At 38.5% G+C, this 72,089-nt stretch overlaps 1 protein-coding gene across 4 annotated transcripts; it reads right to left on the bottom strand.

The window, feature by feature from the left end:
* Window positions 1-15,526: 15,526 nt before the first annotated feature.
* On the bottom strand, window positions 15,527-63,129 carry SLC16A1 (solute carrier family 16 member 1). 4 transcript variants are annotated; one of them, XM_037005400.2, is made up of 8 exons: window positions 62,962-63,127; window positions 57,566-57,603; window positions 56,662-56,754; window positions 55,733-55,890; window positions 25,864-26,124; window positions 22,290-22,433; window positions 19,150-20,019; window positions 15,527-17,315 (listed from the first exon to the last, which is right to left on the bottom strand). In XM_037005400.2, the coding sequence occupies exons 5-8, from the start codon at window positions 26,078-26,080 to the stop codon at window positions 17,038-17,040; spliced, it is 1,509 nt and encodes a 502-aa protein (XP_036861295.1). In that variant the 5' UTR covers window positions 26,081-26,124; window positions 55,733-55,890; window positions 56,662-56,754; window positions 57,566-57,603; window positions 62,962-63,127; the 3' UTR covers window positions 15,527-17,037. The 4 variants fall into 4 exon arrangements, with proteins under 4 accessions (XP_036861295.1, XP_036861293.1, XP_036861296.1 ...); XM_037005398.2 differs by lacking the exon at window positions 56,662-56,754; XM_037005401.2 differs by lacking the exons at window positions 56,662-56,754; window positions 57,566-57,603 and having other exon boundaries at window positions 62,962-63,124.
* Between the last annotated feature and the right edge of the window lie 8,960 nt (window positions 63,130-72,089).

Here is a 72,089-nt window from a genome sequence, read left to right as displayed (position 1 = left end):
TCAAAAAGAGGTGGATGGTGATGTGGAGGTGTCATCAGTCTGTGGGGGAGGAGGCCAGACTGGGTGGTGTCCCCTTGGTGAGCTTACAGTGGTTTGGTCTCATCAGTATTCAGGGTTGAGTGGAGCCCAGGAGGCTCCTATGTATACCAGAATTTAAAGGGAGAGTATGGTGGGCAGTCAGATTAAATGCTCCTGACAGTGTGCTGAGCAATTTCTTTCCTATTGGGCAGCTAAAAGTATAGGGAAGGCCAAATAGTTGTCTAGTGCAAAGAAAAGCAAATCCAAGGAGCTGGTTGCTGCTTCAAGTATGAAAGGCCACCAGCCTCCAGCTAACTACCTCTGAGGGCACTGAACAGGGCAGCCAGTGAGCTAGTGCCCCCTCCTGAGAGAGATGGTCTCTGGAGTCCCCTCCCTCCCTACCACAAAGGAGAGCTATCACACGGCAAGCATACTCAGAGACTCCCTGCCTCACAGAGCTTACATTTGAAGGGAGAACACCTTTTTCTGTTTATTTGTTGATCTGTCCCCCTTTTACCATACTGCCTTCAGCAGGTGAACACCACTTGCTTTGCCATGACTCTTGAGTATGCTAGTTGCCTATGTGGGACTTCTGGAGTGCTGCTCGGGTGCCTCTGCCTACAATAAGGACGTCCATTCCCAGAGATCTGAGGCAACACAGAGATTGCCACTACTACCTGTCTGCCATCAAAAGTCCAGCCAGAAGGCAGGGAGGGGAGGAAGTCTGACAACGGGCATAGAACACACATATTTTTTCATTCATTTCTTCAAGGCCACCCGCAGTCTCACAGAGATCACCTCTGTCCTTGGCCCTTCATCAAACCTGGGCTTGGGAAATACTGCCACGAATTCACTTGAGTTCCTGAGATTCAGCTTCTGGATATCTAGGACCATCATCATACTGTGTTGTAATAATTGATTTCCATTTATTGTCCCCAAAAGACTGAGAGCTTCTTGAAAACAGAGACCAGACCTCCTTCATCTTTCTATCTTCCTAGCCTAACCTAGCCCAGGGCCTGGCACATAGTCTGTGTTTTAACACATGCTTCTACTCATTTCTGTAGTGGCTCCATAGCTCTCTGTGGAAGCTCTTCTCTAGGAGAAACAGAGACTTTCCATTCTCTACCCAGCTCAAATGTCACTTCCTGCAGAAGCTTTCCCAGCCCCCAAATCAAAGGGATCACAGCTTTGCTTGTTGTTCCTTCTAGTCTCAAGATCACCATCTGGCAGGGGCTTAGAAAAGCAAACTAATGAGTAAAATGTATTGTGGTGCTAGGAAAAATTGCAGAAGACTTTAAAATGAAAGAGGATTACTGGGTGTTCTTTCAATGGAATGCTAAGTTGTCAAGGGTTCCAGGCTGTCTGATTGTATAGTATCTGCACATTTGACTGTCTTTTGCTGGGCTACTTTATAAGTCTGCAGAGATGGAAGTTAACTTGTAGAAGGCTCATGGTAGTGTAGATATATCCTATCTGATGTGTGATGCAAATTGCTCCTGCTCATGGCAATGGAAATGAAGCTTGCCAGGTAGAGAATAAATCTCCATTAAGTCCAATTCTCATTTGAAACAGTTGTAAAATCTTTCTGGTTCCCTCCCTAATGAGTTAGATAAGCATATGTTCATTTTGTATCTGTATTACTCATGATTTTACCATTTTGAAAATTATCCTTTAATAGTGGTAAGAACTATCTGTGACAGAGATAGTAATTATACTTATTGAGCATTTATTCTATGTAGGTACAATGGCAAGGGTTTTATAGATGTTGCCATATTTAATCCTCATGGTGACCCTATAAAGTAAGTTTGATTATTAGCCTCATTTTGCAGTAGAAATAGAGGCCTAGAGGTTAAGTAACTTACTCAAGGACTTGGTGTTAGGAAGTGGCCAATCTGGAATTTTTACCCAGAAACCTGGGATTTGACACAAAGATTCATACTCTAACTGCACTGTAGACACAAGGGCAATTAAAAACAGAGTGGGGGGAAAAGAAACAGGTTGGGGAATCAGGTGAGGACTCTTGTAAGAGGACATATGAACCAATTTTCAAAGGATGAGTGAGTTGGTACAGAGAAGAAAGGAGGGAGGGGTTTCCAGGCACAGCATGCAGGAAGGCAGGGAAATAGGAAACAAGGCCCTGTACTTCAGGAACTAAGAAAGTAAGTTGGACTGGAGAGCAGGGTGTTGGGTCAAGGACTGGCAAGAAGTTAAGACTGAAGAGGTATGCGGGAGCTGATCAAAAAGAGCCCTGTGGATCAAGCTAAGGAGTTTGGACTTTATCCTCAAACTATAGGATTTTAAGGATTTTCAAACAGAGGAGTGACATGATTAGGTGAATTTTATTACTTCTATCTTTATTGCTTTAAGTTAAAGTTATAAAAGCAGTTGAGATTTGGCCTATTTAGAAAAATGATTTTGGCAGCAGTGTTGAGGCTGGATTGGAGCTGGCAAAAGTGTTAGAAGCCAAGCGTATGGCAGGGAAAAAGAAAAGGAGGGGATGGAAAGAGAAACAGTAATGCAATCCAATCTACAGGCTTGGGCAACCAGCAAGGTGGGGAGAGGAAGGGCTGGGCATAGGGAGAAGGTTAAGGGCCTTCCAAAGTGCCTCGCTCAGGAGAAGGTTAAGGGCCTTCCAAAGTGCCTCGCTCATTTAACCCCCATTGCAGGTCTATTCTTGGTCATTCTTAGCATTTCAGAAACAAGGTAGTACTTGGAATTTAAGAGGAAAAGGGTTGTTATAAAAAAAATCTCTAAAATTACCACTTGGAAAAACATATAAATAAATAGGGCCTGATACAAAAGCACCAGGTCCTTTTCTTTTGGCCTCAGGGAAAAAAATAAAAAGCAATCAGGAGAAAGCAAAAGAAAGATAAATTACAATGACAAGAACCCTTATAAACCTTCTCTTGATATTATGGATGCACAGATTGTCAGCATATCAGGTGATTTTTAATCCTGGCCCACTTCCCCTCCTGGCTTCTTAATGTCTGTTGGCCACTTCCTCTTGGGAACTGGCCAGGGTAAGCTCAGGAAATGCAAACTTTTAATTCTGGAATCAATAAAGCATATTAGGAAAGGACATCCACAAGCAAAGAAATCATATTGTGAATCCCAAAGCCAAGGAAAAGGATTGTAAATTAGATTGTGCATTTCCTAGGGATAGGACCATTTTACTCATTTTAGGTGTGGGACCCTAGTGATTTGTTTGGTCACTGTTAACCCTTCAAGGTTACCCAGCGATCATCAGAGGATTAAAGATGGCAGCGTGAGAGGTGAGACAGAGGCTTCCTTCTAAAACCGCATATAATACAAAAATATACTTAATACAACTAATCGTGAAAGAGCAACAGGAAACAGGGCTGTGCCAAACTGTATACACCTGGAGAAAAGAATAAACCTCATGGAACAGGGCACTCCAGCTCCATGGCTGGCTACACAGCTCCAGGGACACCCTCCATGATACACAGCCTACTGTGCCTTTCTCCTGACCAGTCCCACCTGGATCGCAAACCGGCAAACCCTACCCTGGCATTAGGCCAGCCAGAGGGAAGATCTGTCTACAGCAACTACAAACGCAAAGCATAGAGGCTTGTACCTGTGTGTGCGGCCCACTGGTTCTGGCAATGAAGGCAGGCATAGAAGCCGGGAAGCAGCAAACAGCTCTTTCCTCTCCCCAGATGCCTGCACCAATTCCCTGTGACCCCTGACATTACTCCAGGGGCTGAGTAGCTCCAAAGAGTAGAGTTTCTGGGCACTAGAGGGCACTATATACAAATATGAAATGCCAAAGGAACCTGGTTCAAAGCAAAATTATTAATACAACTCCTGAGAAAGACTCAAATGACATCGACCTCATGAATCTTCCTGAAAGGGATTTCAAAATAAAAATCATTAACTTGCTCATGGAGGTACAGAAAAATATTCACGAACTCAGGAATGAATTCCGGTTAGAGATCCAAACATTGAAGAGCACAATGGAGGGTATTAAAAGCAGATTATATACAGTGGAGGAGATGATAAATGAAATAGAAATTAGAGAAGAGGAATACAAAGAAGCTGAGGCACAGTGAGTAAAAAAAAAAAAAGTAAAAAGGATCTCTAACATTGAAAAAATATTGAGAGAACTGTGTGATCAATCCAAACGGAACATATTCACATTATAGGGGTACCAGAAGAACAGAGAGAAAAAGGAATAGAAAGGGTCTTTGAGGACCAAACTGCTGAAAACTTCCCCAATCTGGGGAAGGAGATAGTCTCTCAGGTCATGGAGATCATTGATCTCCCAACACAAGGGACCCAAGGAAGACAACACAAAGACATATAGTAATTAAAATGACAAATCAAGGATAAGGACAGACTATTAAAAGCAGCCAGAGAGAGAAATAAGATCACACACAAAGGAAATCCTATCAGGCTATCATCAGACTTCTCAACAGAAACTTAGGTCAGAAGGGAGTGGCATGATGTATTTAATGCAATGAAGCAGAAGGGCCTCGAACCAAGAATACTTTATCCGGGCAAGATTATCATTTAAATTTGGAGGAGAGATTAAACAATTCCCAGATAAGTAAAAGCCGAGAGAAGTTACCACCCACAAACCATCTCTACAGTGTATTTTGGAGAGACTGCTATAGATGGAAGTGTTCCTCAGGTTTAATAGCTGTCACCAGAGGCAATAAAATCACAGAAAAGAAAGTAGAACAGTTAATTACTAAGCAAATGCAAAATTAAATAAACTACCCCAAAGTCAATAAAGGGATAGACAAAGAGTACACAATATGATACCTAATATAAAAGGAAGAAAGAGGAGGAAAAAAGGAACCTTTAGATGTGTTTGTAATAGCATATTAAGTGAGTTATGTTAGACTCTTAGATAGTAAGGAAGTTAACCTTGAACCCTTGGTAACCACAAATATAAAGCCTGAAATGGCAATAAGTACATACCTATTAATAATCACCCTAAATGTAAATGGACTGAATGCACTAATCAAAAGACACAGAGTCACTTAATGGATGAAAAAACAAGACCCATCTATATGCTGCCTACAAAAGACTCACTTTAAATCCAAATACATACAAAGACTAAAAGTGAAGAGATGGAAAAGATTTTTCATACAACTAATAGGGAGAAATAAGCAGGAGTTGCAGTACTTGTATCAGACAAAATAGACTTCAAAACAAAGAAAGTCTCAAGAGACAAAGAAGGACATTACATAATGATTAAGGGGCAATCCATCAAGAAGATATAACCATTATAAATATATATGCACCCAACAATCAGGAGCACCTACATATCTGAAACAAATACTAACAGAATTAGAAGAGGAAATAGAATGCAATGCATTCATTCTAGGACACTTCAACACACTACTCACTCCAAAGGACAGATCAACCAGACAGAAAATAAGTAGGGAGACAGAGGCACTGAACAACACATCAGAACAGATGGACCTAACAGACATCTACAGAACTCTACATGCAAAAGAAGCAGGATACCATTCTTCTCAAGTGCACATGGAACATTTTCAAGAATAGATCATATACTAGGCCACAAAAAGAGCCTCAGTAAATTAAAAATGATTGCAATTGTACCAACCAGTTTCTCAGACAACAAGGGTATGAAACTAGAAATAAATTACACAAAGAAAATGAAAAATCTCACAAACACATGGAGGCTTCACAACATGCTCCTAAATAACGAATGGACCAATGACCAAATAAAGACAGACATCAAGCAATATATGGAGACAAATGACAACAATAATTCAACACCGCAAAATCTGTGGGATGCAGCCAAGACCGTGCTAACAGGAAAGTATTTTGCAATACAGGCCTGCCTCAGGAAAGAAGAACAATCCCATACGAACAGTCTAAATGCACAATTCACAAAACTAGAAAAAGAAGAACAAATGAGACTCAAAGTCAGTAGAAGGAGGGACATAATAAAGATTAGAGCATAAATTAATAAAATTGAGAAGAATAAAGCAATAGAAAGAATCAATGAAAGCAAGAGCTGGTTCTTCAAGAAAATAAACAAAATAGATAAACCCCTAGCCAGACTTATCAAGAAAAAAAGAGAGTCTGCACACATAAACAGAATCAGTAATGAGAAAGGAAAAATCACTACAGACACCACAGAAATACAAAGAATTATTAGAGAATACTATGAAAAATTATACACCAACAAACTGGATAACCTAGAAGAAATGGACAACTTTCTAGAAAAATACAACCTTCCAAGGCTGACCCAGAAACAGAAAATCTGAACAGACCAATTATCAGCAACGAAATTGAATTGGTAATCAAAAAACAACCTAAGAACAAAATGCCTGGACCAGATGGCTTCACCGGTGAATTTTATTAAACATTTAGTGAAGACCTAACTCCCATCCTCCTTAAAGTTTTCCAAAGAGTAGAAGAAGAGGAAATACTTCCAAACTCATTCTATGAGGCCAGCATCATTCTAATACAAAAACCAGGCAAAGACACCACAAAGAATATTAAAGACCAATACCCCTGATGAACATAGATGCAAAAATACTCAACAAAATATTAGCAAACTGAATTCAAATATACATCAAAAAGATCATCCATCACGATCAAGCAGGATTTATTCCAGGGATGCAAGGATGATACAACATTAAAATATCCATCAACATCATCCGCCACATCAACAAAAAGGACAAAAACCACATGACCATCTCCATAGATGCTAAGAAAGCATTTGACAAAATTCAACATCCATTCATGATAAAAACTCTCAAGAAAATGTGTATAGAGGGCAAATACCTCAACATAATAAAGGCCATATATGACAAAGCCACAGACAACATTATATTTAACAGCAAGAAGCTGAAAGCTTTTCCTTTAACATCAGGAACAAGACAAGGATGCCTACTCTCTCCACTTCTATTCAACATAATACCGGAGGTCCTAGCCACGGCAGACAACACAAAGAAATAAAAGGCATCCAGATTGGCAAGGAAGAAGTTAAACTGTCCCTGTTTGCAGATAACAATATTGTACATAAAAAACCTGAAGAATCCACTCCAGAACTACAAGATATAATATCTGAATTCAGCAAAGTTGCAGGATACAAAATTAATACGCAGAAATCTGTTGCATTCCTATACACTAATGATGAACTAGCAGAAAGAGAAATCAGGAAAACAATTCCATGCACAGTTGCATCAAACATAATAAAATACTTAGGTATAAACCTAACCAAGGAAGTGAAAGACCTATACACTGAAAACTACAAGACACTCATGAGAGAAATTAAAGATAACAATAAATGGAAACACAACCCGTGCTCATGGATAAGAAGAATTAATATTGTCAAAATGGCCATCCTACCTAAAGCAATCTATGGATTCAATGCAATTCCTATCAAAATACCAACAGCATTCTTCAATGAACTATAGCAAATCATCCTAAAATTCCTATGGAACCACAAAAGACCCTGAATAGGCAAAGCTATCCTGAGAAGGAAGAATAAAGCTGGGGGGATTATGCTCCCCAACTTCAAGCTCTACTACAAAGCCACACTAATCAAGACAATTTGGTACTGGCACAAGAACAGACCCATAGTCCAATGGAACAGACTAGAGAGCCCTGATATAAACCCAACCATATATGGTCAATTAATATATGATAAAGGAGTCATGGATATACAATGGGGAAATGACAGCCTCTTCAAGAACTGGTGTTAGCAAAACTGGACAGCTACATGCAAGAGAATGAAACTGGATTATTGTTTAACCCCATACACAAAGTAAACTCGAAATGGATCAAAGACCTGAATGTAAGTCATGAAACCATAAAACTCTTAGAAGACAACATAGGCAAAAATCTCCTGAATATAATAAGCATGAGCAACTTCTTCCTGAACGCATCTGCTTGAGCAAGGGAAACAAAAGCAAAAATGAACACATGGGACTACATAAAACTAAAAAGTTTCTGTGCGGCAAAGGACACCATCAACAGAACAAAAAGACATCCTATAGTATGGGAGAATATATTTGTAAATGACCTATCTGACAAGGGGTTAACATCCAAAATATAAAAAGAATTCACATGCCTCAACACCCAAAAAGCAAATAAACCAATTAAAAAATGGGCAGAGGATATGAAGAGACAATTCTCCAAAGAAGAAATTCAGATGGCCAACAGACACATGAAAAGATTCTCCACATCACTAATCATCAGGGAAATGCAAATTAAACCACAATATCACCTCACACCAGTAAGGATGGCTAGCATCGAAAAGACTAAGAACAAATGCTGGTGAGGATGTAGAGAAAGGGGAACCCTCCTATGCTGCTGGTGGGAATGTAAGCTAGTTCAACCATTGTGGAAAGCAATATGGAGGTTCCTCAAAAAACTAAAAATAGAAATACCATTTGACCCGGGAATCCCACTCCTTGGAATTTACCTAAAGAACACAACTTCTCAGACTCAAAAAGACATATGCACATGTATGTTTATTGCAGCACTATTTACAATAGCCAAGATATGGAAGCAGCCTAAGTGTCCATCAGATGAATGGATAAAGAAGATGTGGTACATATCCACAACGGAATACTACTCACCATAGAAAGAAACAAATCCTACCGTTTGCAACAACATGGATGGAGGTGGAGGATATTATGCTCAGTGAAATAAGCCAAGTGGAGAAAGACAAGTGCCAAATGATTTCCCTCATTTGTGAAGTATAACAATGAAGCCAAACTGAAGGAACAAAATAGTTGCAGACTCAGAGACTCCAAGAAGGGACTAGTGGCTACCAAAGGGGCGGGGTGTGGGATGGCGGGTGGGGAGGGAGGGAGAAGTGGATGGAGGGATATTATGTTTAGTACACATGGTGGGGGGTCAAGGGGTAAACAGGGTAGCACAGAGAAGGCAAACAGTGAATCTGTGGCATCTTACTGCACTGATGTACAGTGACTGCATTGGGGTATGGGTGGGGACTTGATAATATGGGTAAATGTAGTAACCACATTGTTTTTTCATGTGAAACCTCCATAAGAGTGTATATTAATACCTTAATAAAAAAAAAGATTACCCAGTGTTTGGCCTCTTCCATTCTTTTGTGCTTGCTTCCAAACTTTCCTCCAATACAACCTTTGCTTTAGCTGCTAAGCTGTCTGCAATCTTACTGTGTGACCTTCACAAAGCAGGAGAGATGCCCTGCTAGGATAAAGGCCCAGCTAAAGGGTCAGTATATTTCATTAACCCACTTCCCCACGATTTTGCAAGAGTCAGATGATAGAATGTACTTGAAAGGCCTTTGTAAACTATGATGAACTATGCAAGTATTATCAGCTGTTTTTGTTCATGACAACCAATATTTGCTATTTAACACTATGTACTTAATATATTACTATGCATTCAACAGTATGCTGTGTACTTTCAAACTTAATTGTCTCAATAGTTTTCATGTTTATTTTACCAAAGAGGCTTAGGGAAATTAACTTGCTCACAAATGTACTTTTTGTCCTTTTTAGACCCTTCTGAGATTGGGTTAGGGACTTCTCCGTCTACTGTTCCACCAAAGCACTTACTGCTTTGTCTTCCCCACTGGACTAGAAGCTGTGGGTTCCAGAAACTGGATTTTGTCCACTATTATATGCCCCCCTCTAGCAGCAAATAGTCAGGCACATAGCAGATGCCCCAAATAATGTTGTTTATATGAATGAATGAACGCTGACCTATCCATTGCTCTAAGAACTGCTCTTTTCCTTACAACTTACTGTTCACCATCTGTCTTTCCCTAGTAGAATGTAAGATGCATAGGAAAATATGTTTTGTTCATGTCTGGGTTCTCAAAGCCTAGAACAATGGTTGGGACATAGTAAAGTTCTAATGAATTCCACCTGTTGCTAAATAAATAAATAAATAAAAGATTTATTTTTTAAAATTCTACTCCTGTCTTTTTGTGACATCACTGTATATTTTTCTGATGCTGATTTCAGTGGAATGTTTAAGACTGCAACACTATGACTTGGGTAAGTGCTGAATGTTTTGACTTTGACTTAAGCAGTCACTTGCAGCTGGATAATGGTCAGAAAGGAAACCTCAGGCTATCTCCAAGAACACAGTCTCCAGGAAGGAGGCATGGTGGCTGGTGTAGGTGGCCAGTGGACTCTACACTCCACAGCTTTGGTCCAGCACCAGCCAAAATCATAACTTGAGACCATTATGCTCTTGACTTCCATGTCTCATTCACCTCCCTTTCAGCAGGTGCAGCTCTTGAAGCAGAAAAACATAACCTGCTTGAAGTAATCATCAGCTTCATGTTCTTAGGAGTCATGTGCCTCTTGCCAGAACCCTTCCAGATCAAATGTAAACTGTCAGTATGTGCTACATTAAATGTTTTTAGTATAAAAGTAATCACATTAAAAGAATTTAGAATATGGAAAAAATATAGGAAAAAGTCACCTATTTTACGATGCTCACAAAATGATTAGCATGTTTGTGTGTCCTTCCCCCCATGCATGTGAACATGTTTATATATAGAGAGATGTGTTATGGTAATTGTATTCTGCCTTTTTGTTTAACATTGTGCCATATTTATGTCAGAAGGACTTCATAACTACCCATTTGATATATGTTTTAAGGATTTCTTAAAGAAATCGGTAATTTCAGACAATTTTCTTACATAAATTTCAAACCTGAAATTCTTAGGGAAAAGATGTGAACTCATGGTACTTAACACATATTATCAAACTGTTTTGCCAATGTTACACCATTTCAATCATGTTATAGATGTAGTAGGGAAAATTAAAGCCTCATCAATCTTTCATTTTGCACTTAAAAACGTTAAGGACAGAGAATTTTAATCATGATTGACTTAAATTTCTTCTTAAAAATCATTACAAATACTGGGGGTAAAGTTTATGGGCTACTAATCTTGTGGAGGTAGTGTACTGTTGGAATAGGAGCAAAGGCTTTGGGATTCAAATTCACCTTAGAGAGCTGGACATACATATACACACCAACCTCTTGAGTTGTTAGTTTCATCCATTCATTTACCAAAGAAAGACTATTTTGTTACATTTGTTAAGACTAAAAGGAGGATCTGATCAAAAAGGATTTTTGAGCACTTAGAGAATATCCGTAAGAGTCACTCCCAAACTATTTTTCCCAGGTAAGGATCCACCAGAAAGCAGAATAGCTCAATTTTTTTCCTAAGTATTAATTTTCTTTGATTTTTTTTTAGTAGTCAGGTGGTAACACTTATTAACATGAGCTTACCATGAGCTGTTACATACCAACTAACCTTATGACATCTCTGGGGGGCTGGTATTAATTAGTATTAACACTTTATAGAAGAAAAAGCCTGATGCTTAGGGAGACTAAGGAACTGTTCAAGGTCACACAGCCTCCATTTGAACCCAGACAGCCTATAATGTTAAGCAACCAGTAGGCAGTGATTCCTTTGCTGGCTATCCCAGCCTCCTCTAGGCAAGCTATAGTAAAATCCAACAAAATATAAGTAAACAAGTACTGTTCAGCTGAGGAAAAAGACTCTTATACATATACATACTACTCTTTCCAATCACTCATTTGAATGAATAATTTTGTCACTATGCACCAGACCGAAGGAGGAAAGGTTGACTGACTCTAAAACCCTAAAGTTAGAACACATTTTAGGAACAATGTATTTGAAATCACCTTAGATGCTGATGCCAGCTGGGGTTCTTGTTCATGAAGTCGAAGAATGAGCTTCACAAACACTCAAGGTAGGACAGCAAGGTACAGGCTTTTATTTAGAGATAAAATGAGAGGAAAGAACTCCTGGCTCAAGCCAGGAGGGGACAAGAGAACCCAGGGTGGTGTGTTTGTCCAGGGGATTTATCAGCATTTGAGGATTTTTGGGAACTGAGGGCTTAGGGTGTGGCCTTGTACCACTTGCCCTGAAGGTGGGCTGCATTGTTGTGTGTTTGCTAGGGCTCTTTACAGTGAAGTCACGGGTTATGCTGAGACACCCTTGCAGAACACTCAAACATTCCAGGCCAAGTTGCTCCTGGCCTTTTGACCTCTAACTGATCTCACTGAAGATGTCTATATTCCTAGTCCGGTATCTTTACCCTAGAGAATTAGTGTGACCTTGACTTTGCATAATGCTGAACACAGAGTTTCAATATGGACTTTACATTGTTACATTGTTTTGACTGTAAATATCTTGCCTTGCTTTTTCCGCAGGCCCTCACTCTACTCTAAGCCCATGGTCCCTGTCTCAATGCTTCTAAATTCTAAAGCAACCTGGCTTAATTGCTCACATTTGGGCAATCCAGGCAAGTCTGGACTACCACTTCCTGCCAAATACTGAAAGTTTTCAATAGCGACATAAGTCTATCATTAACCTTTCTCTATGTCTTCTAGGCAAGTGCCCCACCTGATTATTAAAAAAGCCAGTTTCCAAAGGTGGAACATTTCACTTCCTAATCTTTCCAAACAAAAGTGTCAGGGGAGGGGCACATCTAATTATTAAGTTTATTATACTCTTAACCTTTTGCCAGGGAAGGTAAAACCCATTTAGGTTTTTCATATAAACAATAACAAATTTATCAATCTGAACTTCAATACAATGAAATACTAGTTCATACAAAAATATTAAACAGATTTTAACATTTTTTTCCTTTTTAAGATACAGGATTAACATTGACATATTCATGTATGGTGAAAACAGAAACTACTAAATTCCAATGACCCAAGAATCCAGAGGTTCATTCACAAATGTGATTAAGTCAGGGATAAATACCTTGAATTTTCCATAATTTGTTTTACCATCATCCATTCCCGAATACTTTTTGTAGAAATTACTCATATATTTTGGTGTCTTGCCCAGGGTTTCAGCCCCAGATAAGTTCATTATGGATTAGGTGAGACCAAGAAATGACAACTTAATGTCCTTGGGGTAAAAGGGTTTATACCCAGCTTTATTCTCATGTAGTAGGTTGCACTAGAATCACATCTGCATTCAGCAATCTGCAGATCCACAACCCACCTCACCTCTGCATCCACCAAGAGCACTGGGTGGAACTCTTTATATAGTGACTCAGTCACTAAGTTTATTGCCTACAGATGTGGAAGCAGTAGCCCAGAAGTAAGCCAATTACATAATCAAGCAGTTCAGGGTCAGGTGAGGATCCTGGCCAAAGGAGCTTCCATTTTCCCCATACCTGGCTAGTTAATTCAAATTCTCAGTAGACTTGAGTATAACATAATATGGTCTTGTTTGTTACCATAATCATCTGTAAAAGTCCGATCTATCAGCTTGTAAAATAGTTTTCCAGCTTTGACTTGTTTCAGGGTGTACCCTTGAACAGTGACTTCTTTGGGCACTAAAACTACCTGAGACCTCAACATGTGCTGTGACTTAATAGTGTGGGACACAGAAAAGCAAAGATAGGCAGGTACTATGGGCACACACCTATTTTTCCTAAGGAGCCATTGAAACTGTGTGAGCTGAAGTAAAACTTAGTCTTCACATGGATTAAGGGACAATAGACCATATTAGAAAGACCAGCTGCTTCCAGTGTTGAACACAACACTGCAACACAAAGAGGATCAGCTGATTGTTAACAAGGAATAGAGGGCACAGGGGAGGCCTAAATTGGATATTAGTGTTGGCTATTAACAAAATTCATCTTGAATAAATACCTTAAAACCTGTCTCTTCAGTGGAAAAAAGGTTTGGACTGAGTGATTAAAGGCTGTTTCAGATCTGAGCCAGTTAACCCTTGCCTCTGAATGCAGCAGCTTTAGAACCCCTCCTTCTAAGTGGTGAGGAATCTGTACTACATACCCCTAACTTCTCTAACAAGACTGAACAATTGAACCAAGACTAAACAGGGTCTTCTCTGTGGATGAGTTCAACAATTGGGGTGAGGTGATGGGGCTCAGGACTGCCTTGCCAATGCGTTTCAGCCTCAGGCAAATTCACTATGGACTCAATGTGACCAAAGAAATGAGAGTAGCAGGTTCTTGGGGTGAAAGGGTTTATTACCCGGCTTGTCCTCCTGGCGGTAGGTCACGCACTACCATCCCTGCCTCCGCCCAGACTACTGGGCCTAGCTCTCTATATAGTGCAATAATTGCTTATTGCCTATGGGTGGGGAAGCAGTAGCCTAGCAACAGGACAGTTAACATCATCAAGTGGTTTAAGTTCAGTGAGGATCCTGGCCATAGGAACCCCAACTTCCCCACAAGGGCAGGCTACCCCAGAAGGCGTCATTTTGGCATGTTAATTATTTGAGCTAAAGGCAATCTACTGATGCAAGAAGCTTTTTTCCCCCTCCCCCTTAACTGCCTAAAAGAATTTAGATAAGGAGCCTATACCAGCAAGAGAATTATTGCCAAAGATAACTTCTTTTACATAAGGAAAACTTTTCTACAAGGGATGGCAAAAATTGCTCCTTCCACCTTCCTATGAATTCTCCTTCTGAAGCCTCAGACCCCAACCCCCTTTCTCCATATAAGCCTCAACTGTCTGACATCTTTGACCCTCTCATGTCTATGTGAGGAGGCTCCCAGATGTAGGTAATCGTCTGTTTTTCCTCCTGTTACATCAGCTTAATTATTTGGTCATCCAAAGAACCTGGAAGGGAAGAAGGGAAAAGGTCTCCCCATAGGGGAAAATAATCCCATGTACCAGCTCTACTTTTGGCCCCTTCTCCCTACATTTCCTTTACCTATATTACCTCACTGACAGTGAAAGAAGCTGTGGATAAAGTGAAGGTTCCTATGGCCAGGATTCTTACCTGGCCCTGGTTGGCTAGCTCACTACATACATGGGCAATACGTTGTTATAGACTCTATATAAAGAACTCTGCCCAGTGCTCTGGGTGACATGGTGGCATAGCTGCTCAGCTGCATGGCTGCAGGAGAGCTGACTGGAGTGGTGGCAGTGTTGAGGACAGAGACTGAGATGGCTGCGGGGACAGAGAGGCCCTGAGGCAGACACCAGCTTGCTGCAGGCAGACTTGCTCTGAGTGGACGGGATTCTAGTGATTGACCCGCCACCATAAGAATAAAGTTGGTATAAACACTTTCACCCCAAGAACCTTCCATTGTCATTCCCTGGTCTCACTGAATCCACAGTGAACTTGCCTGGGGCTGAAACCCATTGGCAAGACAGAGGCACATACAAGTTAAAGACTTGAGCATGGAAAATAACAGAGTCCAAAATGAAGCCAAGCCTGCCAACAATCACAGAAGGATTCTCCCCTAAAATTCCTCCTCCATTTATTGTGACACTTGGGCACAGAAAGGAAGGGAGTTTCATTCTAAAAGTTAACTTCTCTGCTTTCAGAGGTGGTTTCAAAATTCCTCTCCTGCTTATCTTAGGAAGAAAAATCAAAATAAAATAAGCCATATACACAACTCGCAAAGCACATAAGCTGAATGATTTAATATTAGCAAGGGCCAAATTGTATCTTGATAATGAGAATGAAGACAGAAAAGATTTTCCTCAAGAAAATAAACATTTGGAGGCTGAAACATTAAGAAAAAAAAGTTTATTTGGAAAAGTCAGCCTTTTACACAAGGTTTGTATCTATACTTTCACTGTGTCAATTACAATTGCATTTTTTAATGCATTGAATATAATTCATTGAATGTCTATTATCTTCCTGCCTCAATTTAAAAGATATTAGGTTAAAAAATATTTACAGTTTTCGTTCTGGTCCATTCTCCTATCCTATACTAAACCCATTTCTTTACTTTTCAGGTAAGTAAGTAGAATCATAAAATTTTTAAGTTTGTGTGGAGGGTAAGAATATGTCCAATAATTATAAGCAAAACATAATTTTAAGTCCTTTTCAGAAAAAAGAAAAGATGTTATTTATTGAAACTAAGCACACTTAGCAAGGTTCCTCCCAATCTTATCATTATTGGTTTGCTTGGGGCCAACTCTCTCTGGCTTGCTCTAATGAGCAAACATTAAAAAAAAAAAACTAAACAAAGAGTGACTATCTCACATACAGCTCTAAGTTAGAGCAGGTATTAATGGAACCAGTATGGATCAATGGGGGAAAATTCCAGAAAAAAAACAACAAATAAAGTTCTAAGTCTTACACTTTAGCTGAGGTTTTGGAAAAACCTAAGCTGAATTCAGCTGCTGTTTGATATATGTCTACATTTAATTAGATATGTTGTATTTACTAAGGAGGCACAATTATGTAGTTTTGTATATTTTAATATTAACTTATACAGTGAAAATAACACTAAATGATCTCAAAAGGGGCAAAGACCTATAATCAAACTGTGTCTTTGGAAAGGGGAACAAAAAATAGTAATATAATGAAATCAACTCTCAAGCACTGGGTTTCTGCTAAGCATCCCAAGAAAAAAGATACCAGAGGGGTGTTGATGGCACAATGTGTCTAGAACAGCCAAGATATTTCCAAAGTTTTATGCCTTAAGTTTCCTAAATATATAACTAGCAGGCACATATACCAGGCAACTATTGATGTTAAGAAAATAATTTGAGTCAGGATTTTATAAAACCCCCAACCTTCGACCAGTATTTCTATTCATAAATCTTCTAGTGACAATGTCTGACATATTACAAATAATAATGAAGCAAAATTAATTAAAAAATTTTAGATGTCTAAAACTAGTCATTTTTCCTTGTAACACAACACTTAAAATATATGAAGTCAGGATAATGGTTTTAAAAGTTAAGGCTATCTAAAGAGTTCTAAAGACTAAAACTTAAGGCACATGTTATAATCTTTATGACACTGTAAAAGCTAAGATTAAAAAAACAAACAGAAAAACAACTTCCTTCCCTCATTCTTTGCCACTTACTCCCTCTCCAAAGGTATGACATTTTAAATTCAGGCCACTTGTAAGGAGTGAAACAAAAATTCCATCAATGAATACCTGGTATGGTGTCCACACAAATGTCCACTAATTTCCATCAAGCACCACTGATAGATTACAGGCCTGCAGAATATTTTCAGATATCTTGGGTCATGAGCTACTCCATTTACTCTTCAGCCTCATGAGTTTAGACTGGACTCTCCTCCTCTTTGGGGCTTCCCTCTGTGCCTTTCTGCTCTGAAGATTCTGCTGCGTCTGCAACTTCTTTTGGCATCTCTGCAACATCTACACTGGTCTCCTCCTCTTTACTTTCCTTTTTCTGCTGCTTCTCTGCTTTCTGTTCTTTTGCCACAAGTCGATAATTAATGCCCATGCCGATGAAGAGATAGATACCCGCAATAATAAGGATTACGCCACAGGCCCAGTACGTGTATTTGTAGTCTCCATATACATCGTTGAGACGACCTAAAGATGTGCCAAACAAATAAGTTCCGTGGGTAGAAGTAAACAAGGTTACCCTTTCCCCCCAACCACAGGACAAAGATGTCTGAAAAGGAGCTGCTAAAAATGATCTGATCCTTTGTTTATGATGTCATACCTGATTCTGGATGGCTTTGCATGTTACTCTGAGCAATGTGAAAATAAATCTAAATCTTGGCAAATTGGAGAGAGGCCTGGAGATCATCTAGAATCCGTTCTCTTGGTACATGATGGAAAAATGTATTATTCAAAGAGGTGAACTATGAAAACCCTAAACCTGTGAAGGACTTAATACAACTAATTCAAACATGACTCCATCTGCCTTTCTAACTCAGGGCAGCACTTGCTCAGCAGGATTTGTTGAGCCTCTACACATGAACCAGGCACTGGGTCTGCCAGGCCCTGAGGATAAGGGTGAGCAAAGGACAGAACATCCACAGCTCAGCGGAGGAGAAATGTTAATCAAATAGCTACACGGACCGTGACAAGGGCTCCAAGGAGAGATGGACGCAGAGAACAGGATTTGCACCAGCAAGAAGGGTCAGGAAGGCGTCTCCTAAAGCGTAAACTAAGCTGAGACTTCCAGGAGAAAAGCTGTTATCTAGGAGAAAGGGGATGGGAAAGGGTCCAGGTGGGGGACAGCAAGAGCAAACACAGGTGGTAGATAGGAAGCATAGGGTGTGAGGTGAGGGGACGAAGGAACAGGGCTGCTGGAAGAGAGAATGAAAGGTGAGAGAGAGGTCATGGGGCTGGGAGATGGATGTGCCAGGCCACGTAGGCCTTGTAGCCTATGCTAGCCTAGCCATGCTAGGGAATTTGATCTTCACAAGAAGAGTGGGAAGTAACTGGCAAGTTCTAATTAGCTGGAATATCAGATCTGCATTTGCAAAGATAATTTTGCCTGCAGAGTAACAAACAGATTGAAGCCTAGCAGAGCTGATATGGGTAGACCTATTAGGAGGCTAGTGGAAGAGCCCATATGGGGAGACAGGAGATGTGGCTAAGGGTGGTGTTGTGATGGGAAAGTGGGTTGATTAAGAGATTTCAAAAGTGAAAATTGACAAGACTTGGCAACTCACTGGATAGAGCAAGAGTAGTATCAAGAGACAACTGTAGATCTTCTTTTATGTATCCTCACTCACTCCCTCTCCAAATCATACTTTTCCAAAAGTAAGAGTAACATCCAAAAGGAGGGCCAAACTATTTTTTCACTATGTATTACCTATTGAGGTATTGATTCAAAAGATGAACATTTAGTAACTTAGAAATAGTTCCTACTTTATATACTCACCTACTAGCTGTGTAATGTATGGCAAACTATTTCACCTTTCAAAACCTCTATTTTTCTTCAAAGCCTTATTATGAAGTAGAAACTATACTAGTCCTATCTCATAGGCTTGTGAAATATAAGAAGACAGGGAAAATGGTTAGGACAGTCCCTGGTACACTATGAGCTTAAGTGGTAACTATTATTGTTAATTATCACTACTGAATAAACTCCATCATTAAAATGCAATCACCACCAATGCATTAGAGGCGGAACTGTAATTCACATGTAAGTTTTTTGAAGAGAAAATATATTTCATAAAAATATTTGACTCTTTCAGCTTGATGGTTCACTTTTACTTGAATTTATGTTAGGTATATCAGCTAATTACGATGTGCCAACCATTGCTCCAGCACTGAGGGTTCAGAAATAAAGACTTGGAATCCGCCATCAAGCAATTCACTGAACCCTGCTTTCTTTTCTATCACCTTCCCAATCTTCTGCATCTGTTTTATGTTAACAGAAACATGGAAATAGGGTGACATACTATACCTAAGAGAGGTGGCCCCAGGAGGACAGGACAGCATTCCACAATGGTCACCAGTCCCACAGCGCTGGAGAACCTCTGGGGTCCAACGAGGTCCATCAGTGTTTCAAACAATACAGAGCTGAGCCACCCAAATGCAAATCCAAAGACTCCCGCATAGACACAAAACCCAACATAGCTGGAGGACAAAGGTGCTAGCAGATGACACACTCCATTTGCAATAATAGAAGCAGCAAAAAAATACTGCACTCGAGGTCTTATCCACTTTGTGTTGGCTACAAGTCCCATAGAAGGTCTGGCTACCATGTCAACAAAAGCCAGAATGGAAAGAAGGAAGGCAGACTTCTCACTAGAATAATGCTGACTCTTGCCATAATTACTAAGAAAGACCAGAGGAGTAAATAGTCCAAAAAACATGAGCACATTTCCGGAGAGGTATAGCAAAAAGCCTCTGTGTGTGAACAGAGTTAAGTCCAGAAATTTATTTACTGTTTGGAAGACTGATCGTTTTTTTTCTTTGGGGTTTCCTCCAATAAGATCTGTATGTGCATCACTGGCCCCTTTTATTGCATCAGATTTTCCAGCTACCTGAAGGGATTCTTTAGACCTATCTTTCTTCCCTGCTTTGGTTGGCTTGGGCCCTATTGGTCGCATTAAAGCTCCAGCTACGCAGCAGTTTAGCAGGAAGCCCCCAAGAATTAGGAAGCTTCCTCTCCAGCCAAAGATACCAAAGAAAGCCTGATTGAGAGGGGCCAGGGTAGACAGAAACACAGGGCTGCCTGCCATGGCCAGTCCATTTGCCAATGGTCGCCTCTTGTAGAAATACTTGCCAATCATGGTCAGAGCAGGATTCAAATTGAAGGCAAGTCCAAGACCTAGGGACAAAGCGAAAAGAGAATCACATACCCTAAAAATGTGTCAAAACATACCTGGAATTGCTTAACCAGGAAGAGAAATTAAAAGAAGAGGTATAAGTAATGGCAAGGAAACAAAAATCCTCAGTATTAGAGGACATATTAGATAGTGGTTTAAAGTTGGGCTCTAAAATTAAGTCTGTAATAGTGCAAATCTCAGCATCAACACTAACTGGCTGTGTAAGGTCAGACATGTTGCCCCTCCTACAACTGATTACTAATATGTAAATCAGGCATACAACATAGGTATGATAGAACATTGCCTGGCATGTAGTAAGCACTCAATAAATGTTACTTTTTGTTTTTGTTGTTGTTTTCTTAAATGTCAGTTATTTTTATTATTGTTTATATTATTTGAAGGTGAATAGCTGTCTACTTATCAAATCTAACAAAATCATCTATCTGAAGGATCACTGTAACCATGGAAGTTCATTAAGTAGACAGCAAATAGAGACGGAATAGTTTTACAATAGAAAATACAATACAAAATTATTCCTTTTACAATAGCACCAAAAAGAAATTCAATGTATAATGGCTACAATTGTATAACTTTCCTCAAGGGTCAGTTAATTTAAAAATCACACACACATATACAAAGTTTTTGGATAACAGAACACAACATTGATTGTCAATATGTCAGTAATCCCCAAATGAATGCATTAATTTAATGTGATTTCAATGAAAATGTCATTTTGGAGTGAGGTAAAATAACTCTAAAACATACTTAGAGAATATATGTGTGTCAACTAGAAAATTTTTGGTGTGCAGGTTGAAGGAGTGGGACTAAACACTAAACAAATATTTAAATGGACTTATAAAAGCCACAATCATTGGAACAGTGTGGGTCTGACTCAGGAATAGATAAAAACTAATCAATAAAATGGAAAGTCCAGGAACATACCTGAAATATATACACAATATACACACACTTGTATATATAAATATGCAATAATGTGAACACACTTAATACCACTGAGCTGAACACTTAAAAAATGGTTAAGAAGATAAATTTTAAGTCATGTATATTTTGCCACAATTAAATACTTTAAAAATTAATTTGGAAAAATAATGATGTCTCATGCAAAGAGATAAAAACTTAATGTGTAAAATTATTACACATTATTCTTAAATAATACGCAACAGTGGTATTTTGTAAAAAAAAAAAATGCATAGTCACAAACATAAAAAACATTTACTTTCCTAATAAAGCGATACAAATTAAAACCAGGAGATACTACTTACCTGTTTAACTGGCAATGATCTAAAAAGATAATATATCTTTGTTGTCAAAGGTATATCCTCTCTCATATATTGTGGTGGAACTGTAAATGAGTATAACCTTTCTGGAGGGCAATTTAGCTTTTATGTATTTAAAAAAACACAGCAGTCCTATTTCTACAAGTTAATCCTAAAAAAACGTTTATATTCTCATAGGACTGTAACACAGTACTGTTTACTAATATTAAAAAACTGTAAAAATGAAACAGAAAGACTGATCAAATAAAATTATAGTATATGTCTACTTAACAGAATAATAAAGATTATCAGAATATTTAATGACATGGAAAGATGTTCATGATGTATCATTAAGAAACTGGTTACAAAACCTCTGTAACCTGATCCTTTATTCTTCTAAAAAAAGTTACATATTTGTGCACAGAAAAAAGTTTGAAAGGATATACATCAAAATGGTAATTAGTCATATTTTTGGATTGTGAAGTTATGAGTAATTTTTATTTATTACACTCATCAGCAGTTCATTATCTTAATTTGGCCAAAAAAAAGGGATGAGGGATTATCAAGTAGATTCTTTATACCTCAGAAATGTGTCTGGACATTCTGCTGGGTAATTTGGGCTTTGTGTTTAATGCCCTCTTGTGCACCAACAGAAGACTAATGTCCATGGAAGGAAGAGGCAGTAAGAGAAAATAATAACTAATGACTACTCCTGCACATTTTATCTACCACCAACTATTCTTAGGATAAGGGATGTAATCATCTCTTTCAATTCATTCTTTCTTCATTCAACAATTAAAGTCTAATGTATGATAGCAATTTCTTGAAAGAGTTTGCTTTTGTAGTACTCAATGTACGTGTAGTTCTAAAAAATGATAATGAAGTAATTTCTATAAGGAAGGAATTTCACTCAAAAGACCTGAAAGACAAATGCAGATGAATACCAATTAGCCAGCAATTAATTAATGCTTGAAAATCAATCAACAGCAACTTACCTCCTATGAACCCAACACACAAGTAAAGTTCCTGCACAGTGTTACAGAAAGAAGCTGCAATCAAGCCACAGCCTGACAGGCAGCCGCCAATAATCATGATTGGACGACTACCATATTTATTCACCAGGATACTGCTGATAGGACCTAGGAAAGAACAAAAAATTTAGATGTAGAGAAAAAAGGAACCTACCCCCTCACATCTACACAGTCATTAATGACACTAAATGACAAGGCCTCTAAAATACAACAAAAGGCAATGGTAAGAATATTGTTTTCTATATTATTTCAGAGCCTAAGTATGTGTACTGGAAAATACAGATGTTAAAAATCATTAATTGTATATCTTCTATATCTAGAAATATTGGATGGAATTTTAATAAGATGTAAAAGACGCTAGTCTATCCTCAATCTTGCTCTTATAAGGCAGAACGGGCTGAAAATACCTGGGTAGTAGATGGTCACAGGCTTCCTGATACATCTAGGATACAATCAACATATATTTAGCAAGTTTGCTCTGTTTTAATTTTTGGACAAGCACCAAATGAGAAGGAACCAAATAAGTGAAGTATAAGGATTAGGAAGAAAGATTTTATGTATTTCATGTAATGGCTTTTTAATAAAAATGTCAAATGGCCTCTCCTTACTTACTTCAAAGAGGTATAATCTGTAATTTCCCCATTCCAAATTTTAAAGTCTTAATTATAAGAAAGTCTTATCCAAAGCAAGCAATGTTTTCAAAGCTGTAACAAAACTCTTAAGCAGACTAACAATAGTTGCTGATTACAAACTGAATGACATTAGTTGAATTTCGTGTATTTATAAGAATACTTATGTCTCCACTTCATGGATATGGACTTGTGGAAATGACAACTTTGTTTAAATGATACCACAACTTGTCTGCCTGGTTAAGGCAGATGACTGCCAACAGGAAAGGGTCACTGCAATGTGTCAGAAGGAAAGAGGACACAAGGAAACAACCTGATAAACTTGTAAGGTCACAAAGCCAGTGAGAAGTTTCAAAAGCAGTTCATATTCTCCTTTTTACATATATTCTGGGAAGCCAAATTCAAACTATGGTATGTATGCATATATATATATATATATATATATATATACACACACACACACACACACACACACATATAACAGAGTCTCTCTCAGGGGCTGGGTCAAGGACTGGCTGCCAGGTGAGACTTCAGGCTCAACCAACGATATGTATAAAGAAGCTTCCATTGACCTTCTAAGTCACTTCATAAAAATATCTGACCACTGCTGGTTTGGAAATAATTTTATTTATAGCCTATATAAGATGAAAGAATTAAATACTGAAAGAATATTCATGAAATATGTCCACATAAATTAGTCATGTAACAGATTTTGTACAGGAAGAATTGTAATGATTAAAATATTGCCACTGTTAACTCGGTGAAGTTGAAGTTAATACTTCATAGTAGTTTGAAGTCTTTTTTTAAGTTTGCAGTATTATAAATTCTAAGCTAGGGATATTAAGATGACTTGACAGTGGAACTGAAAATATATAAACTTACATTTTAATATTTATAAAGAAAAACTCAAATAACCAGGAGTAGGCAACTAAGATCTCCCCCCTAAAAAATACACTTACATAGTAAGAAGCCTCAGTATGTACCTTTGAACCGAAGCACTAATAAAAAAAGAACACTAAACCACTCACAGCTCAAAACCTATTACTGTGGTGGGTGTGGCCCAAATGCATAAGTTAAAGAATTACAGTTGTCAAAGTGAGGATAATTCTTAGGGACATACCACTTAGGAGCCAATCAAAACAAAATAACCCATTTAGTAAAAATTCTGACACAACACTCATAATAGGCAATTTGTCTTTCAGAGTTATTTCAGGAAGGATGGCCCCAATTAGCTGTTATTAAAAATAGAGAGGGTTACAGTTTATAGGCCTATTATTACATAAATTCAGAGAAATGTGCTAGTTATTTCTGAGTGAAGACAAAGGAGGAACTGTTTCCCCCCAAAAAAGTGTCATGTGCAATTAGCACAACTGACATCACTTAGTTTTGATGCAAAATTCAAGCGGCTCAAGCTCTCTGGCAGCTCAGAACTGTAACATGGGAGCCTCTCCCTGGTCTGCAGTCAGCTCAATGATAACGTTGAGTGGAGTATATCTGAATAATACTTACACCAATTTTTTCAAGCCATCATAGTCAAAACCTGATTAGAAATCCTGGCAGATGGAGTTCAAAGCCTCCAAAAACGATTTGCCCTCGGAAGCTAGGAAATGTCCAAAGTCCCTTTTAATTTCCAAACTTATGAAAAAAACTAAGTACTACAATTTAGCATTTATGTTCTTTCAAAAAGTACTTAATAGACAAAACAAGCATACACTCAAAAATTAAAAGGCACAAAAAAAGACATAGAAAAAATGTCTTCCCCAGTCCTGTGTACCCAATCACTCAAATCTCTCTCTAAGGCAACCAGGTTACCTGTGTTTTCTGTGCAATGAAATTATGTGCTTAATTACTTCAACTGCTTCTCCTTATTAAATGAGTTCATGTTATTGTCTCAATAGGATTACAAACTTCACAAAGTCAGGGATCAGGATCAACGGTTCTCCATTACTCATTCCACCCTGGGCTATGTATGTGCGTAAGACTTAATAAATACTGGTTGACTGTGCCACCAGGTTAGAAGCCTAAGGCTAAGATTTTACAATTGAAATAAAGAATCTTTCTATGGGCTATTAAAGAGGTACAGGTGAAAATAATCTGAGGTACTAAACTGCCACCATAAAGTAAGATTAACAGAAGAGAAAGCTTGGCTAAATAAATAAGCAACAGGAGACACTGTCAATTCTAGTAAATAAATACACATGGCTTCAGAATCTTTGCTAACTAAGCAACTATACAGATTTTAAGTATTATGGTAGTTTTGACTTTTACAAGTTAAATGGGGATTTGATATTCCAAGGTGAAACAAACAGCATTTTAAATTATGTTAACTGAGCAACTTACTCTTCACAGCATGCCAAAAAAAAAACAGAAGGGGAAAATAAAATAATGATAAAACTTGAGATTGAAGTGCAGCTGAAAAGTTTTTAGTACTAATAGCATAACAAGAAACAAGGGGGAGATTTAGTTCTTTAATTCTAATACCATTAACAGATTTTACTTGAGACTATGAACCGTGTTATTCAGCTTAGCCTGATTTACTTTAATTGTCCCAACATCATTAAAAAAAATCTTCGTTTGCATTTCAAGAGTCCAGCAGAGAGCATAAGAACAATCATTTGTGCACATTTCATTCTTCTGAGAGTTTTTTTAAGCTCAATGATACCGAGTTGGAACAAATCAGGACTCTTCACAATTTGGCATTTCCGTTGCAGAATACCACCATGAAATAAACACAGCAAGAGTTGTCATTGTTAACAGGAATGAAAAGCAGGACTCTAAATACAAAGTTTCAAGAAATAATAACATTTCAAAACATGACACTGAATAAAACCTAAAAAAATATATTACCTAAAAGAGAACCTTTGGCTGCTTAATGAAAATTAAAACAGCAGGCCTTACTGGGTACTTACCTCCACCATACATGACAGCCAACATGATGGAGGATATCCATGACACTTCACTGGTGGTGGCATTGAATATACCTTCAATTTCTTTGAAGAACACAGTAATGGATTTGGGAAATGCGTAAGAGAAGCCAATGGAAATGAAAGCTCCAACTACCACTGCCCACCCCCAGCCTCCATCTGGGGGAGTGTATCCAACTGGACCTCCAATTGCTGGTGGCATTTTAAATGTAGATAAATTCCAAAATGCAGCTCAAATCCAAATATCTGAAGGACACAAAATTAAAATAGCCTGTTAGTAAGGAGACACTCCCAGCCGACACCCCCAAAAACAAAGCACTTTCACCCTTTACACCTAGCTCTCAAGTAACTGAATTGTTTTTCATTGCTACTTGTTCAATACATTATTTGCTAAGGATATTATCAGAAAAAGAATCTGAGAGCCATGGTTTTGCCCAGTTTTTAGTAGTAGCTTAAAGGAAAATAGCCCTTCACCATTAAGAAACCATAATTGAAATGTACCTTTCTCAATACATGTAGACTTTGCACTTGAAATAATCCTACTTGTTTTAGCAGTTAATATAATTCCTCAAATTATTGGTAATAACTGTATGTCTTGTTTAACGTTTCTGTTTGCAAATAACACATAACTACAAAAATTACAGGTTTAAATATATAGGCTTTATAAGTTTTCCCATTTCCTAAAATGCACTTTCATACTTACTTTTTTTACTTTCTCTTATTTATATGCTGACAAAATATTAGGAAGTGGGTACCTGACTCACTAGATATGTAGCAATTTACAAACTCGAAGATCATTCTTAACTCACAAGAACTTCATTTAATGGGCTAGAATAGTATCTCAGAAGTTTCTTTTCATCTATCTATTGCTTTGACTCAAGGTATTTTTTTCCCCATTATAGGACAAGAAAAACTCCTAAACAAGCTAGTCAAAAGTTAAACTCGGGGGGCGGAGCCAGGATGGCGGCGTGAGTAGAGCAGTGGAAATCTCCTCCCCAAAACACATAGAGCTATGAAAATATAACAAAGAAAAATCTTCCTAAAATAGAGACCACAGGACACAGGACAACATCCAGACCACATCCACACCTGCAAGAACCCAGCGCCTTGCGAAGGGGGTAAGATACAACCCCCGGCCCGGCGGGACCCGAGCGCCCCTCCCCCAGGCTCCCGGCGGGTGGAAAGAAACCGGAGCGGTTTTTTTTTTTTTTTTGGCGAGCGCTTTTTGGAAGCCTCAAAGGGACGGGCCCCCGTTGCTAGGGAGGCAGGGTGGCGGGACCGGTGAGCAGGTGCCTGGGACCGGCGGCTGAGGACAAAGAATATCCTGCGTTTCTCCCTGCGGGGACGGCGGGCGGGTGCCTGAGACCGGTGCCTGAGGACAGAGGAAATCACGCGTTTTTCCCCTTTTCTTTTTCTCTTTTTGGCGAGCGCTTTTTGGAAGCCTTAAAGGGACAGGGACCCCAGTGCTAGGGAGGCAGGGTGGCGGGACTGGTGAGTGGGTGCCTGGGACCGGCGCCTGAGGACAAAGAATATCCCACGTTTTTCCCTGCGGAACCGGTGGGCGGGTGCCTGAGACTGGCACTTGAGGACAGAGGAAATCGCGCATTCCCCCCCCCCCTTTTTTTTTTTCTCTTTTCTGCGAGTGCTTTTTGGTAGCCTAAAAGGGACAGGGACCCGGGTGCTAGGGAGGCAGGGCAGCGGGACTGGTGAGCGGGTGCCTGGGACCAGTGCCTGAGGACAAAGAATATCGAGCGTTCCTTCCCTGTGGGACCAGTGGGTGGGTGCTTTTTGGAAGCCTTGAAAGGACAGGGACCCACCCTGGTGCTAGGGAGACAGGGCAGCAGGACCAGTGAGCGGGTGCCTGGGACCGGCACCTGAGGACAAAAGAAAGAAAAAAAAAATCGGTTGTTTTTTCCTTTTTTTTTTTTTTCTTTCTTTCTGTTCCCTCTCTCATTGTTGCTGTTGTTGTTTTGGTTTGGAGAGTGCTTTTTGGAAGTCTTAAAGGGGCAGGACAGGTCACTTAGACCAGAGGCAGGGAATCTGGGGATCTCTGGGCACCCTAACCCCCTGGGCAGCAGGGAGCACAGAGACCCCTTACGGAGATAAATAGCCTCCTGGCTGCTCCCCCTCCAAACGGGGCTCCACCATTTTGGAGGAACAGCCCCAGCCAGACCAAGCCCACAGCAACAGCGGAGATAAACCCCAAAGCAACTGGGCAGGAAGCAGAAGCCCTGTCTGCGCACAGCTGCCCAGCACAAGCAACTAGAGGTCGCTATTCTCCCAGGAAAAGGCTACAAACCAACAAGAAGGGAAGCTCTTTCAGCGGTCACTTGTACCAGCTCTGCAAACTATCTCTATCACCATGAAAAGGCAAAACTACAGGCAGACAAAGATCACAGAGACAACACCTGAGAAGGAGACAGACCTAACTAGTCCTCCTGAAAAAGAATTCAAAATAAAAATCATGAATATGCTGACAGAGATGCAGAGAAAAATGCAAGAGCAATGGGATGAGATGCAGAGAAAAATGCAAGAGCAGTGGGATGAGATGCAGAGAAAAATGCAAGAGCAGTGGGATGAAGTCCGGAAGGAGATCACAGATGTCAGGAAAGAGATCACAGAAGTGAAACAATCCCTGGAAGGATTTATAAGCAGAATGGATAAGATGCAAGAGGCCATTGAAGGAATAGAAGCCAGAGAACAGGAACGTATAGAAGCTGACATACAGAGAGATAAAAGGATCTCCAGGAATGAAACAACACTAAGAGAACTATGTGACCAATACAAAAGGAATAACATTCGTATTATAGGGATACCAGAAGAGGAAGAAAGAGGAAAAGGGATAGAAAGTGTCTTTGAAGAAATAATTGCTGAAAACTTCCCCAAACTGGGGGAGGAAATAATCGAACAGACCATGGAAGTACACAGAACCCCCAACAGAAAGGATCCAAGGAGGACAACACCAAGGCACATAGTAATTAAAATGGCAAGGATCAAGGACAAAGAAAGAGTTTTAAAGGCAGCTAGAGAGAAAAAGGTCACCTATAAAGGAAAACCAATCAGGCTAACATCAGACTTCTCAACAGAAACCCTACAGGCCAGAAGAGAATGGCATGATATACTTAATGCAATGAAACAGAAGGGCCTTGAACCAAGGATACTGTATCCAGCACGACTATCATTTAAATATGATGGTGGGATTAAACAATTCCCAGACAAGCAAAAGCTGAGGGAATTTGCTTCCCACAAACCACCTCTACAGGGCATCCTACAGGGACTGCTCTAGATGGGAGCACCCCTAAAAAAAGCACAGAACAAAACACACAACATATGAAGAATGGAGGAGGAGGACTAAGAAGGGAGAGAAGAAAAGAATCTCCAGACAGTGTATATAACAGCTCAATAAGCGAGCTAAGTTAGGCAGTAAGATACTAAAGAAGCTAACCTTGAACCTTTGGTAACCACGAATCTAAAGCCTGAAATGGCAATAAGTACATATCTCTCAATAGTCACCCTAAATGTAAATGGACTTAATGCACCAATTAAAAGACATAGACTAATACAATGGATAAAAAAGCAAGACCCATCTATATGCTGCTTACAAGAAACTCACCTTAAACCCAAAGATAAGCATAGACTAAAAGTCAAGGGATGGAAAAACATATTTCAGCCAAACAACAGTGAGAAGAAAGCAGGGGTTGCAGTACTAATATCAGACAAAATAGACTTCAAAAAAAGAAAGTAACAAGAGATAAAGAAGGACACTACATAATGATAAAGGGCTCAGGCCAACAAGAGGATATAACCATTCTAAATATATATGCACCCAATACAGGAGCACCAGCATATGTGGAGCAAATACTAACAGAACTAAAGAGGGAAATAGACTGCAATGCATTCATTGTAGGAGACTTCAACACACCACTCACCCCAAAGGATAGATCCACCGGGCAGAAAATAAGTAAAAACACACAGGCACTGAACAACACACTAGAACAGATGGACCTAATAGACATCTATAGAACTCTACATCCAAAAGCAACAGGATATACATTCTTCTCAAGTGCACATGGAACATTCTCCAGAATAGACCACATACTAGCTCACAAAAAGAGCCTCAGTAAATTCCAAAATATTGAAATTCTACCAACCAATTTTTCAGACCACAAAGGTATGAAAGTAGAAATAAATTCTACAAAGAAAACAAAAAGGCTCACAAACACATGGAGGCTTAACAACATGCTACTAAATAATCAATGGATCAATGACCGAATCAAAATAGAGATCAAGGAATATATAGAAACAAATGACAACAACAACACTAAGCCCCAACTTCTGTGGGATGCAGCGAAAGCAGTCTTAAGAGGAAAGTATATAGCAATCCAGGCACACTTGAAGAAGGAAGAACAATCCCAAATGAATAGTCTAACATCACAATTATTAAAACTGGAAAAAGAAGAACAAAGGAGACCTAAAGTCAGCAGAAGGAGGGACATAATAAAGATCAAAGAAGAAATAAACAAAATTGAGAAGAATAAAACAATAGCAAAAATCAACGAAACCAAGAGCTGGTTCTTTGAGAAAATAAACAAAATAGATAAGCCTCTAGCCCAACTTATTAAGAGAAAAAGAGAGTCAACACAAATCAACAGAATCAGAAATGAGAATGGAAAAATCACGACAGACTCCACAGAAATACAAAGAATTATTAAAGACTACTATGAAAACCTATATGCCAACAAGCTGGAAAACCTAGAAGAAATGGACAACTTCCTAGAAAAATACAACCTCCCAAGACTGACCAAGGAAGAAACACAAAAGTTAAACAAACCAATTACAAGCAAAGAAATTGAAACAGTAATCAAAAAACTACCCAAGAACAAAACCCTGGGGCCGGACGGATTTACCTCGGAATTTTATCAGACACACAGAGAAGACATAATACCCATTCTCCTTAAAGTGTTCCACAAAATAGAAGAAGAGGGAATACTCCCAAACTCATTCTATGAGGCCAACATCACCCTAATACCAAAACCAGGCAAAGACCCCACCAAAAAAGAAAATTACAGACCAATATCCCTGATGAATGTAGATGCAAAAATACTCAATAAAATATTAGCAAACAGAATTCAACAGTATATCAAAAGGATCATACACCATGACCAAGTGGGGTTCATACCAGGGATGCAAGGATGGTACAACATTCGAAAATCCATCAACATCATCCACCACATCAACAAAAAGAAAGACAAAAACCACATGATCATCTCCATAGATGCTGAAAAAGCATTTGACAAAATTCAACATCCATTCATGATAAAAACTCTCAGCAAAATGGGAATAGAGGGCAAGTACCTCAACATAATAAAGGCCATATATGATAAACCCACAGCCAGCATTATACTGAACAGCGAGAAGCTGAAAGCATTTCCACTAAGATCGGGAACCAGACACGGATGCCCACTCTCCCCACTGTTATTTAACATAGTACTGGAGGTCCTAGCCACAGCAATCAGACAAAACAAAGAAATACAAGGAATCCAGATTGGTAAAGAAGAAGTTAAACTGTCACTATTTGCAGATGATATGATACTGTACATAAAAAACCCTAAAGACTCCACTCCAAAACTACTAGAACTTTGCTGAATACAGCAAAGTTGCAGGATACAAAATTAACACACAGAAATCTGTAGCTTTCCTATACACTAACAATGAATCAATAGAAAGAGAAATCAGGAAAACAATTCCATTCACCATTGCATCAAAAAGAATAAAATACCTAGGAATAAACCTAACCAAAGAAGTGAAAGACTTATACTCTGAAAACTACAAGTCACTCTTAAGAGAAATTAAAGGGGACACTAATAAATGGAAACTCATCCCATGCTCATGGCTAGGAAGAATTAATATCGTCAAAATGGCCATCCTGCCCAAAGCAATATACAGATTTGATGCAATCCCTCTCAAATTACCAGCAACATTCTTCAATGAATTGGAACAAATAATTCAAAAATTCATATGGAAACACCAAAGACCCCGAATAGCCAAAGCAATCCTGAAAAAGAAGAATAAAGTAGGGGGGATCTCACTCCCCAACTTCAAGCTCTACTACAAAGCCATAGTAATCAAGGCAATTTGGTACTGGCACAAGAACAGAGCCACAGACCAGTGGAACAGATTAGAGACCCCAGAAATTAACCCAAACATATATGGTCAATTAATATTTGATAAAGGAGCCATGGACATACAGTGGCGAAATGACAGTCTCTTCAACAGATGGTGCTGGCAAAACTGGACAGCTACATGTAGGAGAATGAAACTGGACCATTGTCTAACCCCATATACAAAGGTAAACTCAAAATGGATCAAAGACCTGAATGTAAGTCATGAAACCATTAAACTCTTGGAAAAAAACATAGGCAAAAACCTCTTAGACATAAACATGAGTGATCTCTTCTTGAACATATCTCCCCGGGCAAGGAAAACAACAGCAAAAATGAGCAAGTGGGACTACATTAAGCTGAAAAGCTTCTGTACAGCGAAAGACACCATCAATAGAACAAAAAGAACCCTACAGTATGGGAGAATATATTTGAAAATGACAGATCCGATAAAGGCTTGACGTCCAGAATATATAAAGAGCTCACACGCCTCAACAAACAAAAAACAAATAACCCAATTAAAAAATGGGCAGAGGAACTGAACAGACAGTTCTCTAAAAAAGAAATACAGATGGCCAACAGACACATGAAAAGATGCTCCACATCGCTAATTATCAGAGAAATGCAAATTAAAACTACAATGAGGTATCACCTCACACCAGTAAGGATAGCTGCCATCCAAAAGACAAACAACAACAAATGTTGGCGAGGCTGTGGAGAAAGGGGAACCCTCCTACACTGCTGGTGGGAATGTAAATTAGTTCAACCATTGTGGAAAGCAGTATGGAGGTGCATCAAAATGCTCAAAACAGACCTACCATTTGACCCAGGAATTCCACTCCTAGGAAAGTACCCTAAGAACGCAGCAATCAAGTTTGAGAAAGACAGATGCACTCCTATGTTTATCGCAGCACTATTTACAATAGCCAAGAATTGGAAGCAACCTAAATGTCCATTGGTAGATGAATGGATAAAGAAGAAGTGGTACATATACACAATGGAATACTACTCAGCCATAAGAAGTGGAAAAATCCAACCATTTGCAGCAACATGGATGGAGCTGGAGAGTATTATGCTCAGTGAAATAAGCCAAGCGGAGAAAGAGAAATACCAAATGATTTCACTCATCTGAGGAATATAGGAACAAAGGAAAAACTGAAGGAACAAAACAGCAGCAGAATTACAGAACCCAAAAATGGACTAACAGGTACCAAAGGGAAAGGAACTGGGGAGGATGGGTGGGCAGGGAGGGATAAGGGGGGGGAAGAAGGGAGGTATTAAGATTAGCATGCATGGGGGGAGGGAGAAAGGGGAGGGTGGGCTGCACAACACAGAGAGGACAAGTAGTGACTCTACAACATTTTGCTAAGCTGAGGGACAGTAACCGTAATGTGGTTGTTAGGGGGGACCTGATATAGGGGAGAGCATAGTAAACATAGTAATCTTCATGTAAGTGTAGATTAAAAATTAAAAAAAAAAAAAAAAAAGAAAGAAAGAAAGAAAGAAAAGGGGGATTACTCCTTAACAGGATAAAACTATTGGTAAATCAAAGATCAACGCATGCTTTAAATATCCTTAATGTTGATCACTTAAAGGGTGTCAGATGATCAGCTATGGAGGTACTCTTTTCTGATAATATTCCTTTCTCTTAATTAAAAAAAAAAAAAAAAAAAGCAGTTACTGTGTGCTGACCTCCAATGAGTTCTGCACAGTGGTATAGAGGGCATGTCAAAGTGTGGGCAAAGGGTCTGTTTGTTTCTATGCAGAAGATCAAGGCCTAGCTTGGCTACCCAGAAAATGAACTAAGATACGATATGAGGAGGAGCTTCCGGCATCAGCACTCTCTGGAGGACTTGTGCCGGGGGATGATCATCAAAGAGCCTCCACAGGAATCTGGACGATGCTGCGGTTGTGGCTGCATCCAGCCCACCGTCTCCTGGACTTGCCATAAGAAGGAGGAGGGAGATGTCTAGGCTGGCATGTGCATACAGTGAGACAACGAATTTGACCGGATCTGTACTGTTGGAACTCAACCAGGAGTTGGGAGGGGTGCAAGTTGTAGCACTCCAAAAATCTCATGACTATAGACTATCTATGGTTAAAAGAACATATGGGATGTGAACAGATCCCAGAAATGGGCTGCTTTAATTTGTCTGATGGTTCAAGTACAGTTGGACAATATCCATCATATCATAGATAAATTTTCACAAATGCCTAGGGTGCCTAAATGGTTTTCTTGGCTTCACTGGAGATGGATGGTAATTATAGATTTGCTTTGTTTATGTCACCGTATTCCTATTATGTTAATATGTGTGTGCAAATTAGTTAGTAGTTTAAAACCTATACATACTTAAGGTACTATACAAGAAGATATGTCAAAGAAATAATCAATCCTCCCATGTTTCCTTCATATGCTACATCTATAGCTTTTCTTCTTCCTTCCTAATTACAACCCTTAAATAGAATTCGTGCCTCATATCGAATTTACCGAGTATCATAATTCCTCCAGGGGTAAAGATACCTCGAGACAAGTGCTGGGCATAGAAGCCACAAGGCATAAATCTGCAAAGAAGTAAAAAGCTAACCTTTGCAAACAATATGGCTTCTCTCTCACTTACCAACTTTACATTTCCCTGTATGGCCCCGGAAGATGGCTGGTTAGCCAGAGACGAGTAAGAGTCCTCAAGGGAGGAACAACCTAAGACAGGCACAGTCGCAGGGGGGCCATCAGGTGAGAATTTGGGGATCAACAGAGTGAGGCTCAGAACCTCACCCCCCCTGCTTTGAGAGAAATCTTCTGCATCCGTGGATGTCTTGCTGCCCTTGTCTAGCCTGGATTAATACTTAGTCCATAGGCACACACCTGATCATCTGATCATCTACATTTGCCTTCTTACAGCACTAAACTATGTTTTCTACCTTTATCTTGCATCTACCTACCACTTCAGCATTTTATTAAAAATAAAAATAATAATAATAATAGGAGAAATGTGGGATCAACATATAAATCAAGTACAAAAATCAAACGAATATTCATATTTGACCTGATTGTTTATAGGTCATATTGCATGATCAAAACCGAAAGTTTCTGTGATGACTGCCCTTGTACTGTTCACCATGTAAGAATTTATTCACTATGTAAGAATTCGTTCACCATGTAAGAACTTGTTCGTTATGCTTCAGAAGATTGGAGACTGACGAGAATTAGGCTTGAGATGGATTAATGATTGTACATTGAGCGTTGACCCCCCTATACTGAATTTTATTGTTGTTAACAACCATTTGATCAATAAATATGAGAGATGCCCTCTCAAAAAAAAAAAAAAAAAAGTTAAACTCACAAATTGAACTATGTCAAAAGATGGTAGCTACAAAGATTACCCCTTTTTCTTGAAGTCATCTAGTACTAATGAGTAGCATTGTTATAAAATGAAACTTCTATTAGATTATGAATAACAAGAAGATAAGAGTGAGTGTTTGATGGTAGGCTTGCCTGTTTTCTCAGGAAGTTCTCCTTTAATTTAAAGCCAACTGCCACCTTATATTCTAACTCATCCTGCAATAGTATGCTAGCATGTCCATTTCAAATTATTTCTACTGAGACCATATTACAGCAATAAATACAGGTAACAGATGACAAACTTACTCTTGGCTACAACATTCTTTGATCTACAACATAAATCCTAGCTTTATAGTGTAGTAGCAGTCAACTCCTAAATATTGTTCCTTCCAACCTACCTGAACACTTCAAATATAGTTTAAGACAATGGACATTGTAGGGGTAGGAAGAAAATAACCAAAAAGGGAAGCTTTCTTTAAAGCAAGGATATAGGTTTCATCACTTCTACTCAACTTTGTACTTAGAGGTTCTAGCCAGTGCATGCAGTCAAGAAAAAGAAAAGGCATAAAGACTAGAAAGGAAGAAATGAAGTTGTCTTTATTCACAGGATGACATAACTGTCTATGTAGGCAATGCTAAAGAATACACAAAAAAGGTACTAGAACTAAAAGTGAATTTACCTAGGTCTCAGGATGTAAGATCAATAAACAGAAATCAACACTTTCTATAAACCAGCAATAAACAATCAGAACTGTAAAGTTTAAAAATAGCACTTATAATAGTATCAAAAAACTGGTTAGGAATAAATCTGACAAATGAGTAAGACATACACACTGAAAACTACAAATATTACAAGTAAATTAAACTACATACATGACCCCCATAGGGGTAGCAGTAAGCATGGAGAATATACCCAATGATTCTGTAAATCTTCCTTTGTTGACAGATAGTAACTGCATTAGTGGGGGTAAGAATTTAATAATATGATAACTGTTGAACCAGTGTTGTATATTTGAAACCAATATAAATTGTATTATCAATGATGCTTGAATAAAAAAAATATGCAAATGAAAAAAAAGATGACATGTTCATGGTTTGAAAGACTCAATATTCAAATTAGGCAAAAACTTTTGAAGGCACATAATAGCACTTTTATTAAAAATGTGTAACTTGGATTCAAGCTGTATATATTAAACACATATCCAAAATGCACAGAACTTTATTGACTCAATATCAAGAAGACAAACAAACCAATTAAAAAACTGGCAAAAGATTTGAATAGATACTTTTATCATAGAGACATGGATGACAAAGAAGTATATGAAAAAGTGCTCAGAATTCTTCAGTCATTTATGAAATGCAAATTGAAATCACAATGAGATACTAATACCTATCTACTACCATGACTAAAATTAAGACTGATGGTTCCAAGAGTTGGTGAGGATATGAAGCAAACAGAACTCTCCTATTACTTGTGGTAAAGCAAAATGGTACAGCCATATTGAAAAACATTTTGGCAGTTCCTTATAAAGTTAAACATATATTGAACATATGAGACAGCCATTACACCAAGAAAAATGGAAACATACACCTTCACAAAGACTTAAGAGTCCTCTAGTAGCTTTATATGTAATAGCCCCAAACTGAAAACCTAAATGTTTATCAACAAGTGAATGGATAAATTACGGGATGGTCATATAATGGAATACTACTCAGCAATGAAAAGGAACAAACTACTGATGCATACAACAACATCAGTGAATTGTAAAAGTATTATGGTAAATGAAAAAAAAAAAGAAAGATGTGAGACTGTATTCTGAACAATTACATTTATATTAAGTTCTAGAAAAGTAAAAATTCTAGTAATAGACAACAGTCAGTAGTTGGGGAGAGGAGGATGATTGGAAAGGGCATGAGAGAACTGTTCTGGGTCATGGAAATGCTCTATTATTATGATTGTGGCAGTAGTTACTTGCTATATAGTGAGTTATAAGAAATACATATTTGGTCATTCAGATAACCAAATACAGATTTCCCAAGTATATATTTGGTCTGCATCCACCAGTTCCTGAAAACACTTCAGAGACTTAAAGGTGAAATGGGTGTCTTGTCATGTTAATGAGACTTTTGGACCCCACCCAAGGGGGAAGGCTAGAGGATGAATCTAATGACAAATGATTTAGTCAATCATGACTATGCAATGAAGGACCCAAAAACCCATGAGAGCATACCTCTCTTTTTGCATCCTGCTTCTCTTTTGGAGAGCTTCCACGTTTGGAGAACAAGAACGCTTCCATGTGCTACCCAACCAGCCCCAAGCTCCACAAGGACAGAAGCTCCTTTATTTGGGACCTTGTCCTATATATCTCTCCATCTGATGGTTAACTTTATCCTTTATGGTATCCCTTATTAAAACTGGTGTCAGTGTTTTCCTGAGTTCCATGACCTACTCCAGCAAATTAAATGAACCTAAGGGAGGTCGTAGGAACCTCTAGTCTGTAGCCAGTTGGTCAGAAGGACAGGTAACAGCCTGGGGCTTGTAACAGGTGTCTAGGGGTAGGTGGGGGGAAGATGACAGTCTTGTAGGACAGAGTCCTTAACCTAGGGAATTTGGCACTGTCTTCAGGCAGACAGTGTCAGAATTAAGGTGAATTCTCGTACACCCTGCTAGTTAAGTGTTCAAGACATGCCTGGGAAGTCACACAACAACACAACACAACACCACACATACCACACCACACCACCACACAACACCACACCACACCACACCCCACATGAACATTGTAATAAGATCCTGGAACTGGAAAGGCGTTACTGAGGGAACTCATTACCCGTATTAAACACTGGCAAATCTTTTTGAATGTAAATCATACCTCAGTAAAGCTGACCAAAACCAAAAAGATCAGGAACAGTGAAGAAGAGGATGAAATCTGTTAAGTGGCACAGGGAGACAATACAGATGAGCAAAAGGAAATGACAGACAAATTTCTCTGTCTTGGCTATCTGAGTGGTTAAAAGAAAGAAGTGGAGAAGAAAGAGGACAAAGAATAGAAGAGAGAATTCAGTTACAGGCCTGGTGAGCTTATGCTTGGCAGGGCAATGTCTGTAGGAAACCTCTGTTCTCCTTTTACAGATATGTTACATTTGATTTTGCTGGCAAAGGTTTCCCAGAGACAATGCCCTGCCCAACAGAGCTGACAATATAAATTTCAAAACCCATCAAGAATCAATTGGGTGTAGTAAAGTTAATCCAATTAGACATTCAAAAACTATAGACACTGGATATGGATATTTAAAATGATTAAAAGCATGAAATAATGCATTAAAAACTCTAAAAAATAAAACACAAAATACTATAAAAAGACTACTGATTTGAAACAGAACTTTTAGAAATGAAAATTATACTCAATGAAATTAGTAACAGGCTAGCCAACAGACTGAACATAGCTGGAAAGAGAGACAGTGAACACAGAGAACAGGTTTGAAGAAAATAGAACTCAGGGGAGAACTTTTTTCTAAAACTATGAGAGAATGGTTTAGAAACATGGAATTTAGAATGGGAGGATCTGGCATACATCTAATAGGACTTTTGGAGAGAATAGAGAGTGGGAAAGAGGTCAATTTTCAAGGTTAATTGGCCAAAAATATTCCAGAGTTGATGAATAATACGAACTCAAATTTTGAGGAAACCCAGTAACAGAAAAATCTTTAAAAAAACTATTGAAAAAAATACAGATCACACAACTAAGAGATAATCAATCACATTGACAAAACAGAATTCTCTTCAGTTTTGAAAAACTCTTAGCCACTATGTCTTCAAATTATGGTTCCTTCCCATTCCCTCCTTACACTCCTCTGAGATTACAACTGGATGGGGGCTGGACCTTCCCATGGTAATACTTTCTTCTCTCTTCTGTGTTTTCCATACTTTTGTCTCTCTGTACTAAGAATTTGAGTCCTAGAATATTACCTTTCTCAGAGATGATTTTCATTTACATAGACTATATAAATCCAAATCTCTTTTAAGAATTATTTCCATGATTGACATGTTTTATCCATCCAGATAACTTCAAATTAGGCTGCAATTCATCTGAGGACTGGTTTACCTCCAGTTCACCATCCAATCCATTCTACGTTGCAACCCCTTTAGCATTCCAACCCAAAAGAGCAGGATTTTACCTGAGCTCTCACTCTTAGTGGGTCCTAGACTCCAACTTTAGTTTACTTGGACACTTGAGGCTTTCCAAAGCACCATTTAGACCATCAGGAGAGTTGCTGCTCCTATAACCAGAAAGCCACTGACTCCATAATTATAGCATTACTGCCACCAATAGGAAGCCAGCATGAAAGAAGCTGAAAAATCATGTAATCAACATAATTAGAGGCTATTAGCTCCAAAACCATATGCACCTATGACAGCACCATCAAAATGGATCCCACATGTCCCGCTTCTCAAAATCTCAAAGCCAGTCACTTTGGTTGTAACTCTGCCTTACAAATGCCACACGAATGCATATGACTGGCAGAATTTAAATCAAATCCATAAATAACAGTGCCAGGACCCTGGGAAAGTGTTTTTTTCGCTTTAAATCTTCCGCAATACAGCAAAGTACATTAGAAAAGAGGATGTAATGGATGTTGACCACCACTTCCAAAATCTACCAGGTACATGCAGTATACAATTTATATAGTTTTAAATCATGCAAAATAGTGTATTGTTTACCACACACACACACCTTTATCAAGAGTATATATTGATACTATGACAAGAGTAATACTGGATATATATAAAATGAAAAATAAATTGCTACAGTTTCTAAATGCTTACTGTCAGTGTTTGTACTTATCTCATCAAGACTAGTAATACTCAAGATAGATGACCAGCACTGATCCATGGGCCATACTAAGTAGTGCCCTTTTAGAAGTATCTGGGAGAAATGGGTAAAGAATGCTAGGCAAGGGCATCTCCCCATATCCTCTGGAAATGGAACTTCCTAAGAGGACGTTCTAGCCAAGACTGATGGGATCAAATGTGGAATGGAGGCCATCAGAGCAACTATCAATTTGTTCCTGTCCGTAGTTCCCTTGATTATCTCATCAAGATGGGTCAGAGTGTTCCATATAGAAACACAATTCTTAATCTATTCTTGTTCATTGATGGGGCACACATGGTTGCTGAAAAGATAAAGTCCTCAGGGGAACAGAGAACACACTCTCATTTCCTTTACAGTTTAATCAGTATGAGGAGTCATTTTCCAGTTATTGCCAATCTCAGCAGAGTTGCAGATAGGTCCTAATCTCCTGAAGCATAATTCTCCTTTGTCAAAGAATACTGTTTGCACAGCCGGAATTACTGGCTTATCCTGATTTCAGGCACTTGGCCTGAGAATCCCTAGCATGTAGTCTATGTGAAAATAGTTTCAGATCCCAAAATAATATTCTTTTCCTTGGAACTGTAGTCTTTAGGTTTTACCCTTAGTATGCACATCATTATATGACACATCATTACCCAGAGTCCACAGTTAACCTTAGGGTTCATTCTGGCGTTGTACATTCTATGGGTCTGGACAAATATATAATGATATGTATCCACCATTATAGTATCATAATGAGTAGGTTCACAGCCCTAAAAATAATCCTTTTTAACCCTTGGCAACCAATGATCTTTTTCATGTCTCCACAGATTTGCCTTTTCCAGAATGTCATATAGTTGGAATCATACAGCATATAGCCTTTTTAGATTGGCTTAATATGCATTAAGTTTCCTCCATGTCTTTTTATGGCTTGATAACTCATTTATTTTTAATGCTATATAACAACATTTCATTGCCTGGATGTACGACAGCTTATTTATCCATTCACCTACTGAAGGACATCTTCGTTGTTACAAGTTTTGGCAATTATGAATGAAGCTGCTATAAACTTCCATGTGCAGGTTTTTGCATAGACAGAAAAAAATATGTACCCTCTTATATATTAATTTGACATCTAAAATTTGTTATTAAGCTTAATAGTTACAAAGAATGTAATTTCTGGCATATTATATGTTGTGTTGTACATGATTTAAGTATATCAAAACTTGTGCACTAAAGATTTAGCCCAATTTACAGAGGATACTCACCATATAATCTAATTGGCCAGTCCATTTACTAAACCAATCAAGCAAAACAGATTTGTCAAAGAAAGTCATACCTCCTTTCAATTGAAATGTGTTGATACAAACCCCTGTGATACCCATTGGTCTCTAAATCAATTCTAGCTTAGAAAATAGAGGACAGAGTTTGTTGTCCTGATGCAATAAGGTCCTGCCTCCTCCAATATTTCTGACCTAAACCCTCTTCAGATTTCTGTAATGGGATTTTCTCTGGGACTATGCATTCTGAAATTTTCTCTTCTGTGGAGGTCCCAGAGAACTTTCTAGCATGGGGTAATGAACCACAGTAAGAATTGGGATAAATGACAGCTATACCTTTCTTTTGCAGTGGGGGTAACGACTGTTGGATAAAGCAAACCAAAAGAGAAGTACAAGACCTTAGGCATCCACTCTCAGGAGAGATTTTTAGTTAAGAGTACAACTTAATCTGAGAATCTGCAGAATAACTCCCCTAAAAATATAACCCAGTTTAAAGATTAAAGATATTTGTCCTAGGGCATTTCACTTACCTATAATTCAGATGGGATAAAAATACTTACAAGCCGAAGCTTCCTAAAATTTCTACTGGAATGAATATAATAAAGAGCTATTTAACAGCCCAGTTCTACTAAAGAAAGTCTCAATTCTAAAATATGTTATATAGAACTGCTCCAGGCATTATTAATTTTATGAATTTTTTCCTTCATCTAAGTATGAAAAAAGAGAAAAGCACTTGAAATTTCTAAATCAAAGAACCACTAAAAAGATTAATTCACCTCAGAATGTTTACACACAGACGGTAGAGCTATTTAACACATCAAGCTCTGACTCGAACAGCTAATACGTGCTGGACGTGATTAAACTTTTTGAGCTTAGCTGCCAGCTATGATTTGTCTCACTTAAAGCAGTTATGATTTTTAGTCACTAAGACTTGTCTCATCAAGTTAATAAGACCTTATTCCATAGTGTCAAGATTAAATTTAAAACTTCAAGCTTTAAAAAGATTCAGAAGGAAATAAGTATGAGTATCCAAATTTTCAAAAAAAAGACTTGGATTGTACACAATTCTACCAGCATTTGTCCTCAACAATTTGCCTTGTAAAGGACAGTGGGAATTAATAACTCTAACTTTTCTTGGCAATGATGGTGGTGACAAGAACTACTTTCTAGGTTTTCTGATCTCTCCCCTTTTCTCAGAACTCTCAGGAATGTGCAAGCAAACTAGGCTGGAAAACCAAAGTCGTGCCCCATACCCCCACAACACAAACACACTCTGCCTCCACTCCAGGAGAGAAGAATTACAAAAGCCCTTGGAAATGTCACTATGTTCTCTACTCTTTCTCCATCAACACTGAAAACAAAGCCACTGTCATTTCCTAAAATGACAATGGCCAGTTTGTGAATTTACAAGAGGCAGAAAATATCTAAAATCAATAATCTTAAAAGAATTTGTTATTAAGTGGAGACCAGTATTAGGCTTCAAATTCACATGGAAACATTCAATCAACAAGGCTGATTTAATGAAGATACTGCTGCTAAGTAGCTAATTTACTGGCTTATAAATTGCCCTAGTCTAGAGTTTCAGTTTACAGAACCACCTGTCCCAAGGTAAATCCCAAGATTCAAGATCTAAGAAACCTCATCTTCTTTTGCTTCCTTTTCTGTTTGAAACTGAATAGAGTGAAGAAAACAAAACAATAAAAAAAAAAAAAAACGGAAATCTCTGATGAGATGACGAATATAACTACGGCAGCTGGGTAGCTGCACACTCAGCAGTTGTGAAAAGCATGACTTTAATCAATGCGCATATAAAGAAAATGTAAATCTGGCTCTGCAAACTTTCAGTATCTTTATCATTCCTGATCTTCTTTATCATTCAAGGCAAATCAAGAGTTAAATATGATCTCCTGGAAGAGAAATGAACAATTTGCTAATTAGAATGCTTAAAGAAGGATTTGGGGTCTAGCTTTCAGAATATATGAAAATTGATTCTAGATATTGCTTTTATTTAACTCATAATAAAACTCTAAAAATATCAATATTTTAGCTACTAATATTCTTCAGATTTTTTATTACTGACATGGCCAGACCACCCTACCATCCAATAAATATAAAGTGTATTTCAGATAACAGATCTCAAAGTTCTTGATCTAAAGCAAACTTATGCAAATGCGTTGGATAAAGCAAGTATTTTAATAGCCTTTTCAGGTAATTGCAGATATTCTTCTTTGGTACTACACCAAAGCTTGGTAAGTGATAGTTTCTTAATGACTAATTATAATGTGAAATCTAAGGACTCCACCCTTGAGTCATGAGGTCCTTTAGGGGTCCATGAACACTTTGAGAATGGTTGTTTTAAGTCATAAGTCTATTTAAACTATATGTGTATTGTATGTCTTGATAAAAATTGTAAACATTTATATACTCTTATTAAAATAATTTTGATCAAGGATATAAAATTTTTAGTCAAAGAGAAAAACATGCAATCATTCTTGTTATTATATAGCAAAATAACTCAGAATTTTCTTTCTTAATAAGACAGAAGGGGGTGTCAGAGGGTGAGGGAGAGAGGGTTTCTCCAACATAAAAAATGAACACCTTTAATTTCCAGCCTTTTGCCACCTCTGTCCACTGGAATCTTATGTACATATTGTTCAAGTATGACATTTTTCTACCTCGTGAATGATAGCTTTCTCTGAAGGATCTTCAGCAAATGTTAGTCAGCTACCTTTTGCTCAGATGAGCAAAGCTTCAAGTCTGAAATTTTTTGGAAAGGCAGAAACGCAAATTTGCCATGAAGTCCCAGCCAATGGGACTTAAAGACCCAGCACTGAGAAAGATTTCCAGAGAATGGAATTTAGTGCCACCACCAAATGACATGCATTGTAAATATTCTGGACTTGTTTAATGAATTCTATTTAAGTGTTCCTACAAGTCCTTCTGCCAATTAGTGTATCACCTTTTACATCAATATTCTATACGGCAGCAAATAGAAATACTTTTGTTATACCATGAACAAGCTGGGCAAACTATTCAAAGAATGATACACATGGGAAATTTTGGCTATTTCCAACTTCAACCAAATTTCCTAAGAAAATACCGAATGCCCAATATTTACTTAATAGTAATAAAAAATCAACTTCATCTATATGTCTGCTTGACTGTGCCTATATCGATTCACAATTCCAATCAACTTTTCTTGACTTTAATACTCTGGAAGACTCTTATGACATTGTTATAGTGATCCCCATTTAAAAAATGTCAATCCTAATTTTCTTGTAGCTGTTTTAAAAATGAGGATTGACGTTTTGGAAGTAGTATAGAGAACTAATAAAGGTGATCATATCTGCAAGTGGGAAAACTAATATGGTGTACTTAAAGGTAATGAATATACATACATGTGTATGTGTGTGTACTTATTTATTTAATCCTTTTATTAGCCTCAGCCAATGTCAGGTTCAATAATCTGAATCTGCAACAAACATTTTTAATTATCCTTGTAAGATAATAGTGAGCATCTATTCATCCAAATAAGCATGATTTTTATCCAAGGAGCTAGGTGGAAGAAATATGGTCCCAAAAACATGTATAAACTCAACTTGGGTTCCAGTGTCCCTGTTGAAGGTTAATTTTATTTATTTCTTTTCTTAACACCAGTTCAACTTCTTTCAAATGTAAGTAATCTATTTGTAGACTTACAGAATAGATAGTATTGGTATACATTAATTAGTATGCATTTTAATTTGAAAATAGTTTTCAAAATAAGGGAAAGAAAAATGACTTTTTTTTTTAAGTTTTAAGTCTGATTTGCAAACTATAAGCTAATTCCAATAAAAATATTTCTCCCTTTAGTAGTTCAACTTTAAGGACAAGATATCATGAAATATCATGAAACAGTTAAAATGTTTATTATAAAAAGGTTTCAAGAAACTAAAAACTATTTTTACTTTAGCTGATAAATAGCAGAACATGAGAACAAAGTTCAATGAGATCCAACTTAGCATCTTTCATTACTAGGTTTCTGGCTCCCAATTGTAAAAGTAGACTTCTCTTAAGCAGACATGGCATGAAAAACATAAAGCTCTGAGTTACTACTTCAAAAAGAAAAAGATGAAGCCCATTAGCTACTGAATACCCCATCCAAGGTAAAAAGTAGTACTTCTACAGTAGCAGATTAATTGTCTACTTGTCTATACACAATTTCCTAACTGTATTACTTGGACACTTCACCCTTCCTTTCAACTATCTAAGCACAAACTGCGGTGTAACTTTCTTTATTAACTCTACAATACCAAAGAATAAGGGTTAGTTTTTATCAGTGCAATAAAAAGAGGCATATTTTGTTAACTAATAAAGGTTCATATGAAGGAAGACTATTAAGGTCATGAGACCCAGAGAGGATCAACTGTGAATGTCCTAAATTCCATGATTGTTTTTATAATTAAGAGTTTAAATGTTACACATCATAGAACTGTATAATCATTTAAAACACTGTATCAGAATACACACCAAACTTTTTTGCCATTCACACAAAATTTGAGTTCCTGGAGCGAAAACAGTAAACAAAACAGATATGCTCCCTGCCCTCATGGAGGTTAGATTCTAGGGAAGAAAGCAGGCAAACATGTAAACAAATTAAGTAAACTACATAAACTACATAAATATATTTTGTTAAGTATAAAACAACATTGTTGGGGCGGAGCCAAGATGGCGGCGTGAGTAGAGCAGTGGAAATCTCCTCCCAAAAACACATAGATCTATGAAAATATAAGAAAACTCTTCCTAAAATAGAGACCAGAGGACACAGGACAACATCCAGACCACATCCACACCTGAAAGAACCCAGCGCCTTGAGAAGGGGGTGCTTGCTGGAAGCCTTGAAGGGACAGGGACCCCAGTGCTTACGGAGGCAGGGCAGCAGGACTGGTGAGCGGATAACTGGGACCGGCGCCTGAGGACAAAGAAGATCGCGCATTTTTTCCTTTTTCCTTTTTTTTTTTCTTTTTCCTCTTTCGTTGTTGCTGTTGTTTTGGTTTGGAGAGAGCTTTTAAAAGGGCAGGACAGGACACTTAGACCAGAGGCAGGGAATCTGGGGATCTCTGGGCACTCTACCCCCTGGGAAACAGGAAGCACAGAGGCCCCTTACGGAGATAAATAGCCTCCCAGCCGCACCGCCTCCAACCGGGCTCCACCACTTTGGAGGAGCAGCCCCAGCCAGGCCACACCCACAGCAACAGCAGAGATAAACTCCATGGCAAATGGGCCGGTAGCAGAAGCCCTGTCTGCGCACAGCTGCCTAGCACAAGCCACTAGAGGTCGCTATTCTCCCAGGAGAGGAAGGCCACAAACCAACAAGAAGGGGAGCTCTTCCAGCGGTCACTCGTACCAGCTCTGCAAACTATCTTTATCACCATGAAAAGGCAAAACTACAGGCAGACAAAGATCACAGAGACAACACCTGAGAAGGAGACAGACCTAACCAGTCCTCCTGAAAAAGAATTCAAAATAAAAATCATGAACATGCTGACAGAGATGCAGAGAAATATGCAAGAGCAATGGGATGAGATGCAGAGAAAAATGCAAGAGCAATGGGATGAAGTCTGGAGGGAGATCACAGATGTCAGGAAGGAAATCACAGAAGTGAAACAATCCCTGGAAGGATTTATAAGCAGAATGGATAAGATGCAAGAGGCCATTGAAGGAATAGAAACCAGAGAACAGGAACGTATAGAAGCTGACATAGAGAGAGATAAAAGGATCTCCAGGAATGAAACAACACTAAGAGAACTATGTGACCAATCCAACAGGAATAATATTCGTATTATAGGGGTACCAGAAGAAGAAGAAAGAGGAAAAGGGATAGAAAGTCTCTTTGAAGAAATAATTGCTGAAAAATTCCCCAAACTGGGGGAGGAAATAATCGAACAGACCACGGAATTACACAGAACCCCCAACAGAAAGGATCCAAGGAGGACAACACCAAGACACATAATAATTAAAATGGTAAGGATCAGGGACAAGGAAAGAGTTTTAAAGGCAGCTAGAGAGAAAAAGGTCACCTATAAAGGAAAACCCCTCAGGCTAACATCAGACTTCTCGACAGAAACCCTACAGGCCAGAAGAGAATGGCATGATATATTTAATGCAATGAAACAGAAGGGCCTTGAACCAAGGATACTGTATCCAGCACGACTATCATTTAAATATGATGGCGGGATTAAACAATTCCCAGACAAGCAAAAGCTGAGGGAATTTGCTTCCCACAAACCACCTCTACAGGGCATTCTACAGGGACAGCTCTAAGTGGCAGCACCCCTAAAAAGAGCACAGAACAAAACACACAACATATGAAGAATGGAGGAGAAGGAATAAGAAGGGAGAGAAGAAAAGAATCTCCAGACAGTGTATATAACAGCTCAATAAGCGAGCTAAGTTAGGCAGTAAGATACTAAAGAAGCTAACCTTGAACCTTTGGTAACCACGTATCTAAAGCCTGCAATGGCAATAAGTACATATCTCTCAATAGTCACCCTAAATGTAAATGGACTGAATGCACCAATCAAAAGACACACAGTAATAGAATGGATAAAAAAGCAAGACCCATCTATATGCTGCTTACAAGAAACTCACCTTAAACCCAAAGACAAGCACAGACTAAAAGTCAAGGGATGGAAAAACATATTTCAGGCAAACAACAGTGAGAAGAAAGCAGGGGTTGCAGTATTAATATCAGACAAAATAGACTTCAAAACAAAGAAAGTAACAAGAGATAAAGAAGGACACTACATAATGATAAAGGGCTCAGTCCAACAAGAGGATATAACCATTCTAAATATATATGCACCCAATACAGGAGCACCAGCATATGTGAAGCAAATACTAACAGAACTAAAGAGGGAAATAGACTGCAATCCATTCATTTTAGGAGGCTTCAACACACCACTCACCCCAAAGGATAGATCCACCGGGCAGAAAATAAGTAAAAACACACAGGCACTGAACAACACACTAGAACAGATGGACCTAATAGACATCTATAGAACTCTAAATCCAAAAGCAACAGGATATATACATTCTTCTCAAGTGCACATGGAACATTCTCCAGAATAGACCACATACTAGCTCACAAAAAGAGCCTCAGTAAATTCCAAAATATTGAAATTCTACCAACCAATTTTTCAGACCACAAAGGTATAAAAGTAGAAATAAATTCAATAAAGAAAACAAAAAGGCTCACAAACACATGTAGGCTTAACAACATGCTACTAAATAATCAATGGAACAATGAACAAATCAAAATAGAGATCAAGGAATATATACAAACAAATGACAACAACAACACAAAGCCCCAAGTTCTGTGGGACGCAGCGAAAGCAGTCTTAAGAGGAAAGTATATAGCAATCCAGGCACACTTGAAGAAGGAAGAACAATCCAAAATGAATAGTCTAACATCACAATTATCAAAACTGGAAAAAGAAGAACAAATGAGGCCTAAAGTCAGCAGAAGGAGGGACATAATAAAGATCAGAGAAGAAATAAACAAAATTGAGAAGAATAAAACAATAGCAAAAATCAACGAAACCAAGAGCTGGTTCTTTAAGAAAATAAACAAAATAGATAAGCCTCTAGCCAAACTTATTAAGAGAAAAAGAGAATCAACACAAATCAACAGAATCAGAAATGAGAATGGAAAAATCATGACAGACTCCACAGAAATACAAAGAATTATTAAAGACTACTATGAAAACCTATATGCCAACAAGCTGGAAAACCTAGAAGAAATGGACAACTTCCTAGAAAAATACAACCTCCCAAGACTGACCAAGGAAGAAACACAAAAGTTAAACAAACCAATTACGAGCAAAGAAATTGAAATGGTAATCAAAAAACTATCCAAGAACAAAACCCTGGGGCCGGACGGATTTACCTCGGAATTTTATCAGACACACAGAGAAGACATAATACCCATTCTCCTTAAAGTAGAATTCTCCAAAAAAGTACCATTCTCCAAAAAATAGAAGAGGAGGGAATACTCCCAAACTCATTCTATGAGGCCAACATCACCCTAATACCAAAACCAGGCAAAGACCCCACCAAAAAAGAAAATTACAGACCAATATCCCTGATGAATGTAGATGCAAAAATACTCAATAAAATATTAGCAAACAGAATTCAACAGTATATCAAAAGGATCAAACACCATGACCAAGTGGGATTCATCCCAGGGATGCAAGGATGGTACAACATTCGAAAATCCATCAACATCATCCACTACATCAACAAAAGAAAGACAAAAACCACATGATCATCTCCATAGATGCTGAAAAAGCATTTGACAAAATTCAACATCCATTCATGATAAAAACTCTCAGCAAAATGGGAATAGAGGGCAAGTACCTCAACATAATAAAGGCCATATATGATAAACCCACAGCCAGCATTATACTGAACAGCGAGAAGCTGAAAGCATTTCCTCTGAGATCGGGAACCAGACAGGGATGCCCACTCTCCCCACTGTTATTTAACATAGTACTGGAGGTCCTAGCCACGGCAATCAGACAAAATAAAGAAATACAAGGAATCCAGATTGGTAAAGAAGTTAAACTGTCACTATTTGCAGATGATATGATACTGTACATAAAAAACCCTAAAGACTCCACTTCAAAACTACTAGAACTGATATCGGAATACAGCAAAGTTGCAGGATACAAAATTAACACACAGAAATCTGTAGCTTTCCTATACACTAACAATGAATCAATAGAAAGAGAAATCAGGAAAACAATTCCATTCACCATTGCATCAAAAAGAATAAAATACCTAGGAATAAACCTAACCAAAGAAGTGAAAGACTTATACTCTGAAAACTACAAGTCACTCTTAAGAGAAATTAAAGGGGACACTAATAAATGGAAACTTATCCCATGCTCATGGCTAGGAAGAATTAATATCGTCAAAATGGCCATCCTGCCCAAAGCAATATACAGATTTGATGCAATCCCTCTCAAATTACCAGCAACATTCTTCAATGAATTGGAACAAATAATTCAAAAATTCATATGGAAACACCAAAGACCCCGAATAGCCAAAGCAATCCTGAAAAAGAAGAATAAAGTAGGGGGGATCTCACTCCCCAACTTCAAGCTCTACTACAAAGCCATAGTAATCAAGGCAATTTGGTACTGGCACAAGAACAGAGACACAGACCAGTGGAACAGATTAGAGACTCCAGAAATTAACCCAAACATATATGGTCAATTAATATTTGATAAAGGAGCCATGGACATACAATGGCAAAATGACAGTCTCTTCAACAGATGGTGCTGGCAAAACTGGACAGCCACATGTAGGAGAATGAAACTGGACCATTGTCTAACCCCATATACAAAGGTAAACTCAAAATGGATCAAAGACCTGAATGTAAGTCATGAAACCATTAAACTCTTGGAAAAAAAATAGGCAAAAACCTCTTAGACATAAACATGAGTGACCTCTTCTTGAACATATCTCCCCGGGCAAGGAAAACAACAGCAAAAATGAGCAAGTGGGACTCCATTAAGCTGAAAAGCTTCTGTACAGCGAAAGACACCATCAATAGAACAAAAAGAACCCTACAGTATGGGAGAATATATTTGAAAATGACAGATCCGATAAAGGCTTGACGTCCAGAATATATAAAGAGCTCACACGCCTCAACAAACAAAAAACAAATAACCCAATTAAAAAATGGGCAGAGGAACTGAACAGACAGTTCTCTAAAAAAGAAATACAGATGGCCAACAGACACATGAAAAGATGCTCCACATCGCTAATTATCAGAGAAATGCAAATTAAAACTACAATGAGGTATCACCTCACACCAGTAAGGATAGCTGCCATCCAAAAGACAAACAACAACAAATGTTGGCGAGGCTGTGGAGAAAGGGGAACCCTCCTACACTGCTGGTGGGAATGTACATTAGTTCAACCATTGTGGAAAGCAGTATGGAGGTGCATCAAAATGCTCAAAACAGACCTACCATTTGACCCAGGAATTCCACTCCTAGGAATTTACCCTAAGAACGCAGCAATCAAGTTTGAGAAAGACAGATGCACCCCTATGTTTATCACAGCACTATTTACAATAGCCAAGAATTGGAAACAACCTAAATGTCCATCGGTAGATGAATGGATAAAGAAGATGTGGTACATATACACAATGGAATACTACTCAGCCATAAGAAGTGGAAAAATCCAACCATTTGCAGCAACATGGATGGCGCTGGAGAGTATTATGCTCAGTGAAATAAGCCAAACGGAGAAAGAGAAATACCAAATGATTTCACTCATCTGAGGAGTCTAAGAACAAAGGAAAAACTGAAGGAACAAAACAGCAGCGGAATTACAGAACCCAAAAATGGACTAACAGGTACCAAAGGGAAAGGAACTGGGGAGGATGGGTGGGCAGGGAGGGATAAGGGGGGGGAAAAAGAAGGGGAGTATTAAGATTAGCATGGGGGGGGGAGGGAGAAAGGGGAGAGTGGCTGTACAACACAGAGAGGACAAGTAGTGATTCTACAACATTTTGCTAAGCTGATGGACAGTAACCGTAATGTGGTTTTTAGGGGGAACCTGATATAGGGGAGAGCATAGTAAACATAGTATTCTTCATGTAAGTGTAGATTAAAGATTAAAAAAAAAGAAAGAAAGAAAAGGGGGATTACTCCTTGATAGGATAAAACTATTGGTAAATCAAAGATCAACACATGCTTTAAATATCCTTAATGTTGATCACTTAAAGGGTGTCAGATGATCAGCTATGGAGGTACTCTTTTCTGATAATATTCCTTTCTCTTAATAAAAATAAAATAAAATAAAAAATAAAAATAAAAAAAAAAACAACATTGTTTGGAGGTTGGGGAGACACTATCTTCTTTCCATACACCTGTGTTGTTTCATTTGTTTCAAAGACATATTATAGTAAGGAAACACAAAGTAGCAAAGGTTTGAAAGATGAAAAATTAGTGATAAAGAGGCACAAATCTCAATCATCTCACAAACTAGATATGGGGATGAAAGCACAGCATAGAGAATACAGTCAATAATTCTGTAACACCTTTCTTTGTTAACAGATAGTAACTACACTAGTTGGAGTGAGCATCTAATAATGTAGGTAACTGCCAAATCACTATGTTGTATACTTGAAACCAATATAATACTGTATATCAACTATATTTCAATAAAAATTTTTAATTAAAAAAGAATTTAAAGATTTTAAATTAAAAAAATAAAAGACAAGTTGTATGTGCTCATTATTTAAAAATTAAAAGATACAACTGTGAAGAGAAGACAGAATTTACCTGTTATTCTACCACCCTCACTTAAGTTATTCACATTTTGATGTACAGTATCTTAAACGTACTTCCAGGATAGTCATACAAGAGCATACAAGCACGGGATTGTATTTGTATGCTGCTTTATAGCCTGCTCTTTTCATTCAATATCAGAAACTCTTGTTGATATGTGTCTAATTCTACAGTATTATTTTTGAATAATGGTATTGTACTCTACAGATGTACCATACTTTAAAACTTAAGAGCACCAATATTCTTAGTATTTGCCAACAGTGGTAAAGTTTATTTCAAGACAGACAATAACCACCACCTACATTTTTTCTACATTAAAAGTGCATGGGGTATTTAGTATCAGATGAATAAAAAGCAGCTAGCTCTCCAATATAACAGGTCTGTGGGTTATTTAGGGCTGAGCATTAAGATTCTTGGGTAAAAGTTGGCCACCTAGTCAAAAGAAGCACAAAATTCATTTTTATTTTTCACTGCAAATTCCTAACTTCCACAGTACTTTTCCACCTCAATGTGGTTAGGCACCTAGGCTCCTCCTCAGAGTCACATCATAGAGAAGCTAAAGTAATGTATGTCTGTAATATATTTTAGAAAAGAAAAGCATAATTAACTAAAACAAAAACCATGAGATCAATTTACAGTAGTCCTCTTTAGGGATGAGGATATCCAAAGACTAGGAAATAACTTCTTTGGATATTTCAAAGTTAAAGAGAAGTTAGTAGAACTGCTTCTTTATTACATCAGTCTTAATTAAAATATATACTTACAAGTTTCCTTGTCCTTGATACTGTTGTATGATTAGTACTTCTCACACCTATTAGCAAAGATAGAGGTTCTTTTGTCTCATAAACCAGAGAGGAAAGGAGGAAAGGGAAAAATAAGAGAGACTTTGATAAGGCTTACAAGTGAGTTATAAGTAGAGAAGGGTAGGTTAAAGGACTTTAAAGTTTGTGTTCATAGTCCATTATGGAATCATGCTTCAGGCAATCTAAGTTGTGAATGAGCAAGAAGGGAAGAGACAGTCAATTACATGATTCCCCAGGGAGAAAAGGACATGCCAACCATCAAGTGGCACCAGTGCTTTAGGACACCTTAGTCTTAAAGACCAAGTCAGAAACATAAAAAGACAACAAGATAGTTTTGTTACACATTCACATATTGATGTGATACAGCATTTAGTAATTTGCAAAAGTGAAATTAGTTTTCATTAACTGACAATTTCCACCATTCTAATTTTATTGAGCACTAAAATTTTACTCCAGATACCAATACCTCCTTATTGTTTTTCTGAATACACCTTGCCAAATGAAGTTAATTTCCTCAACTATATCTTACTCAGTGCTTCTTGGGTAGCATTCTGAAACTAAAACTAAATTAATTCTGAATTCTAAAAACAAAAACTAAGTAACTGTTTCCCTAATTAGTTTGGATGTATGCTTTGAGATCATAAATTATGAAGGACAGTAGAAATTATTCTTTCCACTTAAAAAAAATTAAAACCTCCCCTATTACCAAATGTTAGCATTAAATGAACTCCAAGGAATCTGATTTTCCCGGTTTTTGAGTTGGGAAAATATGAAACCATAAAAACCCCTCTAACATGCAGAGGAGCCATCAGGTGAGAAATTGGGGATCAACAGAGGTGAGGCTTAGAACCCCGCCCCGCACCCCCCGCCCTCCCGTTTTGAGAGAAATCTTCTGCATCCGTGGATGTTTTGTTGCCCTTGTCTAGCTTGGATTAATACTTAGTCTATAGGCACAGACCTGATCATCTACATTTGCCCTCTTACAGCACTAAATTATGTTTTCTACCTTTATCTTGCATCTACCTACCACTTCAGCATTTTATTAAAAAAATAAAAAATAAAAAATAAGGGAGAAACGTGGGATTCACATATAAATCAAGTATAAAAATCAAATGAATAATCATATCTGACTTGACTGTTTATACTTCATGATGTGTGATCAAAACCAAAAGTTTCTGTGATATGACTGCCCTTGCACTGTTCACCATGTAAGAACTTGTTCGTTATGCTTCAGAAGATTGGAGACTGTTGAGAATTAGGCTTGGGGTTGATTAATGATTGTGCATTGAGTCCCCTATACAGAATTTTATTGTTGTTAACAACCATTTGATCAATAAATATGAGAGATGCCCTCTCAAAAAAAAAAAACCAAAAATGTCATGTTTTCTGGGCCTAGTGCCCTCTACAGTCAAAGAGACAGAAAACTATTTTTTTTTTTAAATAAAGAAAAAAATTACTGAATACAACTTTTGGCACACACAACTTATTGGTCTCACTTTCTGGGTTATTACTACACCAGCAGATTTTGCCTTCTTTAAGCTTCATTTTTACCTGCCTCTCACAGACTGAAAAACTGGCCATTTGTCCATGTTGAGACCATGTCCTGTTCCTTTCTCTGGCTTTTCTTTGTCCCAGGGGCACCTTTTTTTTTTTGGATATTTATTTATTTATTTATTTGGTATCATTAATCTACAATTACATGAAGAACATTATGTTTACTACTTCACCAAGTCCCCCCCACATACCCCTTCACAGTCACTGTCCATCAGTGTAATAAGATGCTGTAAAATCACTACTTGTCTTCTCTGTGCTGTTCCTTTCTCATGTTAATTTATTTCTTGCTTGAGCAAGAGTTTCTAAATATAGACCCATTTCACATTTTATAAAATATAAGAATGTAAGCATTAGTAAAAAAAGGGAAGTTGGAGGCTATATCTTTCAATGGTAGATTTTGCTTGGCAAAATTCCAGGTATTCTGAAATACCTGTATGTGTTTTGTTTTCTTCAACGACCCAAAAACATATTCAAGAAATCAACATCTAAGTGGCCATTTCAATTTACTAATGACCTACCTTGTTCCAGAATATGAAGAAATTTCTGGCTGGATTAAAATTATAAATAGATGTGTTGTCAGGCTTGTGTCACTTTATTACTTTGAATGTAAATGAGTATCTGAGCATAAAAGCTGGCATTTTTGCTGGAATCTACTTCACCTCCAGTATTCTGAAGACTAAATGGGGAGAATAAGTGGATTAAAATTCATTAAAAGATAAGCAACAAAGAAAGCTTTCCCATTTCTTGCAAAAAACTGAATTGAACTATTCACTCACAGAAATAATTAACACTGCACTTAGTTTCCCATAAAAAATATCTTAAGTTTTGAGGACTGGAGACAACATAGTGATACAGTAACATTTCATTTTAAATCATTAGTCTCATTCTAAAAGTTCTCAAATCGTATTTTAAAATACATATTTCTTCATCCATTTCTATTAATTTCTTACACACGTAATTGTTTAATAAACTTCCCTTGAATAAATCTGAACTTAATTTTTGTGCTACCTTTGACCCTCATCAGCTGAAATAAAGAACTGAGTTGTTTTATTTTCTTGTTTTATTATGACAAGCCACAAAAAAGCATTAAAATTGAATACTGCTTGGCATTAAAGCAATAGCCACCATCCTCAAATATTTGCAACAGCTTTTTTAGATGTTCACAGCTACTAAAGATACACCAAAAAGAAGTCAGTGTTACCTTAAGACACACTACAGTTAAATAGACTTTTTAATTGCAGACAAAAGAAATCTTGTACTGTTATGAAGATAGTAACAGTTTCTTTATTATAAATATACAATTTCCAAATAAGTGTTTTATTTTCCTGGAAACTACAGTAATTAAACCACTCTTCATTCTATGCACTTCATCAAGAAGTTTTCAAGGTGATAGAGGAAACACAAACATATTAAATAGTAACAATAGAATGCCGTATATATTTCTAACCTACTAAGCAGGTATTTCAAACCTGACGTTCACTGATCTCTGAAGGTGTTCCCCGAGTTGAGCAAAATAAAAGCCTTCATCTTATACAGCGAGCTGTCAAAGATAAGATTTGAAGCAATTTCAAGCACATTTGCTGATGCTTGGAAAGAGAGCAAGAAAATCCAAGTCAATGAAGACACCTAAAGTTCCATTTAACTAATGGCCCTTAAAATAGAATGCCTCTGGAAACAGTAATTTTAAGTTATTAAAAAAACATACACTTTCTGAAGAGAGGAAAATTATCCTGCCTGAATTTATGAAAATAATTTATTCACCTTTAGTATACACACAAGCATTTTGTTCCTTCACATCTGTGTGATCAGAATTTATGATGATTTAATACACAAAAGTCAATGGCCAAAGAATGTACAGAATCTGTGACATCATGATTTGTGAGTTGTGTTGTATCACACTCTCATCTGAACAGAAGTACAGGAGTTAAGAGCCAGGAGACTGGTGCAACAGATTCCTTTGACACTTTGGTAAAACCTATGGAGTCCTTGTCAGAATAATGTTTTTAAGTGCATAAAATAAAATACAAAGATGTACTTGTCAAAATATTTTTAACTGGGTATAATAATGTGCCTTTAAAATTACAAATTAGGTAAGATTAATGGGTCTAGTAACCACGGTAATTTTAAAGTAGTGATACATTTAAACAATTTTAAGAAGGCTGCAACCACAGTATTATGACATGAAAATATGTGATTTATACTGGTGACAAAGTCACTGGTACTGCTAATGCTCTTATGGTTTGATGTCTACATTCATAGTTGAAATAAATTCTAAATTTTACTTAAAGAGTAATGAAAAGATGTTGATTTTTTTTCCAACTAAGTTCACAGACTCCCTGGATTCCACTCACCATGGAGGATCAATCTGCAGATCCCAGGTTAAACACCCCTAATAGAAGAACAGAAGAAAAAGCTATTAAAGTAAAAGCTTAGTTTTGGTTCTTAAAATTCAATCAGACAATGTACAAAAGCCCTGTTATTATCCAAAACAGTCTAACACACAGAGCAGAATCATGAGGCTTCCATTCAATCAATAATATTCAGAGGATTTAGATAGGAAGAACAAAAACATAAGGAAGAAATATTTTTAATCAAATATCAATGCTCATATATTTTGATTTATGCAAAGGCTAAGTCATTATAATCAAATCAGATTCAACAATATGAGTTGTGATTAGCAAAAGGGTAGTGGGACAACCAACAGAGCTGGGTCCTACTGCTTCTGCATAAATAGTCAATGTCACTCCTCAGTGGCTCAGCCCTTGCAGAGTCTCACTCTCATGGCGGATGTGAACTCAGTGTCACTGTATACACTGTGACCCTAGAAGAAAAATCACCATTTTCTTAAGATACTTATTGCTGTTTTAATTACTTCTCTATATGATGCAGGGTCACCAGTGTTAGTCTTCCTGCCATACAGATCCATTACAAAATAGATCCTACAACCAAAAAAAAGGAGAAAAAAAAATTTACAGGGAAAAAAGCATAGAGGAAAATTTCAGTTCATCAGGGAAAATTAAAGAACATACACAATTTAAAAGGCAAACCGGAGCCAGATACTGTAGAAGACTTATATCTATCCAAATCCTAAATCTGCTAGGTACTAGAGAAAACCATGAGAAGGTTGATTAGAGAAATGACATAACCAGAACTGGCAACACATCATAGGACAGATTGAAGAGGAATGCAGTGATAGCACCAATCATAGCAGCAGCCTAAATTAGGTAGCAGTAGTTAAGAATGAGTCAGGGGAGGAAGGATGGGCACAAGAGATAATAAATGGGATAAGGGTTTGGCACTTAATTGCATTTGGTAGGGCAGGGATCCACAGAGAAATATTAAGATGACTCAGAGTTTTAAACTTGGAGGTTTTGGTAGTCAAAAGAAAAGACTAGGTTTGAGAAAGAAGGAAATTTGAGAAACAGGCAGAGATAATAAATCTTAAGCAACACATTAAGTTTGGAATGCATAAAAGGTAACTGGAATAGCAGATGATTGATTAAAAGTAATCAATCCCCATCCTCAAGGAACTTACAATCTGTAATTTGGTTACAGCAGAGGTTCAGATTTGGTAGTGATTCTATCAGAAATTCTCCAAAAGTTATAGGAACATACAAACTCTTCAAGAAAGAACAGAGAAGACCAAACCCCAGCAGCTTAAGAACAGAAATTCTAAACATTCCAAATACTAAAAGCCATTTGAAACATTAACATGGCACTAAAAACATTTTAACAAAATACTGGCTTTTAAAGAGGACATACATGGTTATATTAAATGTACTACTCCAAAAAGATAGTGCCTCAATCATATATGATACTGTATTAAACACACAAACTTAAATTTTCCCTTCCTATTCAAACTACTTGGAGGAAAGTGGTCAAACGTACAAACTTCAGGTATGAGATAAATAAGTAGTAGGGGTGTCATGATGACTATAGTTAACACTTAGGATTATAGAGTAAATCCTAAGAGTTCTCATCATAAGGAAATTTTTCTCATTTTTACTTTTATTATATTTATATGAGATGATGGATGCTAACTAAACTTACTGCAGTAAGCATCTCACAGTATATTTCAAACCATTATGTTGCACACCTTAAACAGTGATGTAAATTTTATCCCAGCAAAACTGAAAAAAATGTATTTCTCTTTAATACAGATATTCTAGTTCTCAATTAAGAAGGAATGTTAAATGCACAGTTAAAATACTGCCATTTGCAAACCACTAATGCAATAATAGAACTAGGCTGTTAATATAGCAGAATGAGGGACGATCAAACGTCATATGCCTCCATACATTATCACCACCTATGAATTGTATTTGCCCTCTCCCCCACACCATCCCTACTCTCAGAAGTCAAACCTGAACTAATCGACATTGTGCAAAATCTTCAATCTAGCTACCAATTTACAGGGAATACAGGGACAAGTTAAACTAGGACATGCTAAAACTATACGAGCAGGACACATTCAACAAAACACAGAATGAAGAAAAATAACCTGGTTCCTTCAATAAAATTACAAGGAAAATGAGGACTGGGGAAACAGTAGATTAAAAGATATATGAACCAAATGTCGCATGTGACTATTTGGATCCCAAATCAAACAAACCAGTTATTTTGAAACAATACAGGAAATTTTGAATATTTCTTGGTTATTTGGTTAATTTTTTTAAAGTGGGATAATGGTATGATGGTTATGATTTTTTAAGAGGCATCTCTATTTTAGAGATTCACTTAACTGGTTACAGATGAAATAATATATCTAGGATTTGCTTCTTAATAATCTAGTGATGATGGGTGGGTGGGTGCGTTAAGTGGGGGAACATACAGATGAAACCGTAATGGCTTTTGGTGGTGTTTGAAATGTTCCATAATAAATTGTTTAGAAGGGAAAAAATAAAAAGATCACTATTGATAACACAAACAAAAGCACAGACAAGACAGGAATGGATTTGAGTTTTGTTTCTAAGTCTTATAACCTGAGCAGCCCTGGGCTAGTCACACAACCTCTTAATGTCCCCACTGGTTACATGGAGACAAATATTACTTTTATAAACTCGTATTTGCTCAAGTTAGACACCTGGGAGATACCATTAACTCTTCTGGATTCCCCAGTCTATCACATCTGTAACACCACCTAATCTTCTCTGTTACCCTCTCTCTTCCATCCTTTTGCTACTGTCCATCTTGTCCAACACTGTAGTCTTACAACACTCCAAAAGCCTCCCTGTTCTCTACGTTGTAGCCAGAGTGATGTTTCTAAAATGCAAACTCTGATCATGCTATCCCTAGCCCACTTAAAACTCTTAAAACTGCTTTCAGTTAGCTTCCAGACAAGAGTGCCTCCCTGAACTTTTTTACCTAGTCCCTTCCCTCACTCCTTAAATGACTTCTAAGGCCTTCTATTATTTACCTCTCTCAACTTCCATTTCTTCCTCTCTTCCTCTTTATGCTTTAGCTTTGGTGAAAATTTTTCAGTTTTACTCATCCACCCTGTTCCTGTGGCTTCAGTACTCTTGTCTGGAATGCTCTTCCCACTATGATTCCCTGGCTTAGCTAGGTCCTAACCTTCAAGTCTAAAAGTTAAATAGCATTTACTCAGAGAAGCCTACCCAGAATGCTTCTATTCTAAACTGATTGTCTTTTCACATCTACATAATATAGTTTCCATAGGAACCTGTTGTTCCTTTATCATAGCACACAATACTTACTGTGACTATTGTGTATTTATCTGTTTTCTAGGTAAGACCATAAACTCCCGAGGGATAGGGCTGAAATTTGTTCACTGCTGAATCCCAAGTCTCTCAAAATGCCTTGTATAGCCAATAACAAATTGCTTAACAAATAAAATTCACAAGTTTCTTAACTGTTTTTCTCATATCCAAGTCCTACCTTCCCAGTCCTCAGGTGCAACAAAAACAGAATGCCCATGTAGGCATTTACAGGGACCTAAACCCTGCATAGGAATACATATTATGAAGTAGATTGAAAACACAGTAAGTTGGGAAAAGTTATTATTCAAAATATCTACTTTCAGTATGAGATAATTCATGTCCATTGTTGCAATTTTAAAGAAAGCTCAAGAGTGAAACACGTAATTTCCACCCAACCATTAATAAGTTTTCAGACCTAAAATGATATACTTAACCTCTCCTCAGTTTCCTAATCCTTAATATATGGGAACCTGACTGGCTGGTCAATTGAGATTTAAAAGTCAAAAGATACATAAATTATTGCAATACTAATCAGTTGGTTTCATTGTATGGTGGATGACCTTTTTTCCTTTTTAATCTGTTTCAGGATGTTATAGCCTATTATGTTAAACTCACAAATAAACCTTTAAATCTATTCAGCTATAAAAACCTCACAAAATGCTCCCCAGACCATTAATGTGCATATTTAACAAGGGTCACTGCAATATGATGAAACAACATCTATCTAAACTCTGAATTACTGAAGAACGTTCAACTTTTGTTTAATATTTTTTAAAAGCTAGGTGTCTTGAATTCTTGTATCATTTCTATGACAACTTGCAGGCAAAGTTATACACCAAAATAGGAGACTTGGATTTATGGGTACTATTTAATGCTTTACTAAAAAGCTAAAGATACGTCTCTGCTTCACCCCACTGGGCTGGTAGCTGACATGGAAATTGTTTACTAATGGCTTAATTCCTACTCACACTCTCCAAGCTCTCTCACAATTCAGAGTTCACCCTATCACGACATTCCGGTACCACATTTGCTTTAGCACGGCAATGACGTGTACACATTTTACTTCAAAACCAGAACTTTTGAAAAAAAATATTCAAAACTAGTTATGGCAAAGTAGCTTGTAAACATTTACTGTTATCAGTAGACGCCGAGTTTATAAGCAGACAACTGGAAACTAAGGAGTAATACGTTTGTTTCTTGGTCAAGACGAATTACAAACTAATTTTGACAAATACTTCTCGCACCAATTAAATCATGACAAAGAAATGAAATGTTAAAACGCACGTGGAAAAAAAGGATGTACTTAACGCGTGCATCTGACCAAGTGTAACGCTATCCTTCAGATTCCTCTCAACAGGGCCGCCGTAAAGACCCAGAGCGCCAGGGCGCTGCGGCGTACGTTTTGCAGCCACAGGTTGAATGACAAAGAGTTCCCGTCAGCACCAGTCCCGGGAGTTGGCCAGCGGCATGTCCCTTCGGCAGTCTATTCGAACCCTGCAGCTCCCCAAACCACTACGGCAAGTCACCAGGTGGGACCAGGACTGCCTGGCTGAGAAGGTTGGGGCGGGCATGCCACGAATCCAAAATAACTCCCGCCCCGAGGTCCCTTAACGAGGTCCCTTAACGCGCAGCAGAGGGCGGCTAGGAGAGTCCGCAGGCACCACGTTAATCAGCCACACGTCTTCCCTTTTCCAGACCAAAAGCATCTCTTCATCATTTAGGGGAGAAGAGACTTCCCCAAGGTCACCGGCACCACCACCCAACTCCTCAGCCAGGCCGGTGGCCAGCACCTGACCACGGGGCCGCAGCTAGGCTGGGAGAGGCGCTGTCTCCGCGTCTCAAGGTCTCCTTCACCAACGCTGCGCTCCGGAGCCACGCGGCTGCCGGCGGCCACGAGGTCCTTGCCGGGGCGCCTCCCTCCCGCGGAGACCAAGGTCTCCGCTCCCCCGGGGCTCCCTTGGACCCACCAAGGAAGCTAGGGCACCGCGGGGTCCGCGCCGAGAGCAGCCGCCGGCCGTTACCCAACTAACCGTTATGCGGGGCTCGCGGCGCCGAGCGTGTGCGTGACGCGGCGGCACAGCTGGAGTTCCGCGGGGCTCAGGGTCCCGGTCGCGTCCTCCTCCGGCTGCCTTGTTCGCTCGCTAGGGCACCCACGCGCCAGGACAGTCACGTCGCAGCTCGCCTGCACTTTGTCGGGCCGTGCCCGCGGGGCTGCCTTATAACCCGCCGAGGCCGGAGCATGCGCACAGGGGGCGGAGTCAGCCTTCCCGGCCGCCGCCCCCTCCCCCCGAAACAGACACCCGAACCGCGACTTGCGCCTCCACACGCTCTCAGGCGCGCGCCCCCGCTCTCCTGCTCGCGCGCACCGGCGCCCCCTCCCCGCCACGTGACGGCAGCACGGCGAGACCCGCGCTCTGCTGCCCCGCTCTTCTCTGCTAAACTCGCGCCTCGGCGCCGCTGTGCGAGGAGCTCGCGGTGACCTACACGCGCAGGACACCAACGTGGGCCTCACCCTCAGCCTCTGGCGGAGAAAAGGGAGAAGTCGCCGAGCGCGACAGGACGCGCCCCCAGGGGCCGGACTCAGGTGTCGGGGCGATGGGCGCGCGAAGCAGCCGGGAAGCGACTGGAAGAGGAGGCACTGGGCAGGGTTTGAACGGACGCGGGCGCGCCTCGGGCCCGGGCAGAGGGGAAGGGGCCCCGGGGCCGGCGGTTAGGAGCGCGCGCTGTGGCCCCGCCACTTGAGTTCAGTGACCTCGGGGAAGGCACTCAAACCTTCAGGGCCTGTTTCCTGTTTTCTAAAATGGCAACGGTAATAGAACCGACCTCACAGGCGCTTTGGTGGTTCTGATGAGAGAATTTACGGAACTTTCTCGCTACGGAGCCTGGCTTGTGGCATTTGAAGAATGGTGGATATTAAACACAGAAGTCGGGAAAGAAGAGCAGGTCAGAGGGTAGCGAGACGGTTCCCAAGGGGGAGGGTGTGTATGTCGGAAACATGGAAAAATGAGAACGCAGAGGCCAAATTTTTGTGGACACTTTATATTCGGGACAGGACATCATAATTATAGCTAGCAGTTTTGAACGGCTGATTATATACTTAGCAGTTCACCTTAATTATCCTCACAACCCTATGAAGTAGGTCCTATTATTAACATTTTACAAATACGGGACCTCAGGCACAGAGAGGTTTAAATAGCTTTCCAGAAGTCACAGAAGCAGTGGCCAAAATGTGAAGTCTGACTCCAGAGCCTGATTTTGTTGTGAGAGCACTTGTAGGTTCTTGAGAAAGTCCAGATACTGAAGTGTATCTGTTGAACTGATCAAATTGAATAATCATGAAATGTCTCTGTTGACTTTTGAGAAATACCAAAAATGCATGAGGTCAAGGCCCTTGCCTTCAAAGAGCTTTAGCAGTTCTTTGGAGAGATTCCCTCAGGCAGAAATCCACCAACATTTGATGAGCATTTTCTGTACAACCCAACCCTGCCCTCCCCCTCTTCTCACTACCCAGTGAGGTTGGCCTTAGGTTTTGTTTTGCAAATGAAGAACCTGAGACTGATGGGAGTGGGGATTGAGGGATCAGGATTGAGAGACACAGGCCCTGTGTGTTTACATGTCACCCACTCTGCCTCTTTCATAGCAGTTTTCAATAATAGTTATACGTATTAGTAGAAGACAGCATAGAATCTATGGTCAAAAACTGCTTGTAAGTAATGACTGCTTTTTACCTTTGGTAAATGCAGAAAAGGAAGACACACCAGGTCACTGGGGTTGCCAGGATTTTAGAACAGCAGTGCTTTGGGATTGTTAGGCTAATAGCAATCAGGGTAGATGCTGGAGTTGGGTTAGGGAGGAAGAATAGGACTGGTTCAAACACGAACTTATGAGGGCCCAAACTATGTAATGAAATGGGAAGTGGTAGAGTAAGATGATTCTCAGGAAATTTCAAAAAAAGGCTTATAGAGGAACAGAGAGTCATAGGTTCACAATATGGACCTTGGAGTCAGATCTGAGTTCCAATTTTGGTCCTTGGCGCTTACTAGCTCTGTCCACTTTGGCAAATCACTTTTCCTCTCCAAGCCTCATTCTCTGCTCTGTAAAACAAGGATAGTACCTACTTCATAGAGTTGTTACGATAATAAAATTGGTATTTACTTAAGTGTCTGGCATATAGTAAGCACTAAATAAATGTATAGCTGTGGAAAACCATGAAATTGCATCCTAAATGTTAACCCTGAGGTTGAACTGATCCTTTCCAAGGCCCTGAGAGGGGCCCTAACAATGTGTTCACAGGATCAGAGTGAGTGTTTTATTGTAACTTTTCATTGTTTTTCTTGAAGATACCCACCAAAATCGTATATACCTCAGGCCCCACAGAGCCTGGGTCTGCCCCTAGTAGAAACTGTAGTGTTGTGAAAAGAGTATTGACTTTGGAATCAGGCCTGTTCTCCTAACTTACTATCTGTGTTGGGCAGTTAACTCACCAAACTTCTAGGCCTTACTCTTTCCTTACTAGGTAAATTGAAGATAATATCTGCCAGCCTGAACTGCTGTGATAATCAAGAGAGTATTTGCAAAAGTGATTGATAAAACTTGGAAAGAACTCTCTACAAGTGTGTATGAATTAATATTTTAGTTTGTGAAGTGCATAAGAGGGAAAGAGCAAAAGCAACTCCAGGGTTCTTAGCTGAAAAAGTAGAAAAACTGTGAGCTGGCAAAGATGATGAAATGATTCAGGTAAAATTCTTACTTTTCTGCCAGGTTTTCTTCCTGATTAATCCATGAGACACTGAGCAAAATAACTAATAAGTGTAGGATCAGAAATTTAGAGCTGAGGGGAGGATGAAGATCACCTTGCACAACCCCAACTCCCTATTTTATAGAAATGGAAATTAAGGCCCAGAGAAGCTAAAAGACTCTTCCAAAGCCACCCATCTAATACATGGCATGACCAGCAGAACCAGCTCTCCAGGCTCCAGGTTCTTACTGTACCAAGTATAATCTTTAAAACGAAAGCATTTCATCAGTGGTGTCTTTTACAATCATTCCATCAAAACCAAAGAAGACATGATGCTTGCTAGTAGCCTTTGGCTTTATCACAAAATTCCCCAGATTCATTTTTCTTTTTTAAAGCGTAATAGACTGGGTGATTCATAGTAGTCTACTGTTTGCAAATTTGTTAAATGAGCAAAACAAGATTTCAAGGCAAAAGAGTTATAATTTCAGAAATTAGTAATGGGATGAGAAATGCAAATACAAAATCTGAAAATTCCGAACAGTTACTGTTTAAGCTAAGTAAGTGTTTTCAGTTGCTTTATCTGAGAAGGAAGAATAAAGTTACAGTGTGTGTTCTCTGGAATTCAATGACTTCACTTAAATTCCTTCAAATACTCCATCATTTCTGTGAATTAGGAAATAGGAAGGTGCCATTATCCCCATCTCACCACTACCAAACAAAGCGGGAAAAGATTCTTTTAACTACTTAGCTGATTAAGAACACTCCCCCATTTGTTATATATAGTAATTCATTCAGGAATATGGAAAATCAAATTTGCTTTTTCTACCATATATGAAAAAAGGCATGTTAAGCAAATACCTAGTGTAAAGGAGATAATGCCAGTCCTAAACATTCTTTCATTAAAAAGAGATCTCTGTCGACGGGTAAGATTCCTCAAGGGAGGAACAACCTAAGACAAGCACAGTTGCAGGGGGGCCATCAGGTGAGAAATTGGGGATCAACAGTGGTGAGGCTTAGAACCTCACCCCCCCTGTTTTGAGAGAAATCTTCTGCATCTGTGGATGTTTTATTGCCCTTGTCTAGCTTGGATTAACACTTAGTCTACAGGCACACACCTGATCATCTAAATTTGCTCTCTTACAGCACTAAACTATGTTTTCTACCTTTATCTTGCATCTACCTACCACTTCAGCATTTTATTAAAAATAATAATAATAAGGGAAAATGTGGGATTCACATATAAATCAAGTATAAAAATCAAACAAATATTCATATTTGACCTGATTGTTTATAGTTCATAATGTGTGATCAAAACTGAGTTTCTGTGATGACTGCCCTTGTACTGTTCACCATGTAAGAACTTGTTCACCATGTAAGAACTTGTTCGTTATGCTTCAGAAGATTGGAGACTGATGAGAATTAGGCTTGGGGTGGATTAATGATTGTACATTGAGCATTGAGTCCCCTATACAGAATTTTATTGTTGTTAACAACCATTTGATCAATAAATATGAGAGATGCCCTCTCAAAAAAAAAAAAAGAGAGAGAGAACTCTGTCATTCAGAGCATCTTCTTCCTCTAGTTGTATGTTCTATGTCAAGTGTAGTCCTGGTGCTCCCCAAGGGCTGAGTCTAGGTCTAAGATGAAATTACCACACTTTTGAAGGAAGGCTAACTCTGTGTTGATAAGATGCACTCCAACTTCTCCCCATTTCTTCTTGGCTCTTGCTCTGTTTTGACCCTTCACTTATCTATCTCACCAGCCTGCAGTCTGACATCCTAATCAGCTGGCTTCTCTGGCTCTCTGCTGGCAGGAGATGATATAGTCAAAACAGTTTGGTAGGACACAAACTGGTTGCAATAAAAATTTCCTCAACACAACAAATCATTAAAAACTGTTTCTAGTCACTAGCTTTCTGTGTGTTTCTTAATTTTGGTGGCCAAGGGTTTGCTTAACTTTTGGTCTTTGAGAATTTTTTTGTACACAAATATTTGTTTTTCAAGGAATCATATTGTGCATACTGTTTAACATTTTTAAATATCTGCAAATGTTTTGATAGTAAGGAACATTCATACTGTTTTTTAATAGTGTGAAATTAAGTTAGATTAAAAAGCACAAAAGTCTGGGGAGGAGCCCTAAAAAATTATGGTAAACTAGCAGTAATCTTAAGAATTAAGATTACTTAAAGGTTGCAGCACAGTCCATATGGGTAACAAGAATATTCCTTTTTGACCTGTTTAGCCCGTAATTCAATTTGTTTTCAATCAAATTGCCTGAGGCTCCTCATTATCTGTGGCTACAATTCCTATACAGCTCACTCCATTTATCTGATATGGCTGGTCTCTGGCTCTTTGTCTCTGCCAGCATAGGGTCAGTTTTGGCTTAATGCTCTTTGTAGCCTACATCACTGTTTAGAAACCTTTCTAGCAAGCATTCCTTCTGGGAGTGGTCCTGAGTGTTCACCAGACATATCTACCTCCCTGACCCTAGCTAACCTTGAGCTCCTTCCTTCCTTTCTTTTTTAACTCCCTTATTCTCTTTTTTCCTCCCTCATTTTCCTGTTTTTAGTAAAATATTCTAGACAGGTGGTATGGGGGTTGGAAATAATAATGTTAAATTGATGAATGCTAGGATTTAGGGAGTACCTACTGTATGTGAGGCATTGATCTGAGCGCTTGCATGAACTCATTTACTAATAAAATTGCCATAGCACACACCTGATCATCTGATCATCTACATTTGCCTTCTTACAGCACTAAACTATGTTTTCTACCTTTATCTTGCATCTACCTACCACTTCAGCATTTTATTAAAAATAAAAATAATAATAATAATAGGAGAAATGTGGGATCAACATATAAATCAAGTACAAAAATCAAACGAATATTCATATTTGACCTGATTGTTTATAGGTCATATTGCATGATCAAAACCGAAAGTTTCTGTGATGACTGCCCTTGTACTGTTCACCATGTAAGAATTTATTCACTATGTAAGAATTCGTTCACCATGTAAGAACTTGTTCGTTATGCTTCAGAAGATTGGAGACTAACGAGAATTAGGCTTGAGATGGATTAATGATTGTACATTGAGCGTTGACCCCCCCTATACTGAATTTTATTGTTGTTAACAACCATTTGATCAATAAATATGAGAGATGCCCTCTCAAAAAAAAAAAAAAAATTGCCATAAACTAGGCACTATTATAATCCCCGTTTTATAGGTAGATACAAATACAGAGGGGTTAAATAACTTACCCAAGGTCACATAATCCATATTCTGTGCAGTTATCAGGAAGTAGTCACTAAAATGCATGAATAGAAATTGTCATTTATAACTATTAATACCATAGGAGACTAAGGCCATCTTAGGAAGACCCTGTTCTGGGTTCCCTCTACCCCTGATAGAGCTAAGCAATCACTATGAAAGCTGTTGGCCATGAAAGCTGCCTTTGAAACCAGAAAGTGCACTGCAGGGAACTACTCCCTACTTACCTGAATTTGAGATGATTGCTTCTATTTGGGATCAGCTGCCTTTAGGCAGTTTAATTGGAGTGGAGATATTGGGACATGTTTTTTTTCAACAGCTTGATTTTAAGATCGCCTATACCCTAGGGAGTTCTAGGTGTCCTGGCACCTGTATTCCCTGCTCTGAGATATTTCAATGTGAGAACTTGGATCTTATGGCCCTTACCCAGTAGCAGCAGCAAGCAGTTAGAACTCCTGAACAGCTGCACCTCAAGCCTGGGGTGACTCAGGAGAGGGGTGCCTGCAGTGAAGGAGGCTTCTTAAGATATTAATGACTAGCTTTGTGTATCCAAATGCCTGAGGAGCCAGCCAGTTCTAACTGGACCTTCATGCCGCTGCACTGGTGAACAAGACAGGGCTTAAAACACAGAACTTAATCTGTAGTGACTTCTGAGAACCCTGAATCTGCCACAATGCCCTGTGCCATTCAGTACCTGTGACACCCTTACCTAAGTAAGGTCCAGGGAGTACCAAACCCACTTCTGAGCTGTGTATTATAGTATGGAGCCTCCCATACCCACACCCACACTTTACCTTTTTGCACAAATCATGAGTTCATGAGTTAAGCCTATTGTAATCTGGATTATTTTTTGATTGATATATTGATTATTGGTTTCATAGAATAAGGCCATATCACTTTGGGTAGGATATAAAGGTTTCCCTAAATAAGGTAGATGTTCTCATTATCAAACATTCAAAGAAGAGAATCGTCGTGCAGAAAAACTTGTAACATGGAATAGGTGGAAGGTAGCACTTCTGGATTTACCCTTTTAGGGTTTGAATTTAGGTTTGAATTTAGAATCAGTGAATTCTCCCTGTATGGAGAAAATGGCCTGTGCCACAAAATTGCCTGATAGGAGCCAGGCAGAGAGGCTTCCCTGGAATCCCAAAACTGAAGGTAAATATTCATGTTTTGTAAATTTCTTCATTAGTTCATCACCCTACTTATCCCTGAACTTTAGTGAAGTTTAAATCAAGGATTTAGAAAAGCCTTCAAGGACTAAGAAAAGTTAATAAGCCCAGTATAAGATAATAAGGAATGATGAGCAGTATGGTAAAAGGGACCCAAGTTCAAACGTACTGTATCTTAAGAACTTCCCAATAGCACTAACTACATGTAAGTTTGCTTGATATTTCTACATATTAGTCATTAATTCAAAAGAAAATTGAATTCTTTAAACTCTTTATTTTTAATCAACATAAAGGGAAAAACAATGACAAAATAGTATGCGTTAGAAAATGAATGGGTAGGCAGATAGGAGGTGGAGCAAGCAAATATTACAGCAGACTAGTCTGTTCTAGCTTGGTCTCTGCTGAGATATTTAAGAAACAGGCAAAAAGGGGAGTGCTTCCTCCCCAAGTCCTCTTCATGGTGTCAGTAGTGATTTATGAAACATCCCTGAGAAGTTGAATGTCAAAACACGGGTCTTAGTAACAAAATTTGGCAGTTCCTTCCCTATATGAAGATTCTTCCATTGTCACCTTTAGCAAATCAGGATTCCAGTAGAGACCCAATAGATTTTTTTTACAACTTTATCCCCAATTTTCTTAACCAGGGTCCATCGTTCCATTTTGGTAAATGTGGCCTTAGTGACTGAAATGGCTCACTTCATCCTTGGCAATGGACAGCCTTCAATACTCCAGGCCAGCTGCTTACAGACAAACTCTTTCTAGTGTCTTTAAGATCATAGACTCAGACTAATGGCTTTAATTTTATCCTGCTTTGGGAGAGCCCTCTAAGTTTTCTCAATGTACATGTACCTCTCACTGTTCATCACCTCTAATCTAGTAGCAAGAAAGAAACAGGAAAATCTTATAGTATAAGAATACCCTTTGTTCTATGTTACCTACTTCCAAGACGGCTGGTCTACTCAGTCAAAGCCAAAAAGTATAGTAACTTACCAAGCTCAGAATATATCATTCCACTGCAGCCATTGTTTTCATCAGCAACCTCATCCTGCCATGCACACATACCTCATTATTTTACCTCATGTATACTTGCCATAGCCACATCAGTGGGAGCTAGAATCAGGAGAGGTTATCTACCATACAAGAGGCACAAAACCATAAACTGCCAACAGGCAACACATATCCAGATAGCCACCTAACTAGAGGATTACACTTGACCTTTGTCTCATGTTCCTTCAGGCCCAGACAGGCTAGATGGTGGGTTTTTGCTCCTGTTTACAATGAAAAGGTAATCTGAGAGACCCTAACTTCATTATGTATATCCCCTCTGTATATCTAGTCATTCCTTTGACCAACCCAAGTGAGGCCACATCATCAATGAAACAGCCCAAATAGGCTTCAACTGTAACACAGGAGTACATAATTCCAGCTGTGTTGAGTGACCGAACCTACATACAGAATTCAGTGGGCTGAGGTATGGTTTCCAGGAATTACTGGAGGAACTCCCAGTTACTGCAAACATGCTCCTAAACAAAGGCCTTTGCACCAAGAACCCAAAGAAGTCCCACTCTGCTTCCCAAACTAATAGGTATTCACTAAGTTATTCTTATACTTGGTCATGAATTATGTAATACTTAGCTTGTAAGTACTATAAAACAGATTTAAACTAAGTCCTGCTTAACTTGGAGCCTGTGCTTCTAAATGTTGGGCTATTTTTATTCATTATTTTGTTCAAAATCCTGAGATGCAGAAGGAGGGGATGAGGAGGGTAAGAGGCAGGAAATAAGGGCTGTTTCATAGTCCCAACCCTGAGTCTTCAACCTTTGTACATGCTGTATCTTCACAGAAAGCACTTCTTCCTTTTGCCTGGTGTACAGAATAACATGGAAATGAAAGGGAGACAGACTTAACAAGGGAGCAGTATTTAGTAATTCTCATATAATTAAAGCCTCTTCATAATGCAATTTAGCTTCCCTACTAATTA

Source organism: Manis javanica, chromosome 4 (genome assembly GCF_040802235.1).
Source record: "Manis javanica isolate MJ-LG chromosome 4, MJ_LKY, whole genome shotgun sequence".
NCBI classification, from domain to species: Eukaryota; Metazoa; Chordata; class Mammalia; order Pholidota; family Manidae; genus Manis; species Manis javanica.
This window is presented reverse-complemented; position numbering and strand designations above follow the sequence as displayed.

Excerpts from the sequence above, each read along its gene's own strand:
- SLC16A1 (XM_037005399.2), bottom strand. The coding sequence starts at position 26,080 with ATGCCACCAGCAATTGGAGGTCCAGTTGGATACACTCCCCCAGATGGA. Across the intron at positions 22,434-25,863 it reads GGCTGTCATGTATGGTGGAG|GTCCTATCAGCAGTATCCTG; the intron begins GTAAGTACCCAG and ends GTTCTTTCCTAG. Across the intron at positions 20,020-22,289 it reads GTGTGTTGGGTTCATAGGAG|GTCTTGGACTTGCCTTCAAT; the intron begins GTAAGTTGCTGT and ends CTTTGTCCCTAG.